The 72,089-nt window shown below is 47.6% G+C and overlaps 3 protein-coding genes across 3 annotated transcripts; 2 read left to right on the top strand and 1 right to left on the bottom strand.

The window, feature by feature from the left end:
• The first annotated feature begins 16,148 nt into the window (after positions 1–16,148).
• Positions 16,149–18,116, top strand: LOC109774224 (uncharacterized). The gene has a single exon (XM_020332930.2). It carries the CDS (start codon positions 16,722–16,724, stop codon positions 18,114–18,116), a length of 1,395 nt encoding a protein of 464 aa, XP_020188519.1. The 5' UTR covers positions 16,149–16,721.
• A 5,392-nt stretch (positions 18,117–23,508) lies between these two features.
• Positions 23,509–24,789, top strand: LOC109774222 (ferritin-like catalase Nec2). Its single transcript, XM_020332928.4, has one exon. It carries the CDS (start codon positions 23,583–23,585, stop codon positions 24,552–24,554), a length of 972 nt encoding a protein of 323 aa, XP_020188517.1. The 5' UTR covers positions 23,509–23,582; the 3' UTR covers positions 24,555–24,789.
• A 1,335-nt stretch (positions 24,790–26,124) lies between these two features.
• LOC109774217 (small ribosomal subunit protein eS4) lies at positions 26,125–28,356 on the bottom strand. Its single transcript, XM_020332924.4, has 5 exons — positions 28,219–28,356; positions 27,648–27,725; positions 27,382–27,562; positions 27,168–27,265; positions 26,125–26,783 (listed from the first exon to the last, which is right to left on the bottom strand). The coding sequence occupies exons 1-5, from the start codon at positions 28,219–28,221 to the stop codon at positions 26,346–26,348; spliced, it is 798 nt and encodes a 265-aa protein (XP_020188513.1). The 5' UTR covers positions 28,222–28,356; the 3' UTR covers positions 26,125–26,345.
• Between the last annotated feature and the right edge of the window lie 43,733 nt (positions 28,357–72,089).

Raw genomic sequence — 72,089 nt, forward strand, 5'->3', positions numbered from 1 at the left:
TAATTCCAACATATATGTCGAGGCAATGGAGTACCTCAACAGACCGTTTAGTGCGCTTATTCTGGCCCAAAAGGACATCGGAAACTGGGAGGAAGGATTTGCAAATGGATCAGATTCTTTAGAAACCTGGGATGACTCGGACAGCATAACGGCTGTAAATGCTATAAAAGATTTGAGACATCCTGCAAAATAGTGGCATAACCACTCAGAAGCATAATATCAAGATTCCGACCAACTATGAACACACGGAAGTAGTAGAAACTGAACTGGGGCTTAAATCCATCAATCCTATAAGTCTCTATCATAGTAACTCATCATCCTGATAGATAGATGAGAAGGCCTAGTTCTTAATCCCCGTAGAAAGGAAGAGGATGACTCTGATCAGAAGGGCACAAGGTAAAGGAGCAAAAAGAGCCTTACGTTCCATCCCACAATCAATTCCCCTACATATAACTAAAGCATTTCTAGACTCAACTTCGACCAGTTTGGCTTGGTAATCCTACAGGCAGTCAGGCTCTGATACCAAAGCTGTCAGGACCCCGATTCCAAGTCACATCGATCTAGTCGGTAACACCTCATATCACTTTGTGGCCTCACGCACGGTATTCCCACGGGTGTCGCCTTACCATGGCCCGGGACCGTTTGCGCCTTTTGGCTCATGTATATGATAGTGCCGCTAGCATCCATATGACAGAGAACCCGGGCCGACATGACTAGTCGTGAACCCAAAGTGGCACTAACTTACGGGGACAGGCATACATGAATCAACATCGAGCATGTCGGTCAACAGCGTGCGAATCCGGGCTGTAGCACTCGGCTAACAGGACTCCGGGAACCCGGGCTGTAGCAGGCTAGGCAGGACTCCGGATGTCACCGCGTGACATTTCCCAGAAGGGACAGACATAGGAACGAAGTGAATCACATGCCGGTCAGTCAAGTGTTCCGGAGCAGTAGTGCTGGGCTAGCAGGACTCCGGTGAACCGGGCTGTAGCGGACTACTATGGCTCATGGAAGCACAAGACTACATTTCCCCATAAGAGAGGCTACCAAGGATAAAACCTAGGTTGTCGGATCCCACACATACCAAGCATTTCAATCATACACACAATATGCTCGATATGTGTAAATACAACATGGCATCACAACATAACTCTACGACTCAATTACTTATTCATTAGGCTCCGAGGAGCGAGATATTACAAACATGGGTCTCATGACCCAACATTCAGGGCATACAAGTCAAAGCACATGCGGAAGCTTAACATGTCTGAGTACAGACATCTACAAATGAAAAAGGCTGAGAGGCCTGACTATCTACCAGATCCTGCCGAGGGCACAAGATCGTAGCTGAGGTATCAAGCTAAACGTCGAAGTCCACACGGAACTACTAGCGAGACTGACGTCTCTCTGCAAAACATAAAATAGGCAAACGTCAGTACAATTGTACCCATCAAGACTTACATCAGAACTATCTACATATGCATCAGTATCAAAAGGGGGTGGTGGAGTTTAACTTCAGCAAGCCAGCTTTGACTCGGTGGCTATCCTAAACTACAACTTCAAGTAACTCTTTTGAGGTGGCGCATATGAGTCCACATATTCACCATGTCAATACACCACTTGGATCCGCTCCCGTCTCCCTATGAGAACGCCATCCATAGCACTCACGCTTATCTTGCGAGTTTTAGAGTATCCACTTTCACTTGTCTATGAACTGTACAGGCAACCCAGAAGTCCTTTTCCGCGTACACGGCTATTCGAATAGATGATCTTAACCCTGCAGGGGTGTACTTCTTCACACACGCTCTCGCCACTTACCACCATGTACACATCGTGTATCTAGGCAACCTTCAAGCGGAAGCCTGGCGAGGGAGTCGGCCACGACCTGACTAACCACACAAGTCTCTCGTCCAGGTTTATCGCCTATTCGGGTTCCATCTGCAAGGAGATCCGGCCGGGGTGTCGCTCACGGCCCCAAATGATGTGTGCAGGGTTCCCAAGCCCACCATCCGGGTGCCACTTGGTACACCGGGCCACTGTGCCTAGTCTGTCCCAAGCCCACCTGTACCGGGTGCCACTTAGTAGACTACTAGCACTACCTACAAACACCAGAAACTAGTTGCAACTCCTGGACAGAGATCATGTTGATTAATAAGTCGAGAGGGGTCGAGTTACCGGAACCCAATGTGTGGTAGTAACTGTTCATGGATCAAAAAACACAGAACTCAGTTCCTGAGGACGGCTGCAATGAGACAACCCACCATGTACTTCTACATGGCCTCTCACCGCTACCTTTTACCAAATCGTGTTCACACACTTAGCTCTCACACAGTAGGACATGTTCACCACATTCCAATTCATCCCCAATGAATCAGACCTGACTCAACTCTAAGCAGTAGCAGGCATGAATGAGTAGGCACATCAGGGCTCAAACAACTCCTACTCATGCTAGTGGGTTTCATCTATTTACTGTGGCAATGACAGGTCATGCAAAGGAAAGGGGTTCAGCTACCGCAGCATGTAACAGTTGAAATGTTGTTGTCCTAATGCAGTAAAAGAGAGCAGGAGTGAGAGAGTGGGATTGTATCGGAATGAACAAGGGGGTTTTGCTTGCCTGGCACTTCTGAAATAGCATTGAGTCTTCATTAGTGTCAACGATCACAACGCCGGAACATCGTCTACCGAGAAGGGACAAATACCGGCAACAGAGAAGAAATTCAATCAATGCAATGCACAATATGATGCATGATCATGACATGGCAATATGAATGTGTTTTGGGCTAATGCAAGCTAGAACAGATTGAGATGAGTCCATTTGAACCAAAGATTCAAATGCAAACCCATTTTATAAAGTCATATAAGTGCATTATCTTGTTTCATCTAAACAGGAAGGTTAGGTTGCTCTAACATGCATGAAACCAGTACAAATGGAAAGATTGGATTTTTCTGATAATTTTTCATATATAATTTATTTCATTCTGAGTTATAGATTATTTTCTATGATTTTTAGAAGTTAGCACTATTTTCTGGAATTTTCTATACAAGAATAAATCCAGTAAATGCTTTATTGCGTCAGCAGTGCGTCAGGGTGACGTCAACAGGTCAAGGGGGCGGTCCAGGTCAAACCTGACATGTGGGCCCCGCGTGTCAGTGTCATAACTAACTTAACAGAGTTAGTTAGTGTTAGGTTAAGCACTAATCTAGGTTAATTAGGGCTAAACTAACCTAACTAATAATTAACAAGGGCGGCCCACACGTCAGTGGGTCAGGGGGGAGTCATACCCCAGTCAAGCAGGGTCAAACCCGGCGGACTTGGTCCACGGCTCGTCGCCGGTGAAGCCCGAGACGGCGGAGGGGCTCGGAATTTGCCCACGGTCGACCAAATCGACCGCGGTTTGGTCCTACGCGTAGCTGGGGCTCGCGCGCATCTGGTAGGCCAAGCGGGAGGAGCTGGGGTGGTCTAAGTCGACGGCGGCGAGCACGAATGCGGCGGCCGGAGTTCGGGTCTTGGCGGTTTCGGTGTTGCGAAGCACGGCAGGAGCAGCTGGAGGGGGTTTTGGGCTTCTGGCGTTGCGCTGAGCACGGCTATGTGCTCGGTTGCAGCTCTATGTGACAGTGGCCACGACGGCGACATGGCCGGCGGAGCCGAGCTCTCGGCCGCGACGGGCAATGGTGTTAGCGGGAGGGAAAAAGCCAGGAGAGAGGGGGGAATCGATGCAGAAGCTCACAGCGGATCGAACGGAGGGGTTGGCGAGCTCGGGAAGAGGCTGGAGCGAGCAGGGCGGCGAGGGAGATCTCCGGCGGCCGACGACGAAGATGAAGATGATGGAGTCGCTTCGGGCGTCCCGCGGGCGTGTGGTTCGTCTTGGAGCTCCGTGGCGTCAGGGCGGAGCCTTTGGGCATGGCGGAAGGGTGAGGGGGTGGCTCTGGGCACGGCGGCGGCGACGGTCGCTTTCGGGTGCGTGCGAGAGAGAGAACAGAGGAGGGGAAGGAACTCGGGAGTGAGCGAGAGGGACCAGGGAGCTGCGTGGCGCTGCGAGAGACATCCGGGGGGAGGAGGAGGCAGCCAGGCAGGGAGGAGGTGGCCGGCGTGTGCTTGCGCGCGCCGGGCACGCGCCCCTGCCTACTGGCGCAAGGAGGAAGGCGACAGAGGGGGTTGCGGTGGTGGGCTGGGCCGGCTTTGCCCAGCTAGGCTGCTACAGGGACGGGCCAGGTAGGGCAGGTTAGTCCTTTCCTCTCTCTCTTTTATTTGTTTTTGTTTTCTATTTCTTTTCCTCTGTTTTGAATTAGTAACAATACCAACCCATTTTGGAAAATCCTAAAATAATTTGTGGACTCTCTTTGGATTATTCCAGTGACCCACATTTAGTTTCAGAATCATTTGAGTACTTAAATATTTATAGTATTTAAATGCCCAAAGTCAAATAAAATATGATTTAATTCAAAAATCCAAAAATGATCTAAGAATATATTCATCATTTTTGGCAGAGGTTTCCACCTTAACCAGAAATCATGAACTTTTCTTAGGGACATTTTGGGTTTATTGAAAAGATTTTAATCCATCCTAGTTGAGTTGATTTAATGCTAGGGTTTGAACATCCCCATTTCAAGTTTCTTTCAAATATTAAACATGATGCACACATGAAGCTAGCCTAGTGCATTGCTAGAAGCTAGGGATGTGACATAAACTCAGACATCATCTTCGAAACAATTAAGTTGGGGATACGTCAGAAATAACATACCTCGCTGGTGGGGTGTTTACAATCGTGGCCACAGTCCGAATCCGTGGCTGGTGGCTTCTCGTTGCCCTTGAAAAGCAACTTCCAGGCATCTGCCTGGGTGGTTTCGAAGAGCCTCACCAGGGTTCGATGCTTCTTCAGATTAAAATCCCACAAAGGATGACTTCTGCGCTGGCATGGAAGAATCCGGCGAACTAGCATCACCTGGATTACATCGACGAGCTTGACATCCTTGGCTATCATGCTCTGGACACGCGTCTGCAGCGCTATCAGCTCATCAGGCGAGCACCGGTCCGGACTCTTCTCGACCTAGGAGGTGAGTCACATGGGAGCGCCGGAGCGGAATTCGGCAGCCGCGGCCCAGGTGGTGCCGCGGAGTTCTGTGATGTAGAACCATTGTCTCTGCCACTCCTTTACTGTCTCCACAAAAGTGCCTTTCGGCCCGGAGACGTTGGGTAGCTTGCTCACCATGGCTCCTCTGCACTCCGCGTGTTGGCCATCCACCACCTTCGGCTTCACATTGAAGACTTTGAGCCACAGCCCGAAGTGGGGATGGATATGGAGGAAGGCCTCGCACACGACGATGAACGCCGAGATGTTGAGGAAGGAATTCGGGGAATGATGTCTACTACACAACCTTCTTCTTGTAGACGTTGTTGGGCCTCCAAGTACAGAGGTTTGTAGGACAGTAGCAAATTTTCCTCAAGTGGATGACCTAAGGTTTACCAATCCGTAGGAGGCATAGGATGAAGATGGTCTCTCTCAAGCAACCCTGCAACCAAATAACAAAGAGTCTCTTGTGTCCCCAACACACCCAATACAATGGTAAATTGTATAGGTGCACTAGTTCGGCGAAGAGATGGTGATATAAGTACAATATGGATGGTAGATATAGGTTTTTGTAATCTGAAATTATAAAAACAGCAAGGTAACAAGTGGTAAAAGTGAGCGTAAACGGTATTGCAATGCTAGGAAACAAGGCCTAGGGTTCATACTTTCACTAGTGCAAGTTCTCTCAACAATAATAACATAACTGGGTCATATAACTATCCCTCAACATGCAACAAAGAGTCACTCCAAAGTCACTAATAACGGAGAACAAACGAAGAGATTATGGTAGGGTACGAAACCACCTCAAAGTTATTCTTTCGGATCGATCTATTCAAGAGTCCGTAGTAAAATAACACGTAGATATTCTTTCCGTTCAATCTATCATAGAGTTCGTACTAGAATAACACCTTAAGACACAAATCAACCAAAACCCTAATGTCACCTAGATACTCCAATGTCACCACAAGTATCCATGGGTATGATTATACGATATGCATCACACAATCTCAGATTCATCTATTCAAACAACACAAAGTACTTCAAAGAGTGCCCCAAAGTTTCTACCGGAGAGTCAAGATGAAAACATGTGCCAACCCCTATGCATAGGTTCATGGGCGGAACCCGCAAGTTGATCACCAAAACATACATCAAGTGAATCAATAGAATACCCCATTGTCACTACGGGTATCCCACGCAAGACATACATCAAGTGTTCTCAAATCCTTAAAGACTCAATCCGATAAGATAACTATAAAGGGAGAACTCAATCCATTACAATAGAGTAGAGGGGGAGAAACATCATAAGATCCAACTATAATAGCAAAGCTTGCGATACATCAAGATCGTACCACCTCAAGAACACGAGAGAGAGAGAGAGAGAGAGATCAAACACATAGCTACTGGTACATACCCTCAGCCCCAAGGGTGAACTACTCCCTCCTCGTCATGGAGAGCACCGAGATGATGAAGATGGCCACCGGTGAGGGATCCCCCCTCCGGCAGGGTGCCGGAACAAGGTCCCGATTGGTTTTTGGTGGCTATAGAGGCTTGCGGTGGCGGAACTCCCGATCTAGGTTATTTTCTGGAGGTTCCTATATTTATAGGAGTTTTTGGCGTAGGTTTCACGTCAGGGGGGGTCTCCGAGCCGTCCACAAGGCAGGGGCCCACGCCCGGGGGGGTGGGCGCGCCCTCCACCCTCGTGGACAGCTTGGGACTCTTCTGGCCCAACTCTTTTGCTCCGGAGGATTCTTTTGGTCCATAAAAAATCATCAAAAATTGGCACGTCAATTGGACTCCGTTTGGTATTCCTTTTCTGTAAAACTCAAAAACAAGGAAAAAACAAAAACTGGCACTGGGCTCTAGGTCAATAGTTTAGTCCCAAAAATCATATAAAATAGCATATAAATGCATATAAAACATCCTAGAAGGGTAATATAATAGCATGAATACTTCATAAATTATAGATACATTGGAGACGTATCAGGGACAGATCATGGAAATCTATCCCGTAATAATACATCAGCCCGCGGACGAAAGGGTGGAGTGGAAACCCTAGCCCGCGGAAGAAATGGGGGATGAACACTACCCTCTCGGTGGGCTTCGGCGTGGGGACGACTTGTCCCTCGGTTGGCAGGCGGTGAGTGATCTCTTTCGCCAAATATTCGGCCGCCCGAAGCTCAGTAATGTCCTCCTCCTTGACGGAGGAGACCATCCACTTGCCTTGACCTCCGGATCCGGACATGGTTGCTTGAGTGGAAAGGAGATGAGAACTTGGGCGCTAGAGCTCGAGATTGGAAGGGCGGAGACAGAGAGAGGGCGTGAGAGAGGAAGGGGGATCCTTATCCACTTATAAAGGCAGCAAATATTAAACGCCTCCTCACTCGCCTTAAGATTCGCCTATCCCCAAGGGTCGTATAAACGGCACGATTGGGTTACCCATGCCCGCATTGATGAGAATCCCGCAATAAGGGGACACAATCTCTGCCACGACAAACGTGGCAATGGCAACCGCGTCTCGGAACGTGGAGTGGCAGACGAAAAACTGTTCGAAAATATGACCGGACAGATGTGATGTCATGTTGTAAAAAGCTGTCAGCGGATAGAAATCGTGTGAAGATATATATATATTCTCTCTAATGTTATGTATGGTGTGTGTGTGACGGGTCCGGATACTATCATCGCATCCGAAGACTATCTTGGAGTTCCGAAAGGGGAACCCGCCTTGCAATGCCGAAGACAATCTGCGCTTCGGACTCCTCATCATTGAAGCCAGGTTCACGGGCTACTGAGGGAGTCCTAGACTAAGGGGTCCTCAGGCGTCTGGCCTGTTATCTATTGGGCCGGACTAATGGGCTATGAAGACATGAAGGCCGAAGACCGTACCCGTGTCCGGATTGGACTCTACTTAGCGTGGAAGGCAAGCTTGGCGACCAACTATGAAGATTCATTCTTATGTAACCGACTCTATGTAAACCCTAGATCCCCCCGGTGTCTATATAAACCGGAGGGGTTAGTCCGGAAAGGTATACACATTACCATAGTCATATAGGCTAGACTTCTAGGGTTTAGCCATTACGATCTCGTGGTAGATCAACTCTTGTAACACTCATATTCATCAAGATCAATCAAGCAGGAAGTAGGGTATTACCTCCATAGAGAGGGCCCGAACCTGGGTAAACATCATGTCCCCCGTCTCCTGTTACCATCGATCCTAGACGCACACTTCGGGACCCCCTACCCGAGATCCGCCGGTTTTGACACCGACACTCGTTGCTATGCATCACCATGATCTTGCGTGTGCGTAGGAATTTTTTTGAAATTACTACGTTCCCCAACAGTTCCTCCAGTATTCGGGAGTTGCATAATCTCATAGTCAGAGGAACATGTATAAGTCATGAAGAAAGCAATAGCAATAAAACTTAACAATCATAATGCTAAGCTAACGGATGGGTCATGTCCATCACATCATTCTCTAATGATGTGATCCCGTTCATCACATGACACCTCATGTCTATGGCTAGGAAACTTAACCATCTTTGATTAACGAGCTAGTCAAGTAGAGGCACACTAGGGACACTCTGTTTGTCTATGTATTCACACATGTACTAAGTTTCCGGTTAATACAATTCTAGCATGAATAATAAATATTATCATGAAATAAGGAAATAAATAATAACTTTATTATTGCCTCTAGGGCATATTTCCTTCAGTCTCACAGTTGCACTAGAGTCAATAATTAAGTTCACATCGCCATGTGATTTAACACCAATAGTTCACATCTTTATGTGATTAACACCCATAGTTCACATCGCCATGTGACCAACACACAAAAGGTTTACTAGAGTCAATAATCTAGTTCACATCGCTATGTGATTAACACCCAAGAGTAATAAGGTATGCTCATGTTTTGCTTGTGAGAGAAATTTTTAGTCTACGGGTCTGCAACATTCAGATCCGTATGTATTTTGCAAATTTCTATGTCTACAATACTCTGCACGGAGCTACTCTAGCTAATTGCTCCCACTTTCAATATGTATCTAGATTGAGACTTAGAGTCATCCAGATCGGTGTCAAAGCTTGCATCGACGTAACTCTTTACGACGAACTCTTTGTCACCTCCATAACCGAGAAACATTTCCTTATTCCACCAAGGATAATTTTGACTGTTGTCCAATGATCCACTCCTGGATCACTATTGTACCCTCTTGCCAAACTCATGGCGAGGTACACAATAGGTCTGGTACACAGCATAGCATACTTTATAGAACCTATGGCTGAGGCATAGAGAATGACTTTTCATTCTCTTTCTATTTTCTACCGTGGTCGGGTTTTGAGTCTTTACTCAACTTCACACCTTGCAACACAGGCAAGAACTCCTTCTTTGACTGTTCCATTTTGAACTACTTCAAAAACTTGTCAATGTATGTACTCATTGAAATTTTTTATCAAGCGTCTTGATCTATCTCTATAGATCTTGATGCTCAATATGTAAGCAGCTTCACCGAGGTCTTTCTTTGAAAAACTCCTTTCAAACACTCCTTTATGCTTTCTAGAAAATTATACATTATTTCCAATCAACAATATGTCATTCACATATACTTATCAGAAATACTCTAGTACTCCCACTCACTTTCTTGTAAATACAGGCTTCACCGCAAGTCTGTATAAAACTATATGATTTGATCAACTCATCAAAGTGTATATTCCAACTCCGAGATGCTTGCACCAGTCCATAGATGGATCGCTGGAGCTTGCACACTTTGTTAGCACCTTTAGGATCGACAAAACCTTCTGGTTGCATCATATACAACTCTTCTTTAATAAATCCATTAAGGAATGCAGTTTTGACATCCATTTGCCAGATTTCATAAAATGCGGCAATTGCTAACATGATTCGGACAGACTTTTAAGCATCGATGCAAGTGAGAATATCTCATCGTAGTCAACACCTTGAAGTTGTCGAAAACATTTTTGCGACAATTCGAGCTTTGTAGATAGTAACACTACTATCAGCGTCCGTCTTCCTCTTGAAGATCCATTTATTCTCTATGGCTTGCCGATCATCGGACAAGTCAACCAAAGTCCACACTTTGTTCTCATACATGGATCCCATCTCAGATTTCATGGCCTCAAGCCATTTTGCGGAATCTAGGCTCATCATCGCTTCCTCATAGTTCGTAGGTTCGTCATGGTCAAGTAACATGACCTCCAGAACAGGATTACCGTACCACTCTGGTGCGGATCTTACTCTGGTTGACCTACGAGGTTCGGTAGTAACTTGATCTGAAGATTCATGATCAATATCATTAGCTTCCTCACTAATTGGTGTAGGCGTCACAGAAACCGGTTTCTGTGATGAACTATTTTCCAATTCGGGAGAAGGTACAATTACCTCATCAAGTTCTACATTCCTCCCACTCACTTCTTTCGAGAGAAACTTCTTCTCTAGAAAGGATCCATTCTTAGCAACGAATATCTTGCCTTCGGATCTGTGATAGAAGGTGTACCCAACAGTTTATATTGGGTATCCTATGAAGACGCATTTCTCCGATTTGGGTTCGAGCTTATCAGGTTGAAACTTTTTCACATGAGCATCACAGCCCCAAACTTTAAGAAACGACAACTTAGGTTTCTTGCCAAACCACAGTTCATATGGTGTCGTCTCAACGGATTTAGATGGTGCCCTATTTAACGTGAATGCAGATGTCTCTAATGCATAACCCCAAAACGATGGTGGTAAATCGGTAAGAGACATCATAGATCGCACCATATCTAATATAGTACGGTTATGATGTTCGGACACACCATTACGCTGTGGTGTTCTAGGTGGCGTGAGTTGTGAAACTATTCCACATTGTTTTAAATGAAGGCCAAACTCGTAACTCAAAATATTTGCCTCTGCGATCAGATCATAGAAACTTTATTTTCTTGTTATGATGATTCTCCACTTCACTTTGAAATTCTTTGAACTTTTCAATTGTTTCAGACTTGTGTTTCATTAAGTAGATATACCCATATCTGCTCAAATCATTTGTGAAGGTCGGAAAATAACGATACCCGCCGCGAGCCTTAACACTCATCGGACCGTATACATCGGTATGTATTATTTCCAATAAGTCAGTAGCTCGCTCCATTGTTCCGGAGAACGGAGTTTTAGTCATCTTGCCCATGATGCATGGTTCGCAAGCATCAAATGATTCATAATCAAGTGATTCCAAAAGCCCATCAGCATGGAGTTTCTTCATGCGCTTTACACCAATATGACCTAAACGGCAGTGCCACAAATAAGTTGCACTATCATTATTAACTTTGCATCTTTTGGCTTCAATATGTGTATCACTACGATCGAGATTCAATAAACCATTTATATTGAGTGTATGACCATAGAAGGTTTTATTCATGTAAATAGAACAACAATTATTCTTTGACTTAAATGAATAACCGTATTGCAATAAACATGATTCAATCATATTCATGCTCAACGCAAACACCAAATAACATTTATTTTAGGTTCAACACTAATCCCGAAGGTAAAGGGAGTGTGTGATGGTGATCTTATCAACCTTGGAATCACTTCCAACACACATCATCACCTCGCCCTTAACTAGTTTCTGTTTATTTTGCAACTCCTATTTCGAGTTACTACTCTTAGCAACTGAACTAGTATCAAATACTGAGGGGTTGCTATAAACACTAGTAAAGTACACATCAATAACATGTATATCAAATATACCTTTGTTCACTTTGCCATCCTTCTTATCTGCCAAATACTTAGGGCAGTTCCGCTTCCAGTGACCAGTCCCTTTGCAGTAGAAGCACTTAGTCTCAGGCTTAGGTCCAGACTTGGGCTTCTTCCCTTGAGCAGCAACTTGCTTGCCGTTCTGCTTGAAGTTCCCCTTCTTCCCTTTGCCCTTTTTCTTGAAACTAGTGGTCTTGTCAACCATAAACACTTGATGCTTTTCTTGATTTCTACCTTCGCCGATTTTAGCATCGCGAAGAGCTTGGGAATTGTTTTCGTCATCCCTTGCATATTATGTTCATCACGAAATTCTAGTAACTTGGTGATAGTGACTAGGGAACTTTGTCAATTACTATCTTATCTGGAAGATTAACTCCCACTTGATTCAAGCAATTGTAGTACCCAGACAATCTGAGCACATGCTCACTGGTTGAGCTATTCTCCTCCATCTTGTAGGCAAAGTACTGTCAGAGGTCTCATACCTCTTGACATGGGCATGAGTATGAAATACCAATTTCAACTCTTGGAACATCTTATATGCTCCATGGCGTTAAAAACATTTTTGAAGTCCCGGCTCTAAGCCGTAAAGTATGGTGCACTAAACTATCAAGCAGTCATCATACTGAGCTTGTCAAATGTTTATAACGTCTGCATCTGCTCCTGCAATAGGTCCATCACCTAGCGGTGCATCAAGGACATAATTCTTCTGTGCAGCAATGAGGATAATCCTCATATCACGGACCAAGTCCGCATCATTGCTATTATCATCTTTCAACTTTTTTTTCTCTAGGAAGATATCAAAAATATACGGGGAGCTACATCGCGAGCTATTGATCTACAACATAGTTATGCAAAATACTATCAGGTACTAAGTTCATGATAAATTAAAGTTCAGTTAATCATATTACTTAAGAACTCCCACTTAGATAGACATTTCTCTAATCATCTAAGTGATCACGTGATCCAAATCAACTAAACCATGTCCGGTCATCACGTGAGATGGAGTAGTTTTCAATGGTGAACATCACTATGTTGATCATATCTACTATATGATTCACGCTCGACCTTTCGGTCTCAGTGTTCCGAGGCCATATCTGCATATGCTAGGCTCGTCAAGTTTAACCCGAGTATTCTGTGTGTGCAAAACTGGCTTGCACCCGTTGTATGTGAACGTAGAGCTTATCAGACCCGATCATCACGTGGTGTCTCGGCACGACGAACTTTCACAACGGTGCATACTCAGGGAGAACACTTATACCTTGAAATTTAGTGAGAGGTCATCTTATAATGCTACCGCCGAACTAAGCAAAATAAGATGCATAAAGGATAAACATCACATGCAATCAATATAAGTGATATGATATGGCCATCATCATCTTGTGCCTTTGATCTCCATCTCCAAAGCACCGTCATGATCACCATCGTCACCGGCGCGACACCTTGATCTCCATCGTAGCATCGTTGTCGTCTCGCCAACTATTGCTTCTACGACTATCGCTACCGCTTAGTGATAAAGTAAAGCAATTACAGGGCGATTGCATTGCATACAATAAAGCGACAACCATATGGCTCCTGCCAGTTGCCGATAACTCTGTTACAAAACATGATCATCTCATACAATAAAATTTAGCATCATGTCTTGACCATATCACATCACAACATGCCCTGCAAAAATAAGTTAGACATCCTCTACTTTGTTGTTGCAAGTTTTACGTGGCTGCTACGGGCTGAGCAAGAACCGTTCTTACCTACGCATCAAAACCACAATGATTTTTCATCAAGTGTGTTGTTTTAACCTTCAACAAGGACCGGGCGTAGTCATACTCTATTCAACTAAAGCTGGAGAAACAGACACGCACTAGCAACCTGTCTGTGAAGCACGTCGGTAGAACCAGTCTCGCATAAGCGTACGCGTAATGTCGGTCTGAGCCGCTTCATCCAACAATACCGCCGAATCAAAGTATGACATGCTGGTAAGCAGTATGACTATTATCGCCCACAATTCTTTGTGTTCTACTCGTGCATATAACATCTACGCATAGACCTGGCTCGGATGCCACTGTTGGGGAACGCGGTAATTTCAAAAAAAATCCTACGCACACGCAAGATCTATCTATGAGATGCATATCAACGAGAGGGGAGAGTGTGTCCACGTACACTCGACCGAAAGCGGAAGCGTTATGATAATGCGGTTGATGTAGTTGTACGTCTTCACGATCCGACCGATCCTAGCACCGAAGGTACGGCACCTCCGCGATCTGCACACGTTCAGCTCGGTGACGTCCCACGAACTCTAGATCCAGCTGAGGTTGAGGGAGAGTTTCGTCAGCATGACGGCGTGATGACGGTGATGATGAAGCTACCGGCGCAGGGCTTCGCCGAAGCACTGCAACGATATGACCGAGGTGGAAATCTGTGGAGGGGGCACCGCACACGGCTAAACAATCAACTTGTGTGTCTATGGGGTGCCCCCCTCCCCCGTATATAAAGGAGGGGAGGAGGGGAGGGCCGACCCTCTCATGGCGTGCCCAAGGGGGGAGTCCTACTCCCAGTAGGAGTAGGTTCCCCCCCCCTTCCCTAGTTGGAGTAGGAGAAGAAGGAAGAAGGAGAAGGAGAGAAGGAAAGGGGGGCTGGCCCCCCACCCAATTCGGATTGGGCTTGGGGGGCGTGCCCTCCACCTGGCCGCCTCCTCCTCTCTCCCACTAAGGCCCATTAAGGCCCAATGACTCCCTGGGGGGTTCCGGTAACCTCGCGGTACTCCGGAAAATGCCCGAACTCATCTGGAACCATTCCGGTGTCCAAACATAGCCTTCCAATATATCGATCTTTATGTCTCAACCATTTCGAGACTCCTCGTCATGTCCGTGATCACATCCGGGACTCCGAACAACCTTCGGTACATCAAAACACATAAACTCATAATACCGATCGTCATTGAACGTTAAGCGTGCGGACCCTACGAGTTCGAGAACTATGTAGACATGACCAGACTCATCTCCGGTCAATAACCAATAGCGGAACCTAGATGCTCATATTGGTTCCTACATATTCTACGAAGATCTTTATCGGTCAAACCGCATAACAACATACGTTGTTCCCTTCGTCATCGGTATGTTACTTGCCCGAGATTTGATCGTCGGTATCTCAATACCTAGTTCAATCTCGTTACCGGCATGTCTCTTTACTCGTTTCGTAATACATCATCCCGCAACTAGCTCATTAGTCACATTGCTTGGAAGGCTTATAGTGATGTGCATTACCGAGAGGGCCCAGAGATACCTCTCCGATACTCGGAGTGACAAATCCTAATCTCGATCTATGCCAACCCAACAAACACCATCGGAGACATCTGTAGAGCATCTTTATAATCACCCAGTTACGTTGTGACGTTTGATAGCACACAAGGTGTTCCTCCGGTATTCGGGAGTTGCATAATCTCATAGTCAGTGGAACATGTATAAGTCATGAAGAAAGCAATAGCAATAAAACTTAACGATCATAATGCTAAGCTAACGGACGGGTCTTGTCCATCACATCATTCTCTAATGATGTGATCCCGTTCATCAAATGACAACTCATGTCTATGGCTAGGAAACTTAACCATCTTTGATTAACGAGCTAGTCAAGTAGAGGCATACTAGGGACACTCTGTTTGTCTATGTATTCACACATGTACTAAGTTTCCGGTTAATACAATTCTAGCATGAATAATAAACATTTATCATGATATAAGGAAATATAAATAACAACTTTATTATTGCCTCTAGGGCATATGTCCTTCAGTAGTATATGAAAATTATGGAATAGAGGGAGTATTTGTTATATTCTAGATATTTATTACTCCCTCAGTGCCAAAATATTTGTCATGGTTAAAACCACAACAAGTATTTTGGAACGCAGAGAGTATACGAAAATATATTTATTATATGAAAATATAATGGAACGGATGGACAATATATTTTTAACACAATTTGAACCAAGTACTATATGGTATTGTTTCATGATGCATCTAATGGTATTGTTTTGGTGTTATAGATGTTGATAAATTTTAATCCTAATTTGGTGGAAGTTTACAAAATTGAACTTCAAAGGAATGAAATACACACTACATTTTCGGGGCGAAAGGAGTATTTGTGTCACACACACAAAAAAAAAAACACATACACATAGTTGCAACAAAGGAGGAATATCATCATGCATTAGAGATGGCTTTGCTAGGACAACCAGAAAAATGCTTTGTGTGAACACCAAATCTCTAAGAATAATTTTGATTATACTTAGACTAAAAGGGCAAATAAGGAGAAAAGTAATGAAAGATGACTAGCTAGAATAATTGAGAATGAGGGAAATAGGCTATAAGAATAATTTCAAATGAAATACTATGACTAACAAACTAGAGTGAGAAAACATAAAAGATGAAAACCTGAATAAAAATAATGAATAACAGATCCAGGACTGGTAGAACGAAAATGTGAATAAATGAACAACGAACAAATAGAGTGACGACTCAACAAGGCGAATGAAGAAAGAGACAGACTCAAGAAAGAGAATGGGTGTTTTTTTTGGGGGGTTGGGGATGAGTGTTGTTCCCAGTTTTGACAGAGAAGTGAAGAGAAGTACCATTTCCAGCCCAAAGAGAAGATAGATGAAACAAAGTGCACACTGCCCTTCCAAAATGTTGTACTCATGAAGTAGAGAAAAAAAACGATGTATACTGCGTATAACAAGAAAAGTACTCCACTCCGAGTGGCATTCTAGTCGAGAGTACCCTGAGAAAACAAATCCACGTAAAATCCTGATTACGATTAATTAACGGCTTGTGGCAGTGCAATTGTGCGATCCATATAAGCAGAGGAGGAGCACGGTTTTGCTTAACGCGAGATTATTAGCTGCTAATTCGATTCCATCCGAGCATGGACCTCCGCTGGTCCGTCGAGGTCAAGGGCGGCGAGACCCTGAGATCAGCGCCCGTGCTGAACGGCCGCCGCGGCGTCGTCACCTACGTGTCCCTCGTCCACACGCCGCCGAGCGCAGTTGGCGGCCAGCGCGTCGTCGTGGAAGCCTACGTCAAGACTATCGACGGCACCCTCGAGCTGGCGTCGCTGTCGTCCGAGAGGCCGCACGCGGAGCTGCCGCGCCCGGTGCTGGTGATGGGCCTCGATCTCTTTTGCTCTCGCGTGAGGCGGCAGGGCGGCGACCCCGCGGATGGTGATGTGGCGGTCGCCGTTCGGTTTGAGGGTCGTTGCTTCAACGACGGTTACGTTCTTCCTCCGCCGTCGCCGCTGCCGTTGGAGGACGAAGAGGATCATATGCTGTGGTCGTCGGAGGATGACGACGATGACAACAGCGGGGCAGAGGACGACGAGTCGGTGGGTTCGGATTCGGAAGACTACGACGACGATGACAGCAGCGGCGAGGAGGAGGAGGAGAGCGACGACGAGGTTGACGGACAAGCGGGCATGGAGAGCAGCGCCGACAACGACGTGCTGCTACAGATGGTACACCCCAGCAAGTTCGTCCTCGAGGGAGGTTCTGCGCCGCGGTTCGCCGCCGCCGGGAAGACGGCCGGCTTCATGCAGGTCACCGCCACGGAGAGGCAATACGAAGCAGACCCCATGCAGATACTCGTGCTCTTCCGCTACACCCGCTTCTCGCCATCATCGTGCGGCGTGGAAGCGCGCAGGAGCACGAAGGAGCACCAGCTCCGGTTCATAGCCACCGGCGACCACACGGCGAGGTCGCTGGCTTGGACCGGATCGTCGCTGGGCCTGCTGATATACCCCCATGGCTTCAGGAAGAAGCTCCAGGAGCTATGGTCCAGCTTGGCGTCGAAGGTGAGCGTCCCGCCGGGAGCAAGACGCGTCGAGGTGTTCGTCGACGTTGGCCTCCTCCGGCGGGCGGAGTACACGCTAGCGAGCATGCGGCACATGTGCGCCGCGCTGGAGGGCATGGTGGCGAAGCCGTGGCCCGGGCGCTTCACCGGGATGGAGCTGTACTTGCCGGAGCCGGTACGGTGCGGCAGGGACGCCGACGAGCGGCCGACAAAGCAGAGGAAGGTCGATGCAGCCGGGCAGGAGTGCTGCATGGACGTCGGTGAACAGCCAGCGAAGCGAAGGAGGGCTGTCGCCGCCGGGGAGGATTGCCCCGTCTGCTGGCAGCTGCTGGAGGGCGACGACCTCGCCGCGTGGCCGGGCTGCGGCAAGCCCCACGTCTTCCATGGCGCGTGCCTCGAGCAAGTCCTCAAGATGAGCGAGACGTGCCCGCTCTGCAGGCGCAACCTGTACTTTGAGCGGTTGAGCCCAAGATGATAGCCGCCAGCTACAACTAGCTAGTGTATGGGAGTCGCAGAGAAAAGCACTTCTACCATGCACGGGACTCGACCCGTGCATGGATCAACCGTCCACTGGGTTGGAGATTAGGATGCATGCAAACTTGCGTATTTGTTATTCTAGAATAATATAATCATGGACATGGCTAGCAGGCGCCCGAGCGCCCGTTGATGGGAACTAGCGCTCATCCAAATATGGAAAGAGCAGTTGTCGCGCACGACCGCAGTTTACTAAAAAAGGAACCATGTCCTCGCGTGCATTTATTTAGGGATTCAAAAAGTTTAAAAAACTATAACTTCTGATTTAAGTGTCGAAATTCAATTTCGTTTTCACAGTTGGCTTTCTCGCGACGAGTTCTTCGAAACTAGATCTCATATAGATAGGTTTCATCTAACTTTTTTTTTCAGGCAACTTTGGATACGATGGAGGCAACTTCAGTGCTATAGAAAAGCAACTTTATTTTCTTCCAGTAGGACCGCCTATTAGGTTTGGTTTGTGTAAAAAATGAGAAAACCACACAAAACATGATGCACCTTTAGTGCTACATATGAAAAAGTCTAAGTTCACCATTGGTGGGGCTATTGGAGGCAAAACAAGGACAATAACTTTCAGAACGTTATGCACTTGAGTATCACACAAAAAAATAGCAAAATTTGGGGTGTTTTTGTGCAATTCCAGTGCATTCAACATGCAACTCATGTGTGTTTCCTATTGGTTGGTTTGTGTAAAATGAGAAAATCAAGAAAATGTGTGCAAGTCCAACTCATCTTGTGTGTGTATATAACTATACATATCTGCATACAGCAATTGTTCTAGCAAACTCTAAGCAACTGCCCCCCTAGCAGAAATCCACACAACTGTTCTAGCAAGATCCAAAGCCACTATTCCTAGCAAAAAAATCCAAACAATTATCCTAGAAAATCCAAGCAATTGTAATACCAAAACACAATGCAAAATTATTTATAGCAAAACCAAGCAAATGTATTACCAAACAACAATGCAAAATTATTCTAGCTTAACTGAGCAACTATCCTACAAAACCAAGCAACTGTACTATCCAATCCAAGCAATTGTACTATCCAATCCAAGCAACTGCATTACTAAATAACAACTATGAAAAAATTGTCCTAACAAAACCAAGCAACTGTCCCTAGCATTCCTACTTAGATTGTCTACTTTAGGCAGAAAAAACGTATTACCAACTTGAATAGCCTTTGTGGACAACTATCTTACCCCCCCCCCCCCCCCCCCGCAACTTATCTATTCTAACAAAAATCCAAAACAAATCAATTACAAAGAAAACACAAAATGAAAATTGTTCTAGCAAAATAATCCAAGCAACAGTCTAGCAAAACCAAGCAACTATATTACAGAAAAACACAAATGCAAAAACCTGTTCAAAACGAATCCAAGCAACTGCCCCCACAAATCACGAGAACATGACAATGATAATTAGTTGCCTAACAATGATGATTGGTTTCATGTCATCGCTAATTAGTTGGCTACGATCCTAGGACAAGTTGTCTGTCGGTGTAGCTCATGTTGCATGTACTCTGAAACATAGTGGTGGCATACTCGATAGTGTGGTAGACAACTTATATGTGAATTTAGTGAACATCATGGCCATGGGAGGCAACTTATAAAGACTTCTCCTTGATAGGCAATTATAGTAGGCAAACTAAAAAGAAGTTGCTTTCCTATCGCACTATAGTTGCCTCTACAGCACACAAAAGTTGCTCAAAACAAGTTCGTCCAGATATACCCATATGGGATCTAGTTTTGAAGAACTCGTCGTGAAAAACCAATGGTGAAAACGAATCTAAATTCCAATACTCGACTCAAAAGTTATGCCTTTTTAAATTTTGTAAAACCCAAAAAAATGCACGTATTCTTTTTTACTTGACTTGTGTTCGGATGGGACGAGGACCAGATAGTTTCTTTTTTTGTATTGTAATGATGACACACACCCTTTATGGCAGGTCTGCTCAGATGCAACCCGTGTCATGTATGTTTTTTGTCGCATAGCGCGTGCGCTCGGGAAGCCCAATTAGCGCAGCTGCACCGATAAGTATTTGGGTATAATCATATATTCTGACAATCAATCAATCAACTTTATGGATTCTCTCTCCTCATTTTCCTCTCACAACCACATGCACACAGAGTGAGTTCTTTCTCCTACTCATTAGTACACATGCATTTGTTTTCAATCTTAAACTTGGAACAACTATATATGTTCAAATAAACTTCAGAAAAATATTCCATTTGTACATGTGTTTTTCTTTCGATTTTATCTTCAAAATAAGCCCAATATTGAATATGCTTTGACAAAGTTCAAATTTCAAAGTTGAACTAAAACCATGACAAAAATTATAAAATGGAGGGAGTATAATTTTGTTATAAATAATATGAAACATTTAATTTTTAAATAAAACTCAACTAGATGGAACTAACTAGGAAATATCACGTTACGACATATTATGTGAGAGAAATCAATGTGTGTGATGTCAGGATGCTATATTTTACTTGTTTAATATTGTGATGGCACATATCCCAACGAAACAAGGGAGTGGTGGATGCATACCGCGCATGGTAGAAATACCAGTCTCGGGAGTCGCATGGTTGTACTGAAAAGTTTGTGCAGTGTATCAATCTCTTGTAACTATAGTTTGCTCGAATGCTCTTCAGATTTGTTTTTGTTTCTCTGAAGGATAGCATTCATTCACCTCATTGACGATGTATTCATGAGTTCATATATCCATGGATTGCGTCGGTGTATTTGGTATGAGAAAAAATATTGGTATGAGCATATCCAGACCAACTAATAAAAGATGATGCGTTTCCTTAAAATTCACCTGTTCCTTTTTTTCTTTTTTGCCATGAGCTGCTCGTATGTCATTTGACCACCAAAATTTGGACGCTCCTAGCGCATCCGAGCATCTTAAACGCCTAAAACTATTAGATTTCTTGAAAAAACATGCTATTTTTTCCATATTTATTGTTCACCAAGAGCATGGGCTCTGGTGCGGATTACTTAATTAGAGTTCAGTTTTTTCCTCATGACAATGTATTAATTCTATATCATTCTGATGACCAACCTAATTAAACTACTCTCATAGTTTTAGGTCTCATTTGGTTAGTGGGATATAGAGATATTATAGAAAAGGGAACCATACAAAATGAGATGACATATATCTCAATTTTTACAGGAAAAGAGATGTCATTTGGCACATAGGATAGAAAAAAATTGATTGAGTCTAGGCTAATGGCTTTTTTCTTTTGAAATATGAAGAATTAGTTTCTATCCTACATAGAAATAGGAATCCATTCCTACAAACCAAAAAAATCAAAAGAACTTTTTCCCTAACAAAATTCCTATCTTTTAGAACCCTATATACCTAAGAGAGAATTGTCCCCACTAACTTATTTATCTCAACATGTAAGCATGCCATCTCATCATATAATTACAAATGGGATAAAGCCCATCTCAACATACAATCATGTATAGAGAAAGACCCACCACACCATTCAACCATGCATGAAAAGGTATTTTCTATTCAATTATTCTACTTATATTCAATAAATATTGTTACAAATATACATAATTAAATATAATAAATCATATGTACTTTAAATTATGATTCCCAAGTTATCAACCCAACTTTTCATCAACTAATTTCCGCAGCAAAGCGCGGGGCATCCTCTAGTTCTTATAAATTTCGGGAGCAACTAGTTAACGGGTACCCTTTCGAGAAAAAAAGGTTTTTTCGAGAAGCTATCCTTTGACAACATGTTCTTCTAATTGTGCTTTCCCAGAAAAGAAAAAGCACAGTATGTGCTTTCCGGGAAAAGAAAAGCACAACTGTGCTTCCCCGAAAAACAATAAAGCACAATATATGCTTCCACAAGAAGCACATCTGTGCTTATTGAAAGGAAAAAAGACATAGTTGTGCTTCCCGAAAAGGAAAAAACACAGTTGGGCTTCACGGAAAAAAGGAAAAGCACGGTCTCTGCTTCCACGAGAAGCACAATGTGCTATTCGGAAAAGGAAAAACAAAGTCTGTGCTTCCGCCAGAAGCATAATTGGGCTTCCCAAAAAGGGAAAAGCACAGTTGTCCCCCCCCCCCCCACCCCCCCCCCCCACCCAAAAAAAGTGACAAAAGCATAACCGTGCTTTCAGGTTTTGGGATTTTCCGGTTCCGGTTTTTGGTCTTTTTTATTATTGTTTCTTTTTTGCGTTATCATTTTTCCATAAAAAATTTATCAAAATTTAGGAACATAGGGTCTAGTTCGAAGATCTAGCCGTGAGAAATTCGAAGTGAAAAAGGTTTATGAATCGAGTGCACGATTCAATAGATAAACGTTTTTAAAAAGCAAATCAACAAAAAAAACTCTCAAGTTGCGACAAGTGGCACACATGTAGTGCGCCACTTATCAGCACGAGTAAAAAGTGGAAATGACCTTTGGAAGGGGTACCCCATAGGGTGCAGCGCTGGGTGGTGCGTTAAGTTTACTCATACCCAGCGGCTACTAGGGTTTCTTCTGCCTCCTGCAGGCACCAGCGCCGGTCTGCCTCGTCTCTTGTGGCCATAGGGCCATATAGGCGTGGTGGATCTCGGCCCTTGCCGGTGGGAGGGCTTAGTTTCTAGATGCTTTTCTGAGTTTTCTTAGGGATTGTGTACTGCTCAGAGAGATAAGGCGGTAGCGGCTCTCTGAAGATGGAATAAGGTTCTTCCCGCCTAGCCCCCATCCTGGTGATGCTTCTAGCGTCATCGAAGGGCGTGTGAAGATTTGTCTCCAGCGGATCTCGCGGGATTCTATCGACGTTTGTCTTCGGTGGATCAGTGGTTGCTATTCTGGTGCGCTGGTCCTATAGGACCTTGGCATGACGATTTCCCGACCGTCTCCTACAACAAATTTTGCTCGGTTCCCGAGAGGGAGGGGCGATGACACGCCTTGGGCTCACTCCAGTGTTTGTAGTCGTCGCTATGTCGTACTACGGTGTGGATGTAATTTTTATTATTTCGGGTATTCGTTGTACTACCATAATTAATGATGAATACTAGATTGGAAGTTTTCTTGAAAAAAAAAATGCAGATACTTTTTTTAAGAAAAACTTACATATTGCTAGTAGTTCATACGTGGATTGGTCTTCGATCGAACGGGATTTCGGCCCGGTTCAAAATACAGAACGCTCTAGAGAACATGCGATCAGTCCATGTGTAGTCCTCTTTGGTTTAGAGAAATTTTACCAAATCACTAGCCCGCCGTGGTGATGGACACGCGAGCATTTCGTGTCCTGCCAACCTCATGCCCTCCTAAACCCACGCTAACCATTACCAGACCCCCAGCCCGCAGCACAAATACACGGACGAGCACGAGCAGCGCAGAGCCAAGCACGCGAGCTCTCACTAGCACGGCACGACAGGCGCTCCGTCCTCCCTGGCCATGGCTCGCGCGCACGGCGCCTTCCTGCTACAGCTGCTGGCCGCGGGCCTGCAGGTCGTCGCGCTCGCGGCGACCGTCACAGTCACACAGACGGACGACCCGCGGTGCCGGCCGAGCCTGCCGCGGCGGGGCGCCATCGCGGTGTACCCGAGCGACATGGAGCAGCTGCAGTTCCTGCTCAACCCCAAGTTCGTGGAGGCGGAGTGGTTCCTCCACGCCGCGCTGGGGCGGGGCATCGACTACCTCGACCGCAACCTCTCGGCGGGCGGCCCGGCGCCCGTCGGCGCGCGCAAGGCCAACCTCGACTTTCGCACCACCGAGATCGCCGCCGAGCTCGGGTACCAGGAGGTGGGCCACATCAGGGCCATCACGCAGGCCAACGGCGGGTTCCCGCGCCCGCCCATCGACCTCAGCGCCGACCGCTTCGCCGCCATCATGGACGACGCCATGGGCGCGCGCCTCGACCCGCCCTTCGACGCCTACAACGGCACCGTCAACTTCCTCCTCGCCTCCTACATCCTGCCTCACGTCACCGCCGCCGCCGCCGTCGGCATCAGCCCCAACCTCATGGGCTACGCCTCCAAGCGCCTCCACGCCAGCGTCCTGGCGGTGGAGGCCGGGCAGGACGCGGTGATCAGGATGCTGCTGTACCAGCGCGCCGACGAGACGGTGGCGCCCTACAAGGGCCGCACGGTGGCCGAGTTCACGCGCCGGATCTCCGACTGGCGCAACGACCTGTCCGGCTGCGGCGCCAAGGACGAGGGAGTCAAGGTGCTGGACCGGCACCAGGGCGCCGAGCGGCGCACCATCAGCAACATCCTCGGCGCCGGCGTGGACTCGCTTGGGTACCAGCGCACCCCGGCGGAGGCGCTGCGCATCCTCTACGGCTCTCGCAACGAGCAGGTCCCCGGCGGGTTCCTGCCCCAGGGCGCCAACGGCACCATCGCCAGAGGATTTGTCCAGCTCGCATAGATGTCGCTGCAGCTCGAGGAATCACCCGGTGGCCGGTGCTTCCATTCCACCTCTTTCATGCTACCCATGAACTGATATTCTAGACCAACTTCAGTTTACAGCTCGAGAAACAAAACTATAATCTATTGCGAATAGTGTACTTTGTTAGCACTACTCATACTCTGATTTGGCATTGTCTGTTCCTTATATGCTGTGGATCGAGCTTCAAATGAAATGCTGGGCCATCTTAAAGACATCTGGTAACAGTACTGTCAAACAAATTCTGGTTTTTCTGCAAGTTTCATGTTTTAGTATTATGCGTAGATAGCAGGAAGCGCGATAAGATAGCTGCGGCCTGCGAGAGCATCGTAGATGCCATGGTCAGAAGACTATAACTCAAGCCAGATTGGTGTTTTTCATTTCATGTAAGATCTCATGAAGAACCACCACGCCCAACTAAGCAGGTTTGGCTTCACTAAGAGCAACTCTAGCAGATCCGTCATGTTGGCCTGTCTTTAAGAGACCGGGACAAAAAATCGTCCCGACCAGGTCCAGCAAACAGCCCGTCCCGTAAAAAAAAATTGTGAGGAGCTCTAAAAATCGGCCCGCTTCCTCCATATCTCCTGTTTCTCCCTTCATTTTGCATATTCCCATATACGAAAAAACCATTGGCGGGAGGGAAATTTCACATCAACCGCCACTGTCACCGCCGCCTCCGCCAACTCCCCAGTCATCCCCGTTGCCGCCGACCAGCCGGCCGATGTCCTCTGCCCTTCCTCGCCTCATTCCTGACGACCAACACACCCCTCAAGCTCTCAGATGGCCGTGGCAGCTCCACCATGGATGCGGGCTGGTGGCCTGATAGCCATCACGCCCCTCAAGCTCTTGGGTGGCGGCGGTAGCTCCGCCATGGAGGCGGGCTCAAGGTCGCCGCCGGGCCTGGCAGCCATAGTTCTACAAAAGCGGTTGCGGCTGGGGGCGGCTGCTTGTGCAAGTGATTTGGGGAAGAAGATGATCATAGAAAAAAAAGAAAGGAAAAAAGATTAAGAAGACATTATACGGTACAAATTTGTGGCATCTGTTCTATCCGATGCCACACGGTACTGCAGATCCATTTTATGAGGAACCATTTTTCTTTTTTTTGAGATTCGCTAGAGTTGCTCTAACAACATCATGATAATAGTTTTGTGCTATTTTTCGGTTAAATAAGAAAAGGGTGCACGATCTCGACAAATTACTTCTGATTAAATTCAAAAATCATATGGAACGCGACTCATTGGTAAATCAACTTCGATTCTCTACAAACCAAGGACAGTTCAAAGCTGAACTGCTTGAAGTCTAGGCAAAAAGACGCACTCTTTCTACAAAGAAGAGAGGCTTGGTAAGGCCTCTCATCCCGGCGCGGCAAGGCTTCCCATCTCGACTCGAGGTGTGACGATTAGATGTCGAGCCAAAGAACCTAAAGGAGGCCACGATTTTCTACTACTCAGATGAATTCAACCACTATCAAAAAGGCCAGCATGTCAAAAACCAAAAGAAGCAAAATAAGAGGTTGCAAACTTTCCATCTTCAAACTTTGAAGATAAAGCAATTTTTCAGATAATGCCTAACCTTGATCTGAAACATATTAGATAACCAGATGAGGTCTCGAAATAGCACTTAATAAGGTAAACATCCACATTACATCTAGCAGCAACCACGAGTTCGCAAATCAACAAACATCAGGCAAAACTTAAAAACGACGGTTCCAGGAACATAGGTCTATATCCTTGAAGATAACTGGCTATAGCAAAACGACTCAACGCCTCAGAATCAGGCCTTGGCAGCAGCCTGGGCAGCGGCATCCCGCTTCCTCTGCTCCTCAATGATGGTGAGCTTGATACCCTTGCCCTTGGGGAGGCTCACCCACGGCTTGGTGCCCTTGCCGATGGTGAACACGTTGCCCAGACGGGTGGCAAACTGGTGGCCCTGCGCATCCTCGACGTGGATGGTCTCGAAGGTTCCCTTATGCTTCTCCCTGTTCTTGATCACACCAACACGCCCAGTGTTGCGCCCACCAGTAACCATGACCACATTGCCGACGTCAAACTTGATGAAGTCAACAATCTTGTTGGTCTCCAGGTCGAGCTTGATGGTGTCATTGGCCTTGATGAGTGGGTCTGGGTAGCGGATGGTGCGGCCATCATAGGTGTTCAGGTAGGGGATGCCCTTCTGGCCGAACTGGACAGACCTGACCTTGCAGAGCTTGAACTGCACATGAAGGAAAGAAAGTCAGCAGATGGATAGATAATGGTATATACTACATTTATATTTATGGATAAAACAGATGACAAACTAGAACCTATCCAGGCAGGATCTGAAAACAAAATGGCATCCTAAGAAAATGAAGACTGGATTGCAACAGTTAAGCATAGTGAACAAATAGAACAGCAAATAGACAACAGGGTGGTACAATGCTAGGCAAGTAAGATAGCAACAGCAAGGTCTTCACTGGAAGAGGATATCAATGCATACCATATACAAGTAGGTTTTATAAGTAGATTAAAGTTTCTATAAGTAAATTATAATCAGTTCCAGGAATCAAAAGGCATCAGGAAGAACAGCATGATAATACAGAAAAGGGATAGACCTAACCTTAGCATCCTCATCCCTGACAGAGTGAAGGCGGAAGCGACCCTTGGTGTCATAAAGAAGCCTGTAGTTCTCACCAGTCTTGGGAATGGAAATGATGTCTGGTAGACACCAAGTAAGGTATCAGCAATCAAATAATGTCAACAATCTATGCAGAATGTCAATTCACATAAGAACAAAACACATGTTACTAGAAGATTAGAAGATTAGAGCATACCCATGAACCCAGCAGGGTAGGTCTTGTCAGTGCGGACCTTTCCATCAACCATGATATGACGCTGCATAAGGATAGATTGCACTTCACGGTAGGTGAGAGCATATTTCAGTCTGTTCCTCAGGATGAGGATCAGAGGCAGGCACTCCCTGGCCTTGTGAGGACCAGATGATGGCTTGGGGGCCTGAAATCAGTAGACAAATCAAGTATCAGATAACTGAACACAACCATCTAAAAATGCCACATGCTAGAAGAACTGATGCACTTACAAAAGCTCCACCAAGCTTGTCAAGCATCCAGTGAGACGGGGCATTGAGCCTCTTCAGATGCTTCTTCAAACCCCTAGCCTGTTGACAGATGAACAAGGGTAACAATTATTACCATATCAAAACATGAAACGAAATTGATCTCGTAAAATACTTTGGAACACATATAGACAAGAAACGAAATTGATCTACAATCTACAACAAGATATACAAATCTCGTCAAATCAGGCAGCTAAATCTTCCAAAGCCACACCGGTAACAGCATCTACATCATGAATCAACGCAACGCTACATGCCTCGAGAGTTGATCTATCTGAGGACAGGCGTCGAACCCACTAGCAGTACACGCTACAACGCATCAACCACAGGAATCCCAAGGAAAAAAACGAGCAAATCTACCGAGCCAAGTAACAGCACAAGCCACCGAGTGACCTCAACCCTAACCCACGGATCTCTGCAACAGGTAGCCGGCGGCGCTGCCGCATTCGAACGGAGGCGGCTACGGATCGGATCTACAAACGAGAGGCAAGGAAGCACGCGTAGGGATGGGGGAGGGGAAAGGGGCGGCGCTCACCATGGTTGCGAGCTCGGGCTAGGTCGCCGTGCTTCTCCTCTTCGGGCACCGCCGCCGCCTGCTCCTTCTCCTGTTCTACGCGCCGCCGCCGGGATGACAAAGAATGAGGGGGAAGCGAGGGGGCGAGAGAGCTTATATATATACTGCGAGAGGTAGGGTTTTAGCCGCCCCGTTCGGCTGTGTGGGCTTTCGGCCTGGACTTGGGCTTGACACGGTTGTGCAAATCCTCCCTGTAAGAGACGGCCTAGTGGCTCTGGGCCATATCTCATGAAGAAAGGGTCGGCTCTGGACCATAAGTTTTTTTTTCTCTCCTCTTTTTGGGGGTGTAGCTCTGGACCATAGCTAACAGCGACTTTATCTAAAAAAACAGAGATCCTACAAACTTCTACCTTATTCACTTCTTGTAATTTTTCGTTTGAACTTCGAGAGTCGAATTATGAGGCTCATAGGCTTGCTAGGTTTGGTGTTTCGCTCCCTGTTGGGACGCATTTGTGGTTGGGCATTCCGCATGACCCAATTCTAATTCCTATGAACATTTTAGCTAATCAAGTAAAGGCCTGGCGAGCTTTTCTCAAAAAAAAATCTAAAAAAAACAACTGCGACTATTCTAAAAAAAAGAGTTAACAGCAACTAATATTTCTTTAAAAAAATAGCAACTAATATATGAAATTAAATTCCCAAAAAAGGATCTTTTTTTATAGCTAGCCAAAAAAAGGATCTTTTTTTTCCTCCAAAAAAGGATCTATTGAAAAACACTTTCTCGACACATAAAAAATACCGATAATGACTTGCTCGAGTGGACTCACTGATGGCCCATAATATATATCATTTTCAACTCTAAATTGTAGTTATGATGCTCAGTGTAAGATGAAGCATGGACTTCCAAAAACTTAGACTGAGCCCTAAAATGTATAATATGAATCAATCATGAGTGATTTCAACACAGAGTTTTTTGGCACTACCAGGGATGGTATAAATCTGAATCTCAAATTCCTACTTTTTTCATGCTCTCCGAACACCCTTATTTAACCTAATATATGTCATTTTGTCCATTCATTATTGACCTTCCAATCAACCATATGCACCGCCATCGGTTCCACTATCGATGAGTTTTAGGCATATATCTTGTCGAGCACTTCACTTCATCTCAACTTGTCGTATCGAGTTGTAAGATGAGCAACAACGACAGACACAAGGAGAACCACAATGAGTGGTATGAAGAAGAAGTTATGGAAATGAGGTCCAATTTGGTCTAGGATCCGGATGTGTTGCCACACACCTTTTTCTAGAAGTTATAGGATGATATCAAGCCGGTGATCATGTCCATGTTTCAAGAATTCTATGTTGGAACCCTTGATATTTCTCACCTTAACTTCAGTGTGATGACCTTTATCCCTAAGATTATGGGGGGGGGGCACAATCATCAAGCAACTTTAGGCCAATCACGGTGATTAACGTTATCCGGTGAATCATTGTGAAGGTGTGTGCGGTTAGATTTGTCATGCTTGCTCACAAATTGACACACATGAGCCAATACGCTTTCGTTAAGGGGAGCTACATCAATGACAGGATATTAGTACTTCATGAAGTTTTCCATGAGTTTATGGTTAAACACCAAAGAGGCGTCTTCCTTGGGTTGGAATTCCAAATGGCGTATGATTGCCTAGATTGGTCATTTCTTCGGCAGGTGGTGGAAAGGAGGGGCTTCGAGGACCACTTGATTTGTGGTATAATGCAAAATGTTGTCCAGTGGGAGCACCTTTGTTAATGGTAATGATGAATGGGTCCCTACATGAGATCTTCTCGCGGTGTGAGATAGGGTTGACCCCATCAACCTAGGAGTTGACGACTTGGTGATTATCAAAGCTAAGGACGACAACCATATTAATGGTCTGGTTGGGCACATTATTTGATGTTAGGGTATTTCCCGCTTGAAACATGCTGATGATACCATGATTGTGATGAATGGTTCAAATCTTGATATCATCTACTCAAGCTACTCCTTTTATGCTTTGAGTCCATGTCTAGCCTGAAAATCAAACTCTGCTAAAAGCGAAGCCATGGTCATAGGCTGCTCGCCAAGGAGACAAGAACATATTATGATAGGCTCAATTGTAAGTTGACATGCTTGTCGATCACCTATTGGGAGTCTCAGTGAGTGACACCTGGATTCAAATTAAGGACATGGACATGCTAGTAGAGCGGTTCAAGTCTATCGTTGAGCCTTGGAGACGGAGCTTTTGCCTCCAAAGGGAGTAAAATGATCCTTATTGACTCATGCTTGTCTAGCATCCCCATGTATATTATGGGGATGTACATCCTCCATGATGGTGTTCATAGGTCCTTTGACACGATTCGTCGCATTTCTTTTTGTTGGGGAACGTAGTAATAATTCAAAATTTTCCTACGTGTCACCAGATCAATCTAGGAGATACTAGCAACGAGAGAGAGGGAGTGCATCTTCATACCCTTGAAGATCGCTAAGCGGAAGCATTACAAGAACGCGGTTGATGGAGTCGTACTCGCGGCGATTCAAATCACGGAAGATCCGATCTAGCGCCGAACGGACGGTGCCTTCGCGTTCAACACACGTACAACCCGGGGACGTCTCCTCCTTCTTGATCCAGTAAGGGGAGAGGAGAAGTTGAGGGAGAGCTCCGGCAGCACGACGGCGTGGTGGTGGAGCTTGCGGTTCTCCTGTAGGGCTTCGCCAAGCACTACAGAGGAGGAGGAGGTGTTGGAGGAGGGAGGGGCTGCGCCAGGGAAGGGGGTGCGGCTGCCCCATCTCTCCCTCACTATATATAGGGGGAAGGGGGAGGAGGAGGCGCCCTAGGGTTTCCCTAGGGGAGGGGCGGTGGCCACAGGGGAACCCTAGATGGGTTTGGGCGCCCCCATTGAGGGAGTCCTGGATTAAGGGGTCCTTGGACGTCTGGGCTATGTGACGTGGGCCGGACTAGTGGGCCATGAAGATACAAGACAAAAGACTTCCTCCCGTGTCCGGATAGGACTCTCCTTTGCGTGGAAGGCAAGCTTGGCGTTCGGATATGAAGATTCCTTTCTCTGTAAACCGACTCTGTACAACCCTAGGTCCCTCCGTGTTGGAAATATGCCCTAGAGGCAATAATAAATTGCTTATTATTATTATATTTCCTTGTTCACGATAATCGTTTATTATCCATGCTAGAATTGTATTGATAGGAAACTCAGATACATGTGTGGATACATAGACAACACCATGTCCCTAGTAAGCCTCTAGTTGACTAGCTCGTTGATCAATAGATGGTTACGGTTTCCTGACCATGGACATTGGATGTCGTTGATAACGGGATCACATCATTAGGAGAATGATGTGATGGACAAGACCCAATCATAAGCCTAGCACAAGATCGTGTAGTTCGTTTGCTAAGAGCTTTTCTAATGTCAAGTATCATTTCCTTAGACCATGAGATTGTGCAACTCCCGGATACCGTAGGAATACTTTGGGTGTACCAAACGTCACAACGTAACTGGGTGGCTATAAAGGTGCACTACAGGTATCTCCGAAAGTGTCTGTTGGGTTGGCACGAATCGAGACTGGGATTTGTCACTCCGTGTAAACGGAGAGGTATCTCTGGGCCCACTCGGTAGGACATCATCATAATGTGCACAATGTGACCAAGGAGTTGATCACGGGATGATGTGTTACGAAATGAGTAAAGAGACTTGCCGGTAACGAGATTGAACAAGGTATCGGGATACCGACGAACGAATCTCGGGCAAGTAACATACCGATTGACAAAGGGAATTGTATACGGGATTGATTGAATCCTCGACATTGTGGTTCATCCGATGAGATCATCGAGGAGCATGTGGGAGCCAACATGGGTATCCAGATCCCGCTGTTGGTTATTGACCGGAGAGTCGTCTCGGTCATGTCTGCGTGTCTCCCGAACCCGTAGGGTCTACACACTTAAGGTTCGGTGACGCTAGGGTTATAGAGATATTAGTATGCGGTAACCCGAAAGTTGTTCGGAGTCCCGGATGAGATCCCGGACGTCACTAGGAGTTCCGGAATGGTCCGGAGGTAAAGATTTATATATGGGAAGTCTTATTTTGGTCGCCGGAAAAGTTTCGCACTTTATCGGTATTGTACCGGGAGTGCCGAAAGGGGTCCGGGGATCCACCAAGGGGGTCCACCAGCCCCGGAGGGCCACATGGGCTGTAGGGGTGTGCGCCTTGGCCTATATGGGCCAAGGGCACCAGCCCCAAGAGGCCCATGCGCCAAGAGATAAGGGAAAGGAAGAGTCCTAAAGGGGGAAGGCACCTCCGAGGTGCCTTGGGGAGGATGGACTCCTCCCTGGCCGCACCCTTCCTTGGAGGAAGGGCCAAGGCTGCGCCCCCCCTCCCTTGGCCCTATATATAGTGGGGGGAGGGAGGGCAGCAATATCTAAGCCCTGGCGCCTCCCTCTCCCTCCCGTGACACATCTCCCTCCTCCCCGCTTGCGCTTGGCAAAGCCCTGCCGGGATCCCGCTACTTCCACCACCACGCCGTCGTGCTGCTGGATCTCCATCAACCTCTCCTCCCCCCTTGCTGGATCAAGAAGGAGGAGACGTCGCTGCTCCGTACGTGTGTTGAACGCGGAGGTGCCGTCCGTTCGGCGCTAGGATCATCGGTGATTTGGATCACGACGAGTACGACTCCATCAACCCCGTTCTCTTGAACGCTTCCGCTCGCGATCTACAAGGGTATGTAGATGCACTCCTTCCCTCTCGTTGCTAGTAAACTCCATAGATTGATCTTGGTGATGCGTAGAAAATTTTGAATTTCTGCTACGTTCCCCAACAGTGGCATCATGAGCTAGGTCTATGCGTAGTTTCTATGCACGAGTAGAACACAAAGTAGTTGTGGGCGTCGATTTTGTCAATTTACTTGCCGTTACTAGTCTTATCTTGATTCGGCGGCATTGTGGGATGAAGCGGCCCGGACCGACCTTACACGTACACTTACGTGAGACAGGTTCCACCGACTGACATGCACTAGTTGCATAAGGTGGCTAGCGGGTGTCTGTCTCTCCCACTTTAGTCGGATCGGATTCGATGAAAAGGGTCCTTATGAAGGGTAAATAGAAATTGGCATATCACGTTGTGGCTTTTACGTAGGTAAGAAACGTTCTTGCTAGAATCCCATAGCAGCCACGTAAAACATGCAACAACAATTAGAGGACGTCTAACTTGTTTTTGCAGGGTATGCTATGTGATGTGATATGGCCAAAAGGATGTGATGAATGATATATGTGATGTATGAGATTGATCATGTTCTTGTAATAGGAATCACGACTTGCATCTCGATGAGTATGACAATCGGCAGGAGCCATAGGAGTTGTCTTAATTTATTGTATGACCTGCGTGTCAATGAATAACGCCATGTAATTACTTTACTTTATTGCTAACCATTAGCCATAGTAGTAGAAGTAATAGTTGGCGAGACAACTTCATGAAGACACGATGATGGAGATCATGATGATGGAGATCATGGTGTCATGCCGATGACGAAGGTGATCATGCCGCGCCTCGAAGATGGAGATCAGAGGCGCAAGATGATATTGGCCATATCACGTCACTTTATGATTTGCATGTGATGTTTGTCATGTTTACATCTTATTTGCTTAGAACGACGGTAGCATAAATAAGATGATCCCTCACTAAAATTTCAAGAGACGTGTTCCCCCTAACTGTGCACCGTTGCGAAGGTTCGTTGTTTCGAAGCACCACGTGATGATCGGGTGTGATAGATTCTAACGTTCGAATACAACGGGTGTTGACGAGCCTAGCATGTACAGACATGGCCTCGGAACACATGCGAAACACTTAGGTTGACTTGACGAGCCTAGCATGTACAGACATGGCCTCGGAACACAAGAGACCAAAAGGTCGAACATGAGTCATATAGCAGATACGATCAACATGGAGATGTTCACCGATGATGACTAGTCCGTCTCACGTGATGATTGGACACGGCCTAGTTTGACTCGGATCATGTATCACTTAGATGACTAGAGGGATGTCTATCTGAGTGGGAGTTCATTAAATAATCAGATGAACTTCATTATCATGAACATAGTCAAAAGGTCTTTGCAAATTATGTCATAGCTTACGCTTTAGTTCTACTGTTTAAGATATGTTCCTAGAGAAAATTTAGTTGAAAGTTGATAGTAGCAATTATGCGGACTGGGTCCGTAAACTGAGGATTGTCCTCATTGCTGCACAGAAGGCTTATGTCCTTAATGCACCGCTCGGTGTGCTGAACCTCAGCGTCGTCTGTAGATGTTGCGAAACATCGGACATACACGTTTTGATGACTACGTGATAGTTCAGTGCGTAATGCTAACGGTTTAGAATTGTGGCACCAAAGACGGTTTTGAAACATCGAAGAACATATGAGATGTTCCGAAGACTGAAATTGGGATTTCAGACTAGTGCCCATGTCAAGAGGTATGAGACCTCTGACAAGTTTCTTAAGCCTGCAAACTAAGGGAGAAAAGCTCAATCGTTGAGCATGTGCTCAGATTGTCTGAGTACTACAATCACTTGAATCGAGTGGGAGTTAATCTTCCAGATGAGATAGTGATGGTTCTCCATAGTCACTGCCACCAAGCTATTAGAGCTTCGTGATGAACTATAACATATCAAGGATAGACATGATGATCCTTGAGCAACTCGCGATGTTTGACACCGCGAAAGTAGAAATCAAGAAGGAGCATCAATTGTTGATGGTTAGTAAAACCACTAGTTTCTAGAAGGGCAAGGGCAAAAGGGATACTTCATGAAACAACAAGTCATTTGCTGCTCTAGCTAGTGAAGAATCCCAAGGTTGAACCCAAACCTGAGACTAAGTGCTTCTGTAATGAGGGGAACGGTCACTGAAACAAAACTACCCTAGATACTTGGTAGATGAGAAGGCAGGCAAGGTCGACAGAAGTATATTGGATATACAGTATATGAATGTGTACTTTGCTAGTACTCCTAGCAGCACCAGGGTATTAGATACCGGTTCGGTTGCTAAGTGTTAGTAACTCGAAATAAAAGCTGTGGAATAAATGGAGACTAGCTAAAGGTGAGATGACGATGTGTGTTGGAAGTGTTTCCAAGGTTGATGTGATCAAGCATCGCATGCTCCCTCTTCCATCGAGATTGGTGTTTGCGTTGAGCATAAACATGATTGGACTATGTTTATCGCAATACGGTTATTCATTTAAGGAGAATAATGGTTACTCTGTTTATTTGAATAATACCTTCAATGGTCTTGCACCTAAAATGAATCTCGATCGCAGTGATACACATGTTCGTGCCAAAAGTTATAAAATAGTAATGATAGTACCACATACTTGTGGCACTGCCATTTGAGTCATATTGGTATAGAACGCATGAAGAAGCTCCATGTAGATGGATCTTTGGACTCATTCATTTTGAAAAGATTGAGACATGCGAACCATGTCTATTGGTATATATGCATGAAGAAACTCCATGCAGATGGATCATTTGGACTCACTTGATTTTGAATCACTTGAGACATGCAAATCATACCACATGGGCAAGATGACTGAAAGGCCTCGTTTTCAGTAAGATGGAACAAGAGAGCAACTTGTTGGAAATAATACATTTTGATGTATGCAGTCCAATGAGTGCTGAGGCATGCAGTGGATATCGTTATGTTCTTATTTCGCAGATGATTTGAGTAGATGCTGAGTGTATTTACTTGATGAAACACAAGTCTGAATTATTGAAAGGTTCAAGTAATTTTAGAGTGAAGTTGAAGATCGTCGTGACAAGAGGATAAAATGTCTGTGATATGATCATAGAGATAAGTATCTGAGTTACGAGTTTGGCACACAATTAAGACATTGTGGAAAGTGTTTCACAATTAATACCGCCTAGAACACCACGGTGTGATGATGTGTCCGAACATCATAACTGCACCCTATTGGATATTGTGCATACCATGATGTCTCTTATCGAATTACCACTATCGTTTATGGGTTAGGCATTAGAGACAACCGCATTCACTTTAAAAGGGCACCACGCAATTCCGTTGAGACGACACCGTTTAGAGAAACTTAAGTTGTCGTTTCTTAAAAGTTTGGGGCTGCGATGCTTATGTGAAAAAGTTTCAGGCTGATAAGCTCGAACCCAAAGTGGATATATGCATCTTCATAGAATACCCAAAAACAGTTGGGTGTACCTCCTATTTCAGATCTGGAAGCAAAAGTAATTGCTTCTAGAAACGAGTCCTTTCTCGAGGAAAAGTTTCTCTCGAAAAAATTGAGTGGGAGGATGGTGGAGACTTGATAAGGTTATTGAACCGTCACTTCAACTAGTGTGTAGCAGGGCACAGGAAGTTGTTCCTGTGGCACCTACACCAATTGAAGTGGAAGCTTATGATAGTGATCATGAAACTTCGGATCAAGTCACTACCAAACCTCATAGGACGACGAGGATGCGTACTACTTCAGAGTAATGCGTGATCCTATCTTGGAAGTCATGTTGCTAGACAACACTGAACCTGCGAGCTATGGAGAAGCGATGGTGGGCCCATATTCCGACAAATGGTTAGAAGCCATGAAATCCGAGATAGGATCCATGTATCAGAACAAAGCATGGACTTTGGTGAACTTGCCCGATGATCTGCAAGCCATTGAGATAAATGGATCTTTAAGAAGAAGACGGACATGGACGGTAATGTTACCGTCTATGAAGCTCGACTTGTGGCAAAGAGTATTTTCACAAGTTCAAGGAGTTGACTACGATGAGATTTTCTCATCCGTAGCGATGCTTAAGTCCGTCGGAATCATGTTAGCATTAGCTGCATTTATGAAATCTGGCAGATGGATGTCAAAACAAGTTTCCTTACCAGTTTTCGTAAGGAAAGGTTGTATGTGATACAATCAGAAAGGTTTTGTCGATCCTGAGGATGCTAAAAGGTATGCTAGCTCTAGCGATCCTTCCATGGACTAGAGCAAGCATCTCGGAGTCAGAATATATGCTTTGATGGAGTGATCAAAGTTTTTGGGTTTATACAAAGTTTGTTAGAAACTTGTATTTACAATAAAGTGAGTGGGAGCGCTACAACATTTCTGATAAGTATATGACATATTGTTGATCCGAAATGATGTAAAATTTCTGGAAAGCGTAAAGGGTTGTTTGAAAGGAGTTTTTCAAAGGAAGACCTGGATAAAGCTGCTTACATATTGGGCATCAAGATCTATAGAGATAGATCAAGACGCCTGATGATACTTTCAAAGAATGCACACCTTGACATGATTTTGAAAGAGTTCAAAATAGATCAGCAAAGAAGGAGTTCTTGGCTGTGTTACAAGGTGTGAGTATTGAGTAAGACTCAAGACCTGACCACAACAGAAGAGAGAGAAAGGACGAAGGTCGTCCCCTATGATTTAGACGTAGGCTCTACAGTATGCTATGCTGTGTACCGCACATGAAGTGTGCCTTGCCATGAGTTGGTCAAGGGGTACAATGGTGATCCGGGAATGGATCACATGACAGCGGTCGAACTTATCCTTAGTATCTAGTGGACTAAGGAATTTTCTCGATTATGGAGGTGGAAAGGAGTTCGTCGTAAAGGGTTACGTCGATGCGAACTTTGACACTAATCCGGATGACTCTGAGTAGTAAACCGGATTCGTATAGTAGAGCAGTTATTTGAAATGGCTCCAAGTAGCGCGTGGTAGCATCCACAAGATGACATAGATATTCGTAAAGCACACACGGATCTGAAAGGTTCAGACCCGTTGACTAATAACCTCTCTCACAAGCATAACATGATCAAACCAGAACTCATTGAGTGTTAATCACATAGTGATGTGAACTAGATTGTTGACTCTAGTAACTCTTTGGATGTTGGTCACATGGTGATGTGACCTGTGAGTGTTAATCACATGGTGATGTGAACTAGATTATTGACTCTAGTGCAAGTGGGAGACTGTTGGAAATATGCCCTAGAGGCAATAATAAATTGCTTATTATTATTATTATATTTCCTTGTTCACGATAATCGTTTATTATCCATGCTAGAATTGTATTGATAGGAAACTCAGATACATGTGTGGATACATAGACAACACCATGTCCCTAGTAAGCCTCTAGTTGACTAGCTCGTTGATCAATAGATGGTTACGGTTTCCTGACCATGGACATTGGATGTCGTTGATAACGGGATCACATCATTAGGAGAATGATGTGATGGACAAGACCCAATCCTAAGCCTAGCACAAGATCGTGTAGTTCGTTTGCTAAGAGCTTTTCTAATGTCAAGTATCATTTCCTTAGACCATGAGATTGTGCAACTCCCGGATACCGTAGGAATACTTTGGGTGTACCAAACGTCACAACGTAACTGGGTGGCTATAAAGGTGCACTACAGGTATCTCCGAAAGTGTCTGTTGGGTTGGCACGAATCGAGACTGGGATTTGTCACTCCGTGTAAACGGAGAGGCATCTCTGGGCCCACTCGGTAGGACATCATCATAATGTGCACAATGTGACCAAGGAGTTGATCACGGGGTGATGTGTTACGGAACGAGTAAAGAGACTTGCCGGTAACGAGATTGAACAAGGTATCGGGATACCGACGATCGAATCTCGGGCAAGTAACATACCGATTGACAAAGGGAATTGTATACGGGATTGATTGAATCCTCGACATTGTGGTTCATCCGATGAGATCATCGAGGAGCATGTGGGAGCCAACATGGGTAACCTGATCCCGCTGTTGGTTATTGACCGGAGAGTCGTCTCGGTCATGTCTGCGTGTCTCCCGAACCCGTAGGGTCTACACACTTAAGGTTCGGTGACGCTAGGGTTATAGAGATATTAGTATGCGGTAACCCGAAAGTTGTTCGGAGTCCCGGATGAGATCCCGGACGTCACGAGGAGTTCCGGAATGGTCCGGAGGTAAAGATTTATATATGGGAAGTCTTATTTTGGTCGCCGGAAAAGTTTCGCACTTTATCGGTATTGTACCGGGAGTGCCGAAAGGGGTCCGGGGATCCACCAAGGGGGTCCACCAGCCCCGGAGGGCCACATGGGCTGTAGGGGTGTGCGCCTTGGCCTATATGGGCCAAGGGCACCAGCCCCAAGAGGCCCATGCGCCAAGAGATAAGGGAAAGGAAGAGTCCTAAAGGGGGAAGGCACCTCCGAGGTGCCTTGGGGAGGATGGACTCCTCCCTGGCCGCACCCTTCCTTGGAGGAAGGGCCAAGGCTGCGCCCCCTCTCCCTTGGCCCTATATATAGTGGGGGAGGGAGGGCAGCAATATCTAAGCCCTGGCGCCTCCCTCTCCCTCCCGTGACACATCTCCCTCCTCCCCGCTTGCGCTTGGCGAAGCCCTGCCGGGATCCCGCTACTTCCACCACCACGCCGTCGTGCTGCTGGATCTCCATCAACCTCTCCCCCCCTTGCTGGATCAAGAAGGAGGAGACGTCGCTGCTCCGTACGTGTGTTGAACGCGGAGGTGCCGTCCGTTCGGCGCTAGGATCATCGGTGATTTGGATCACGACGAGTACGACTCCATCAACCCCATTCTCTTGAACGCTTCCGCTCGCGATCTACAAGGGTATGTAGATGCACTCCTTCCCTCTCGTTGCTAGTAAACTCCATAGATTGATCTTGGTGATGCGTAGAAAATCTTGAATTTCTGCTACGTTCCCCAACACTCCGGTGTCTATATAAACCGGAGGGTTTAGTCCGTAGAGGCAATCATAATCATATAGGCTAGACAGCTAGGGTTTAGCCATTACGATCTCGAGGTAGATCAACTCTTGTAAACCCCATATTCATCCAAGATAATCAAGCAGGAAGTAGGGTATTACCTCCATCAAGAGGGCCCGAACCTGGGTAAACATCGTGTCCCCATCTCCTATTACCTCCGATCCTCAGACGCACAGTTCGGGACCCCCTACCCGAGATCTGCCGGTTTTGACATCGACATTGGTGCTTTCATTGAGAGTTCCGTTGTGTCATCGTCAGAAGGTTCGATGGCTCCATCAGCCATCTACAATAATGCTGCCCTGACGGAGGTCTTTCTCCCCGGCCAGATCTTTGTGTTCGGCGGTTTCCCACTGCGGGCCAACTCGCTTGGCCATCTAGAGCAGATCGACAGCTACGCCCCAGGTCACTAGATTAGCTTTGGAAATCTGGATTATGTCGCCGATATCCGAGGAGATTTGATCTCCCAAGGGTTCGCGACCCCAACCTCCGCTCTGGCCTTAGATCCGGAGCGCATCACCAGGTCCGAAGACGGGATTTTCAAGCCAGCCGGACTCTCTGAGGCTATTGAGCCTAGTACAGGAGAGCCGGAGGAAGTAGCGTCACCAACAATCATCATGAAGTCGTACCTGTCGGTGTCAAAACCGGCGGATCTCGGGTAGGGGGTCCCGAACTATGCGTCTAAGGCGGATGGTAACAGGAGGCGGGGGACACAATGTTTACCCAGGTTCGGGCCCTCTCGATGGATGTAATACCCTACTTCCTGCTTGATTGATCTTGATGATATGAGTATTACAAGAGTTGATCTACCACGAGATCGTAGAGGCTAAACCCTAGAAACTAGCCTATGACTCTCATTGTCCTACGGACTAAACCCTCCGGTTTATATAGACACCGGAGGGGGCTAGGGTTACACAAAGTCGGTTACAAGGGAAGAGATCTACATATCCGTATTGCCAAGCTTGCCTTCCACGCAAAGGAGAGTCCCACCCGGTCACGGGACGAAGTCTTCAATCTTGTATCTTCATAGTCCAACAGTCCGGACAAAGTATATAGTCCGGCAGTCCGAGGACCCCCTAATCCAGGACTCCCTCAGTAGCCCCTGAACCAGGCTTCAATGACGACGAGTCCGGCGCGCAGATTGTCTTCGGCATTGCAAGGCGGGTTCCTCCTCCGAATACTCCATAGAAGATTTTGAATACTAGGATCGTGTCCGGCTCTGCAAAACAATTTCCACATGCCACCGTAGAGAGTATAATATTCCACAAATCTTAATCTGCTGACAACTTTCATAGCGTGACACCACGCCACGGCCTGGTCATTATTCGAACCGTTTTTCTCAACCAGCTACTGCACATATTGCGAGGCGGTTTTCTTGGTACGTCTTGTCGAAGCAGAGATCGTGTCCCCTTATCACGGGATTCTCATCAATACGGGTATGGGTAACCCAACTGCACCATCAATCATGGCGCTTGGGGAATAAGCGAGTTTACCAGGCAAGTGGGGAGGTGCTGCTGCCTTTATAAGGGGATAAGGACTCCCTTTCGCACCCACGCTTTCTTCTTCCTGATCCATTCCCCATCGCTCGAGCTCCAGCGCCCGAGCATTCGTCTTCTCCGCCCACAAAGGCCTTCCGAAAATGTCCGGATCCGGAGCAGGAGGCAAGTGGATGGCCTCTACCGTCCGGGAGAAGGATATCAAAAAGCTTCGGGAGGCCGGGTACCTGGCCAAGAAAATCAGCCACCATCTCCCGACGGCGGGACAGATCGTCCCTACTCCGGAACCCGATGAGAGTGTTGTATTCCTCCCTCATTTTGTCCGCGGGCTAGGGTTTTCCCTCCACCCGTTCGTTCGCGGCATCATGTATTATTACGGGATCGATTTTCATGATCTATCCCCCAATTCCTTCCTCAACATCTCGACATTTATCGTCGCGTGCGAGGCTTTTCTCTGCATCTCGCCACACTTCGGCTTATGGCTGAAGATCTTTAATGTGAAGCCCAAGGTAGTGAGCGGCGAGCACGCCGAGTGCGGGGGCGCTATGGTGAGCAGGATGCCCAACGTCACATGGCCGACAGGTACTTTTAATGATTCCGTCAAAGAGTGGCGACAGCAGTGGTTTTACATCACTGAGCCGCGCGGCACAGAATGGGCCGCCGCTCCCGAGTTCCGATCCGGAGCCCCTCTGCGGCTTACGTCCTGGCCTAAGAAGGGCCTGAACTGGTCTTCGTCCGACGAACTGTCGGTGCTCCAGACGCACATTAAGGATATGGAAGACAAGAACATCGAACTTGTCAACGTAGTCCAGGTGATGTTAGTTCGCCGGATCCTGCCTTGTCAACACCGGACTTGCAATCTATGGGAATTCGATCCGGCCAAGCACCAGACCCTGCGAGAGCTCTTTGGCTCCTCGCACAAAGACATTTGGAAGGTGCTTTTCAAGTCCGGCAAATCGTGGCCGGACTCGGCCGAGGACCGCGGGTACCAACTGTCCCGCCCTGCAAGCTCGGTAAGTTATTATATGTTTTATCCGCATAACCCAAGGGAAATGCTTAATGTGTTTTCCTCAACTCCCTTAGGGTTGGACGAAGAAGACGGGACGGATCCACTGTCCGGCCCCGCTGCCCGAAGAACCGGCCGGCCCACTTCTGACGAAGATGTTGGTCCCGGCGCCGTACAAGGCGCCGAAGAAGAAGGCCGAGAAGGAGGCCAAAAAGACCTGGGGCGGCATTCATCGCCGCGGCACTTCGGACACAATATCTGAATGCTCCAACGCCCGTTCTGCCTCCGAAGAGGATGAGGAGGAGGAAGAGGAAGACAAATCCCCAGCGGGGGGAAGAAAGAAGAGGGCGGCCTCCATACACTTGGAGGCCGAGTCGCCTAAAAGGGGAAAGGCTCTTCTTCCAGAAGAGCCCACCGCCGCCGCCGACAGCAGCCCGGCGTGGGATCCCAGGGCCCAGGCCCTAGTGAACTCGTGAGTATAAAATCCGAACACATTTATGCGTCCAGTCTCATCATGGCGTCATATTTTGACCTGAGCCATATTTTTGGTAGTCCGGCGAGGTCCCGCACCGAACAATCCTCATTAGAGGACTTGCTGAACTCGGATGCTATGGAGAGCGGGACGCCCCCGAAGGCCCCTTCCCCGAAACATGCGGATAACACCGAGGCTTCGTCCCAGGAGGACCCCGGCCAAGGAGGGGAGGAAGAGATCGTGAAAGCGGCGCTTGGAGGTCAAACTTCAGGGGCCGGAGACATGGGGGAGAAGATTCCCATGGGAGTCGGCGGCGGGGGCCATCTTGAATTTGGCTCCCCGCCGGACGCAATTTCGGAGACCAATACGGCTCTAGAATCAAGCAGGCGGCCTCCCTCGGCTGGAGGGGGCGTGCCTGTTTCACTGGCAATCTCTGGCCAACCAGAGGTGTCGGATGCTTTGTTGGTGGCGCTGAAGAGCGCCTCCATCGTCGATGAACACCGTGCCCTTATGGGTGCGGTGATTGAGAAGATTCAGTCTGCTGAGAGTGGACTGAATGAAGCCTGCATCAGCCTTATAAGAGGCTTTGAGGTATGTTTTACGAGGTTTCGAAGAATGTCATAGTATGGATAGTAGCCCCTGATACACTGTTCGGTGAAAGAAAGAACCGGACAGAGGATCAAATTGTATGTTCGCAGGAAGACTCGTTTGGTGACATCTATCTCTCTTTTATAAGCAGGCGTCTACCGCGGCTGCTGCCTCTCATACTGCGGAGGTCTCCGGACTTAATCAAAGCCTGGAGCGGACCAAAGAAGAACTTGGCCAGTTGAAAAGGCAGTTGGGAGATAAGCAAGGTATGCGCAAGCCTTGTTCGCGTTTGGTGCGAACGAATTTCCAGTATGATAAAATATGTTCCGTGATTTTCTCCAGGGACGATGACCGAAGTCGAGGCTTAAGAAGGCTGTGGCCGAGGCCGAGGAAAAGGCAGCCGCCGAGCAGGCTCTTCGTGAGAAGCACGAGGCCAGGGTTATTGAAGCTGAGCAGAAGCTTCACGAGGCCGTTAAGAGACGCGAGACCTTGGAGCAGAGTTTAACGGAGAAAGAATCCGAACTCGCCAGGGCTCATCAGGCCGCGCGTGATGCCCAGGGGGAAACCCAAGGCGCCCTGCAGGAGATCCAAGAGGCGAGGAAGATCGCAACGGGTAATGCTCTTCTCCATGTAGATCAAATATCTGAGGAGAAAATCATGTCTCTAATTTTGAGTTCGGATTTCTCCAGGGGTGTTTACAGAACTGCCCGCAGCATATCGGATGCCGCCCAATTCTACCGAGCCGAAGAAAGGAACACTACGGATAAGCTCTTCTGGTCATAGTATCTGGCACCGAATTATCCGGTGCCTTTCGTCGACCAACTGAAACAGCTGATCGAACTGCATAGGGCGGCCGAACTAGCCATGAAGGATTTGATTATCCGGCTATGGCCCACCGAGCCGATTCCAAGCAGCTACTTCGGGCTCATGAAGCGGCTTGTGAGTGCCTGCCCTCGACTTGACGTCATGAAGCGGCCGGTCTGTATAGAGGGTGCGCGAATGGCCTTCTCCCGCGCAAAGGTGCACTGGGGGAAGACAGATGTTGAAAAGCTGATGATCGAGGGACCGCCAGAGGGGAAGGAGCACCGCAAGCCCGAATTATATTATGAAAGTGTCCAGAAAGGATCTTGACTTGCGGCGGAGCAATGCACCAAGGACATTATATTTTCATGAATACAATCATGTTGTCCTTTGTAATGTTGAACAAGGTCATTTCAATTATTTATTGCCTGCTATATAAAAGTTTATCCTCCTGCACGGCCGTTTTATATATTAATCCTGAGAGTTGGCCAGTTGTCGGCTTCTGCCCCCACGTAGGAAGTACGGGGGTGTTCGGGATAAACCTGATCACTCTTATCCTAGTTTTGGGTCCTTCGAAGGAGGTGTTCAGCGCAACGAACCAGGCAATCGGACTATAGGGCTTTATCACTCTCACTTAGCCATAGGAGCTTTAGGAAGGTAGGCGCAGCCCCTGGTGTTCGGAGGACCGCACGAGGGGCTCTTATAAGCACCTGATCGCAAGAAAAACCGATCCATCGCACGCTGCATTGGTTATGGCATTATGCGGGAGAAATCCTTAAAGATTTTACAACCTCTCGAACAGCTGACCAGCTCTCGCCGTATGATGACAGTCAGTTTTCAGCTTTCTCTACTGAGGTGCTCGTCCGGAAGAACCGGGACACAATCGCAGTAGTTCTCCCTGTGCCGCCTTAGCCGATATAGCGGAACGTAAGGCAGCAAAACATGGGAGCCGGGCAAACCCAACATTTGACCCAAGACATGATTCGGAGCTGATGCATATAATGCTATAAGTTCGGGGTGCCGAACTTCCATGAAGGTGTTCGGACTTTGTTGCCGTATTATGGGAAAACGAAGCCCCTCGCATATTTAAGGCATATCACGGTGTACGGATGCCATTTGACAAAAGAATTTCAATAAGAAATATTAGCAGATAAGCGTTTTATAAATCCACATATTGTGTTTGAATATTACGTCGAAGCGTATGAGTACGGGTAATGTGATAAAAAAGAAATATGACTGTGGAACCTGCTGAGACCAGGGGGAAGAAGCTGTGTGCGGATCCGGATTATAGTCGGATGGTCATCGCGGGGAATATCTAAGGATTCCCTTGCGCTTTCGAGCTGCTTCCATATCGCCAGTCCCGGTCTATGCAAAGTTGAACCTGCAAGGAAAATGTAAAAAATGTTTGTGTGCCGGAGAGCGGTTGAGCCGCGGTATGCGGCCTGTCCTGGCCTTCGCCGGAATGTTTAATTGAGTTCTGGACGAGCCGGGCTATCCTGCCGCGAAGTAGTTCGAAGTCCTTTGGCGGTGTCCGGGAGCCTGGCCGTCGACTCGAGGTTCGATTGAAAGGTGCCACTCGTTGCTTCTGCTGTTAGAGCAGCGGTATACTCTTTGGTACCAAGGGAAAGTTCGGCCTTGCCATTAACCATGACGACACCGCGCGGACCGGGCATCTTGAGCTTATGGTAGGCATAATGTGGCACCGCGTTGAATCGAGCGAACACGGTTCGTCCGAGCAGTGCCTGATAATCACTTCGAAAGGGGACGATGTCGAAGATTAACTCTTCAGTACGTTAATTGTCTGGTGATCCGAAGACTACCTCAAGGGCGATGGAGCCTGTACAGCTGGCCTCCACACCTGGTATAATACCTCTGAAGGTGGCTTTAGTGGGCTTGATCACCGAATGATCGATGCCCATCTTGCGCATTGTGTCCTGGTAAAGTAGGTTTAGACTGCTGCCTCCGTCCATAAGGACTCGTGTGAGGTGGAACCCGTCAATTATTGGGTCGAGGACTAGTGCGGCTGGACTACCCTGATTGGTGTTAACTGGACAGTCCGTGCGGTTGAAGGTGATCGGCCCTAGTTTATATTGTGGGACCACTGGTTCCGTTAAGTTGACATCCCTAAGGATGCGCATCCGGTCCGGGTTGGGAGTGTGGGTGCCGTTTACCACGTTCACCGTTTGGATTTGCGGGGGAGATTTCTTTTGCCCTCCTGTACTCGGTGGTCTAGGCTCCTCGTCGCCGTCATCGCTTTGAGACCCCTTATCTTTGTTTTTGGCTCCTGACCTGCCGGCTTGTTTGAAGACCCAACATTCTCTGTTGGTATGATTGGCTGGTGTTCCCAGGGTGGCATGAATTTGGCACTAGCGGTCGAGTATGCGGTCCAAACTGGACGGAACCGAATTGTCATTTTTGAGTGGCCCCTTCCGCTGACTAGACTTAGAGCCACTAAATCCGGCATTAACTGCCGTATCCTCGGCGTTTTCACCATGTTTGCGGCGCTTGTGTTTGTTGCGCCGGGGTTTGCTGTTGCTATCTCTGGCCTCTGACATGCCAGGGTTGCTTGTTGTGTTGTTGCTACGGGCCAACCAGCTGTCTTCGCCCGCGCAAAAGCGGGTCATGAGTGTCGTGAGGGCTGCCATGGATTTTGGCTTCTCTTGGCCGAGATGTTGGGCGAGCCACTCGTCGCGGATGTTATGTTTAAAGGACGCTAGGGCTTCGGCGTCCGGACAGTCGACAATTTGGTTCTTTTTAGTTAGGAACCGAGTCCAGAATTTCCTGGCTGACTCTCCGGGCTGTTGTGTTATGTGACTTAAATCGTCAGCATCCGGTGGCCGCACATAAGTGCCCTAGAAGTTGTCCAGGAATGCGTCTGCCAGGTTCTCCCAACTTCCGATGGAGTTTGCCGGCAAGCTATTCAGCCAATGCCGAGCCGGCCCTTTGAGTTTTAGCGGGAGATACTTGATGGCGTGTAGATCATCCCCGCGGGCCATGTGAATGTGGAGGAAGAAATCCTCTATCCATACCGCAGGGTCTGTAGTGCCGTCATATGATTCAATGTTCACGAGTTTAAACCCTTCTGGGAATTCATGATCAATTACTTCATCAGTGAAGCATAGGGGGTGTGCGGCGCCTCTGTGCCGGGCTATATCACGACGCAGTTCATACGGGTCTTGTCTGCTGTGTTCGGCCCGGCCGGATTTGCTTTTAGTATATCCGGCATGACGGTTGTCATCACGCGTTGAGGTGCGCCCCCGTGATCCATAGATCGATCTTGCGTGTCCTGCTTTGTTTTCCAATACGTCTCGCAGGTCCTGTGTATTACCCCGGGCCTTAGTATTTTTGTTTAACTGGCGACGGGGTGCGGGCTGGACTTCGGCCTGATATGCCGCTTTGTCTCGGCCACGAGGTGGCCGGTCGGCCGCATCATACGCTGGAAGCGTAGGTTTTAATGCTTCCTCCTCGAGTTGGGGTAGCAACCTACGCTTTGGGTAACTTTTCTTTGGGCGCTCGAGTTCGTATTCCTCGGCCGCCAGGACCTCAGTCCATCTATCCGCTAGCAGATCTTGGTCAGCTTGAAGCTGCTGTTGCTTTTTCTTCAAGCTCTTTGCTGTGGCTATAAGCCGACGCTTGAAGCGCTCCTGTTCGACGGGGTCCTCAGGCATGATAAATTCTTCATCGCCGAGGCTCACCTCGTCTTCGGAGAGAGGCATGTAATTGTCGTCCTCTGATTCTCCGTCTGCTGCCTGTTCCTTAGGGCTAGCTTGCCCATCCTCCCGCTCGAGGCCTGGTTGGAGGGGATTGTCTTCATCTTCGGCACTATCCGCAGCGTATTGTCTCTTGTGCCGGTACCGCTGCTTTTGCTATGGCGGGGCCTAGAGCGGCGCCGATGACGCCGGTGCTTAGATTGCTTCTCGGGGGGATTATCCTCCGTTGCCTTATTGCCATCGCTTTCTTTGGGGGTGTCCACCATGTATATATCATATGATGAGGTGGCAGTCCAGCGCCCTGTGGGCGGTGGTTCCTGTTCTTCTCCTGCATTGTCGTCCATACCGTCGATGTCTTCGGAGCCGAAATCGAGCATGTCGGTTAAGTCGTCGACAGTGGCTATTAAGTGGGTGATGGGTGGGGAACGAATTCCTTCGTCGTCCGCTTCCCACTCAAGCCGAACACAGTTCGGCCAAGGGCCTCCTGACAAGGAGAGAGATCTTAATGAATTTAGCACATCGCCCAGGGGCGAGTGCTGAAAGATATCCGCGGAGGAAAACTCCATGATTGGCGCCCAATCAGATTCGATAGGCACGGACGCAGGTGGTTCGGAGCCCGTGGCCGGGGACGAATCCAAGGATCCGGCAACACAGGTCTCGTAGGAGGTGAAGTCAGTATTCGGCTCTATCGCCGCTGAGTGTGCGGCCTCCGTGGCAGGGTCCATCCACCCGTCCTCGGACGGCGCAATCTGCTCCGGATTGAGGCCTGGAGTAGCCACAGGTGTGATCTCCCGAACACCGTCCGACGACAGAGCTAAGTCATGCTCGTCGTGACTGTGCGGCGCACCTGACATAGGCTCGAATCCGTCAAAGATCAAGTCTCCGCGGATGTCGGCAATATAGATTAAGTTTCCAAACCTGACCTGACGGCCAGGGTCGTAGCTCTCGATCTGCTCTAGATGGCCAAGCGAGTTGGCCCGCAGTACAAAGCCGCCGAATACGAAGATCTGTCCGGGGAGAAAAACCTCACCCTGGATCGCATCGTTGTCGATGATCGAAGGAGCCATCAAGCCTTATGGTGACGGCACAGTGGAACTCTCAATGAAAGCACCAATGTCGGTGTCAAAACCGGCGGATCTCGGGTAGGGGGTCCCGAACTGTGCGTCTAAGGCGGATGGTAATAGGAGGCGGGGGACACAATGTTTACCCAAGTTCGGGCCCTCTCGATGGAGGTATTACCCTACTTCCTATTTGATTGATCTTGATGATATGAGTATTACAAGAGTTGATCTACCACGAGATCGTAGAGGCTAAACCCTAGAAGCTAGCCTATGATTCTCATTGTCCTACGGACTAAACCCTCCGGTTTATATAGACACCGGAGGGGGCTAGGGTTACACAGAGTCGGTTACAAGGGAAGAGATCTACATATCCGTATTGCCAAGCTTGCCTTCCACGTAAAGGAGAGTCCCACCCGGACACGGGACGAAGTCTTCAATCTTGTATCTTCATAGTCCAACAGTCCGGCCAAAGTATATAGTCTGGCAGTTCGAGGACCCCCTAATCCAGGACTCCCTCAGGACCCTTCTCCGGACACTGGCTCCGAACCCTCGGAGTCAGCATCGTGTGAGTTCGGCCAAGGAGTTTCCTTCCCATCATACTCCACGGACTTTCTTCTCCCTGGCCAAACCTCGCCTTTAAGCGAGGCTCTGGACTTAATGCGATCCCTCGTCATTACAGAGGGGCAACGTCCGAACTACACCCAGCCCAGACTAGGGGCTGAGAGCGGGGAATTTTACGCCCCACCCACCACCCACTTCAGAGCCACTGTTGAGGACTTAACCGACAGGCTCGATTACGGTTCCGAAGACATTGACGGTATGGACGACGATATCGGAGACGAACAAAGCCAAAACCCGCCGCATACCGGACGCTGGGCGGCCACCTCCACATACGACGTATACATCGTGGATACTCCAAAAGAGGATGGCGATGAAGGCTGTAAGAATCCAATCAAGGACAATAACACTGATAAACCACCAAAACGGCGGCATCAGCGGCGCCGTTCAAAATCACGCTGCGACAAAGAAAGCAATACCGGCAATGGAGACGATAACAATCCGGAGAATGCCGAAGACCCAGACGCCCCCGTCTAACCAACATCCAGACAGTAACCCTGACGAGCCAGTCGGGAGCGAGGACTCGGAGGACAGCAATTATATGCCACCCTCCGAAGACGAAATAAGCCTCGGCGATGAAGACTTCATCGTGCCAAAAGAACCCCTCGAGCAAGAAGGCTTTAAGCAACAGCTCATCGCAACCACGAGGAGCCTGAAAAGGAAGCAGCAACGGCTTCAAGCCGAACAGGATACACTCAATGACAGATGGACTACTGTCCTGGCAGCCGAGGAATACGGCCTGGCGCGACCAGCCAAAAGCTACCCGAAGCGCAAGTTGTTACCCCAATTCGACGTTGAGGCGCGGGAGCCCCTAACATCAACGCGTAACGCAACCGATAAACCAGACCGGCCACCGCATGGCCGAGATAGAATGGCTACCCAAGCCGAACACCAACCCACATTACCCCGCCGTAAAGGCAAGGAGACAGCGGCCCGGGATTACACCTACAACCTACGATAGGACCTAGACACTAGGGCAGGCTTAGCCAGGTCAATCTACGGGTCAAGGGGACGTGCCCCAACACGAGAGGATGGCTATCAGGCCCGGCGTGATCAACACAACCTCACTCGGGGCGAAAACCGCATGGGGACGTCCGCCAAACTCCGTCGCGACGTCGCCCGCTATAGAGGCGCCGAACACCCCCTATGCTTCACCGAGGAAGTAATGGAGCACGACTTCTCAGAAGGTTTTAAACCTATGAATATCGAATCATATGATGGAACAACCGACCCCGCAGTATGGATTGAGGATTTTCTTCTCCATATCCACATGGCCCGCGGTGATGATCTCCATGCCATCAAATACCTCCCGCTAAAATTAAAGGGACCAGCCCGGCACTGGCTAAACAGCCTCCCAGAGAACTCCATTGGCAACTGGGAAGACTTGGAAGATGCCTTTCGCGACAACTTCCAAGGTACATATGTCCGGCCTCCGGACGCCGATGACCTAAGTCACATTATCCAGCAGCCCGGAGAGTCAGCCAGGAAACTCTGGACTGGGTTCCTAATTAAAAAGAACCAAATTATCGACTATCCGGACGCCGGAGCCCTCGCGGCCTTAAAACATAGCGACCGAGATGAGTGGCTGGCCCGTCACCTCGGCCAAGAAAAACCTAAGTCCATGGCAGCTCTTACTGCACTGATGACCCGCTTTTGCGCGGGAGAAGATAGCTGGCTTGCTCGTACAAGCAATAGCACCAGCGATCCTGGCACCTCCGAAGCCAGGGCGGCAATGGTAAGCCACGACGCAATAAAAACAAGCGTCGAAACAATAATGCAGGAACCCAAGACACGGCGGTCAATGCCGGATTCAGCGGCCCCAAATCCGGTCAACGGAAGAAGCCATTCAAGGCAAACAGAGATGGTCCACCCAGTTTAGACAAGATACTAGATTGGCCCTGTCAGATTCATGGCAGCCCTGACAAACCCGCCAACCATACCAACAGAAATTGCTGGGTTTTCAAACAAGCCGGAAGCTCAATGCCGAACACAAAGGGAAGGGGCCGCTGATAATCCCCAAGTGCAGGGAATCATCGTAGCAATTTCCAAAGGTGGAAGTGATAAGTATGGAGTATCGAACCCACAAGGAGCTAAAGGTAAGATCAATATTCTCTCAAGCCCTATCTGCCACTGATACGACTCTACGTGCACCGAGCGTTTGCTTCCAACTAGAAACGAGAAATAAAACTACGTTGTGGGTATGAAGAGGATAACTTTGCATGGTATTGAAGAGCTAAAATATAAAAGTAGGTGTTGTTATCATAAAGTTAGAATATATTACTAAATATTATAAATAGCGAGTGTGGAATAATGGTGGATCGGTGTGCGGAATTGTCCTAGGCAATTATTAACAAGACCGGTAGTCGTCATTGCAATTTCATATGAGGGAGAGGCATAAGCTAACATACTTTCTCTACTTGGATCATATGCACTTATGATTGGAACTCTAGCAAGCATCCGCAACTACTAAAGATCATTAAGGTAAAACCCAACCATAGCATTAAAGCATCAAGTCCTCTTTATTCCCATACTCAACAATCCCCTTACTCGGGTTTGTGCTTCAGTCACTCACCAACCCAGTATAAGCGAATCATGAACGTATTGCAACACCCTATAGCGGGAATCCCTCACGCTTGCGCGACACGGAGGGCACCATGGGACAACACCAAAATAAAACATACAACTCGTACAATCTAGATCATCAGTCAACCCAAAGACAAAGGATATCTACTCAAAACATCATAGGATGGAAACACATCATTGGATCATAATATTTGGCATAAAGCACCATGTTCAAGTAGGGATTACAGCGGGGTGCGGGAAAGTGGACCGCGTAAAATAGATGAGGATGGTGATGATGATGGTGATGTTGATGAAGACGATCACCGCGGCGATGATTCCCCTCCCGATGGCACTCCGGCGCCACCGAGAGAGAGGAGGAGAGGTTCTCCCCCTTGTGCTTCCTCCTCCATGGCATCCCTCCTAGATGGGGAGAGGTTCTCCCTCTGGTCCTTGGCCTTCATGGCGATGATGGCCCCTCCGGGATCCTCCTCCATGGCCTCCGGTGATGATGGCCCCCTCCGGCAGGGTGCGAGAGAGGGCCTAGATTGATTTCTCGTGGCTACCGAGGCTTGCAGCGGCGGAACTTCTGATCTAGATTTCTTTTTGGAAGTTTGGGTATATATGAGAGGTGTTGGCGTCGAGAAGAAGTCACGGGGGTCTCCGGGCTGTCCACGAGGCAGGGAGGCGCGCCCAGGGGGGTGGGCGCGCCCCCCATCCTCGTGGGCAGCCTGGGACTCTTCTGGCCCAACTCTTTGACTCCTTAGCCTTCTTCTGGTCCAAAAATAAGCTCCGTCAAGTTTCAGGTCAATTGGACTCCGTTTGGTTTTCCTTTTCTGCGATACTCTAAAACAAGGGGAAAACAGAAACTGGCACTGGGCTCTAGGTTAATAGGTTAGTCCCAAAAATCATATAAAATAGCATATAAATGAATACAAAACATCCAAGGTTGATAATATAATAGCATGAAGACTTCATAAATTATAGATACGTTGGAGACGTATCAGCATCCCCAAGCTTAATTCCTGCTCGTCCTCGAGTAGGTAAATGATAAAAGAAATAATTTATGAAGTGTGAATGCTAGCAAGTGCACAAGTTTGATCAATGATAATTTCAATCACTTTTTCTAGCATCAATACATGTCATAACAGTAGCTCATCTCATAGAACTTTTCATGATCAAGTAACAAGCTATTCACATGTTAAAGTATAGATCATAAACTTTCTTGAAACTAACAAACTGTGCTCTTAGTCATCAAACAATTGCAATTCATCTTATTTTCAGGAAGGGTCTATGTCAGAGCTTTGATTCAGCAAACTCCACATACTCAACTATCATTTAGTCTTTCACAATTGCTAACACTCACGTCATATTTATGGGTTCAAAGTTTTAATCGGACACAGAGAAAGATAGGGGCTTATAGTTTCGCCTCCCAACCTTTTACCTCAAGGGTAATCTCAACAATAATAACTCATGATAACTTACATCCAATTGGATATATATATTAGGATCTTTCCAACACAATGTGCTTTCCAAAGGATAAAATGTAAAAAAGAAAGGTGAAGATCACCATGACTATTGCATAAGGTAGAAGATAAAAGTAAAAGATAGGCCCTTCGCAGAGGGAAGCAGAGGTTGCCATGCGCTTTTATGGTTGGATGCACAAAATCTTAATGCAAAAGAACGTCACTTTATATTGCCCCTTGTGATAAAGACCTTTATTATGCAGTCCATCACTTTTATTACTTCCCTATCACAAGTTTGTATAAAGCTTATTTTCTTCGCACTAATAGATCATACAAATTTAGAGAGCAATTTTTATTGCATGCACCGATGACAACTTACTTGAAGGATCTTACTCAATCCATAGGTAGGTATGGTGGACTCTCATGGCAAAACTCATTTTAAGGGATGTTTGGAAGCATAAGTAGTATCTCTACTTGGTGCAAAGAATTTGGCTAGCATGAGAGGGAAAGGCAAGCTCAACATGTTGGATGATCCATGACAATATACTTTATTTCGGATATAAGAAAACATAATCCATTAAGTTGTCTTCCCTATCCAACATCAACCTTTTATCATGTCATATTTTAAGGAGTGCTCACAATTACAAAAGATGTCCAAGATAGTATATTTATATGTGAAATCTCTCTTCCTTCAATATTCTTTCATGAATTGTTCAAGTGACCAATTCTGCGTTTGCTAACTTTCAATAAGTTTACTACCTATACTTATTCTGTGTGAAGTCATTACTCCCCATGGTATAAGCATATGAAACATATATAAATTCAGATTTACGATATTCAATTCATTCAACCATTTACTCACAGGATATATGTGAAGCACGTGAGTAAATGACAAACTACTCCAAAAAGATATAAGTGAAGAACACTGAGTAGTCAAATAATTAACTAGCCATGGGAGGATTCTTTTTCATTCAAGATTTCAGATCTAATGATTTTATTCAAACAGCAAGTAAAATTGAAAATACGCTCCAAGCAAAACACATATCATGTGACGAATAAAAATATAGCTCCGAGTAAGGTGTACCGATAGTTTTGAAGACGAAAGAGGGGATGCCTTCCGGGGCATCCCCAAGCTTAGGCGCTTGAGTCTTCCTTGAATATTACCTTGGGGTGCCTTGGGCATCCCCAAGCTTAGGGTATTTCCACTCCTTATTCTCCTCATATCGATATCTCACCCAAAGCTTGAAAACTTCAATCACACAAAACTTAACAAAACTTCGTGAGATAGGTTAGTATGATAAAGAGTAAACCATCCACTTTGGTACTGTCTAAGACAAGGTTCATAATTGTTCCCACACAATGTCTACTGTACCATATCATTTCTACAATTTATATTGAGAAATATAAGCCATAGAAACTAGAAAACAAGCAAACTATGCAATGAAAACAGAATCTGTCAGAAACATAACAGTCTGAAATGATCTGATCATAAACCATACTTCTGCTACTCCAAAAATTATGAAATAAATGGGTGGACGTGAGGAATTTGTCTATTAATCTTCTGCAAAAAGAATCAACTTAAAATCACTCTTGTGTAAAAAATTACAGCTAATCTCGTGAGCGCAAAGTTTCTGTTTTTTACGACAAGATCACATTAACTTTCACCCAAGTCTTCCCAAAGGTCTTACTTGGCACTTTATTGAAACAAAAGCTATAAAACATGATTACTATAGTATCTTAATCATGTAAACACACAAAAACAGTAAGGGTAAATATTGGGTTGTCTCCCAACAAGCGCTTTTCTTTAATGCCTTTTAGCTAGGCATGATGATTTCAATGATGCTCACATAAAAGATAAGAATTGAAACATAAAGAGAGCATCATGAAGAATATGACTAGCACATTTGAATTGAGCCCACTTCCTATGCCTAGGGATTTTTTGAACACATAGTTTATAGGAACAAGAATCAACTAGCATATGAAGGCAAAACAAGTATAACTTCAAACTTTAGGCACATAGAGAGGAAACTTGATATTATTGCAACTCCTACAAGCATATATTCCTCCCTCATAATAACTTTCAGTAGCATCATGAATGAATTCAACAATATAACCATCACATAAATCATTCTTTTTATGATCTACAAGCATAGAAATTTTTCTACTCTCCACATAAGCAAAATTCTTCTCATTCGGAATAGTGGGATCACTAATTCCTAAAGTTGACACTTTTCCAAACCCGCTTTAGATGATAGTATTATTCATACTCCAAAAGATATAAGTGAAGTTCATGGATCATTCTACAATTAATATATACTAACCAATATCCAAGCTCAATATATATAAGTGAAGCACACGAAGCATTCTATAAAACCATACTCAAAAGATTTAAGTGAAGCACAAAGAGCAATTCTATAAGATCGTACTTAAAAGATATAAGTGAAGCACATGAAGTATTCTATAAATCAATGAAAGGCTATCTCATACTAGCAAGGTTCTTAAAGAAAAATAAAAACACAAAGGACACAAATCATGTGAACAAAACAAAACCGAGGTATACCGATAATTGTTGAAGAAGAAAGATGGGATGCCAACCGGGGCATCCCCAAGCTTAGATGCTTGAGTATCCTTGGAATATTTACTTGGGGTGCCTTGGGCATCCCCAAGCTTGAACTCTTGCCTCTCTTTATTCTTCTCACATCGGTAACTCCTCGTTCTTCGAACACTTCATCCACACAAAACTTTAACAGAAACTTTGTGAGATCCGTTAGTATAATAAAGCAAACTACCACTTTAAGGTACTGTAATGAACTCATTCTCTATTTATATTGGTGTTAGACCTACTGTATTCCAACTTCTCTATGGTTCATACCCCTCGATACTAGTCATAGATTCATCAAAATAAGCAAACAACGCGCGAAAAACAGAATCTGTCAAAAACAGGACAATCTGTAGTAATCTGGAAGTTTAGTAAACTTCTGTAACTCCTAAAATTATGAAATAAATTTGAAAATTTGAAAAATTTGTACAGAAGTAATGTGCAAAAAGTTTCAGACCCATTTGACTTTCCAGTAAAAAATGTAAAATCACGTGCTACAGCCAAAGTTTCTGTTTTTGTTCTGCACATAGTAAACAAGCAATCTAATCATCCTAAAACCAAAGCTTGGCACATTATTTTTATAATACTATGGATATACACAAGGGGATAATTATTTACAGAGAAACTTACATGAAAAATTCTACATTTTTTCCGTGAGCATGAACACAAGTGCTCAAGGTCGACCCTCACTTCTTCAATGCATAACTTTCCAATCACTTCTCTTTTTGAAAAACTTTTTAGGCATGAGAGGCAAGTAATTTTTTTGTATTTTCATTCTTTTAATTTTTTTGTATGTTTCACCCACAACTAAACAGAAACAAAAAGCAAAAACAAAATCTACTTAGTGAAGAAAGCAAACAAGCACACACGAGAATATCAACTCCACGCTATTGCTCCCCGGCAACGGCGCCAGAAAAGAGCTTGATAATCCCCACGTGCAGGGAATCATCGTAGCAATTTCCAAAGGTGGAAGTGATAAGTATGGAGTGTCGAACCCACAAGGAGCTAAAGGTAAGATCAATATTCTCTCAAGCCATATCTGCCACTGATACGACTCTACGTGCACCGAACGTTTGCTTCCAACTAGAAACGAGAAATAAAACTACGTTGTGGGTATGAAGAGGATAACTTTGCATGGTATCGAAGAGCTAAAATATAAAAGTAGGTGCTGTTATCATAAAAGTTAGAATATATTACTAAATATTATAAATAGCGAGTGTGGAATAATGGTGGATCGGTGTGCGGAATTGTCCTAGGCAATTATTAACAAGACCGGTAGTCATCATTGCAATTTCATATGAGGGAGAGACATAAGCTAACATACTTTCTCTACTTGGATCATATGCACTTATGATTGGAACTCTAGCAAGCATCCGCAACTACTAAAGATCATTAAGGTAAAACCCAACCATAGCATTAAAGCATCAAGTCCTCTTTATTCCCATACGCAACAACCCCCTTACTCGGGTTTGTGTTTCAGTCACTCACCAACCCACTATAAGCGAATCATGAACGTATTGCAACACCCTACAACGGGAATCCCTCATGCTTGCGCGACACGGAGGGCACCATAGGACATCACCAAAATAAAACATACAACTCGTACCAATCTAGATCATCAATCAACCCAAAGACAAAGGATATCTACTCAAAACATCATAGGATGGCAACACATCATTGGATCATAATATGTGGCATAAAGCACCATGTTCAAGTAGGGATTACAGCGGGGTGCGGGAGAGTGGACCGCGTAAAATAGATGAGGATGGTGATGATGATGGTGATGTTGATGAAGACGATCACCGCGGTGATGATTCCCCTCCCGATGGCACTCCGGCGCCACTGAGAGAGAGGAGGAGAGGTTCTCCCCCTTGTGCTTCCTCCTCCATGGCATCCCCCCTAGATGGGGAGAGCTTCTCCCTCTAGTCCTTGGCCTTCATGGCGATGATGGCCCCTCCGGGATCCTCCTCCATGGCCTCCGGTGATGATGGCCCCCTTCGGCAGGGTGCCAGAGAGGGCCTAGATTGATTTCTCGTGGCTACAGAGGCTTGCGGCGGCGGAACTTCTGATCTAGGTTTCTTTCTGGAAGTTTGGGTATATATGAGAGGTGTTGGCGTCGAGAACAAGTCAGGGGGGGTCTCCGGGCTGTCCACGAGGCAGGGAGGCGCGCCCAGGGGGGTGGGCGCGCCCCCCCACCATCGTGGGCAGCCCGGGACTCTTCTGGCCCGACTCTTTGACTCCTTAGCCTTCTTCTGGTCCAAAAATAAGCTCCGTCAAGTTTCAGGTCAATTGGACTCCGTTTTGTTTTCCTTTTCTGCGATACTCTAAAACAAGGGGAAAACAGAAACTGGCACTGGGCTCTAGGTTAATAGGTTAGTCCCAAAAATCATATAAAATGGCATATAAATGCATATAAAACATCCAAGGTTGATAATATAATAGCATGAAGACTTCATAAATTATAGATACGTTGGAGACGTATCAGCCGCCCAGTGATAGCGAAGACGAAGAGACTTGCCAACAGAACACAGGGGGACAGAAGCAAATTCCCCCCGAAGTAAAAATAGTAAACATGATATATGTGACGCATATCCCTACAAGGGAGCGTAAGCCCGCACTACGAGATGTCTACGCCATAAAGCCGGTCGCCCCAAAATTTAACCCATGGGCAGCCTGCTCGATCACTTTTGATTGCAAGGACCACCCAACCAGTATCCGTCATGGAGGTTCAGCAGCTCTGGTCCTCGATCCAATTATCAATGGATTCCATCTCATGCGAGTCCTTATGGACGGCGACAGTAGTCTTAATTTACTCTACCAAGACACTGTCCGCAAGATGGGCATTGATCCCTCAAGGATCAAGCCCACCACAACTACCTTCAAGGGAGTAATACCCGGCGTCGACGCTCACTACACGGGCTCAATCACATTGGAAGTCGTCTTCGGTTCGCCAGACAACTTTCGAAGCGAAGACTTGATCTTCAATATTGTCCCGTTTCGAAGTGGCTACCATGAACTGCTCGGACGGACCGCTTTTGCTCGTTTCAATGGGGTCCCACACTACGCCTATCTAAAGCTTAAGATGCTCGGTCCACGCGGCGTCATCACGATCAACGGAAACACGTAACGCTCCCTCCGTACCGAGGACCATACCGCGGCCATCGCAGTCGAAGTACAAAGCGGCCCCGTCAAGCCGCATATCTCATCGACCATTAAGCCGCAAGCCTCTATTATGCAGGACTGGTCAATCTTAGAGCTGGATTAGCAGTTTCGCCTCCGTTGTTCGCCACATATACCCACGAAGTTTGTATCGTGCATGCATAATTATGCACTTAAAATACCTTGGTCATCGGCGGAGGCACAATACGGACAGGCCTATAATACGGCTCGCCCTCCTACAACCATCTTCTCTTTTTTCTAACTATTTCTTATCTTTTGCCACAGGTGAATCAAAACCTGTTCATCTTATGGACCTACAAGGACTCTTTTGGAGCCCGATTTCGTCCAAAAAAACCAAAGATGGATCCTTTTAAGGAATCCTTTTTGCTGAGGCAAAGGCAACGCAGACGTGCGATAGGAGGTCCAAAAGATTTTTTGTAGACCAAACACTCTATTTAAAACCTGTATAGAGCCTTTTTCCTCAGCCTTCAACCCCTGGCATGTAAAATGGCCTGGGTGGTGGTTTTATAATCTGTAAGATTGCATTCGACGTATCAATCAGATTCCAGTGAACATAATCCGTCTTTAGTACTTGCTTTTCCTCAAAGAACTGTGTTTTGCTTCTTCGGTTGTTTCACGCACACACCTCGGCACTAATCGCCAGGGGCTCAATATGGCAACATATTGGTTGCCGAAAAGTCTGAACAACTCTACAACATACTTCAGCGTCACGAGTTTGGCATTATATGCATCAGCTCCGAATCATGTCTTTGGTCAATAGTTGGGTTGCCCGGCTCCTGTGCTTACTACCTTACGTTCCGTCTTAATGGCTAGGGTAGTAAAGGGAGAACTACTGCGATTGTGTTTCCGGTTCACCTGGTTAAACACCTCAGTAGAGAAAGCCGAAAACTGACTGTCATGATGCGGCGAGAGCTGGTCAACCACTCGGCGACTTATTAGAATCTTTTGCGATTTCTTCCGTATAACGCGAAGGAGCGTTTTCCGGTCACATATGTAACACAACCGTATTCGGCTAACCGCGTACATACCAGGGGCTACATCGTAGTCCCACCATCAAACTCCTATGGCTAAGTGAAAGTGTTAAAGCCCTATAGTCCGATTGCCTAGTTCGCCGCACTGACGCCTCCTTTACAGACCAAGACGTTGGGTCAAGTGTGATCAGGTGCTATTCCGAACACCCCCGTATTATATACGAGGGGGTCGAAGCCGATGACTGGCAAACTTTTAGATTATAAAAACGGCCGCACAAGAGGAAATAACTTTCAGACAAAGGCATTAATATAACACAACCTTAATGTATCATAATATTGTTTTCACAATTCCGGTACACTTATTCGAACATAATATCCTTCGAGCACTAGCCCTCTATCAAACGGGCGCCCTCTAGGACGTCCTCCAAATAATGCTCCGGCGTGCGATGGTCCTTGCCTCCGGACGGGCCCTTAGCTGCAACATCGGTGGCCTTCATCTTTGCCCAATACATCTTGACGCGGGCGAAGGCCATCCGGGCACCTTCTATGCACACCGACCGCTTGACGGCGTCGATACGCGACACTGCATAGACAAGTCGCTGCAGCAAACCGAAATAGCTATTTGGAATGGGTTCGACCGGCCATAGCCAGAACACGACGTCCTTCATGGCAGCTCTGGACATCTTGTGGAGCTCAGCCCACTGGGCCATCTGTTCATTCAGCAACGCCGGACGCCGTGGCACGTTGAATTGTGACCAGAAAAGCTTCTCCGTAGCACGTCCTTCCTGCGCTTGGAAGAACTGCGCCGTGTCAGAGACACTCTTCGGCAGGTCCAAGAACGCGTCTGGAGAACTCCACAATTGATTAAGCATAGCATACTTCGGGTCGCCAAACTTAGTCTATAAAAGAAAGGGCTTACTGAGGGAGTCCTGGACTAAGGGGTCCTCGGGCGTCCGGCCTATTAGCCATGGGCCGGACTGATGGGCTGCGAGAATACAAAGACCGAAGACTGCACCCGTGTCCGGATGGGACTCTCCTTGGCGTGGAAGGCAAGCTTGGCGGCCAAATATGTAGATTCCTTTCCTTGTAACCGACCTTGTGTAACCCTAGATCCTCCCGGTGTCTATATAAACCGAAGGACTTAGTCCGGAAGGAGGATTCATTACCATAGTCATACAGGCTAGACTTCTAGGTTTTTTTAGCCATTACGATCTCGTGGTAGATCAACTCTTGTAATACTCATATCCATCAAGATCAATCAAGCAGGAAGTAGGGTATTACCTCCATAGAGAGGGCCCGAACCTAGGTAAACATCGTGTCCCCTGTCTCCTGTTACCATCGACCCTAGACGCATAGTTCGGGACCCCCTACCCGAGATCCGCCGGTTTTGACACCGACATTGGTGCTTTCATTGAGAGTTCCACTGTGCTGCCCCCAAAAGGTTTGATGGCCCCTTCAATCATCAACAACAATGCTGTCCAAGGGGAAACCTTCCTTCCCGGACAAATCTTCGTGTTCGGCGGCTTGGTACTGCGGGCCAACTCGCTTGGCCACCTGGAGCAGATCGACAGCTACGCCCCTGGCCGTCAGGTCAGATTTGGGAGCTTGAATTACGTCGCGGACATCCGTGGAGATTTGATCTTCGCCGGATTTGAGACCGCGGCGACCGCTCCTAGTCACCCCGAGGAACATGACCTAAATCTGTCATTGGGCCGCATCCAGGAGATTGCTCCTGTGGCTGCTCTGGCCGTAGATCCGGAGCGTATTCCGCCAACCGAGGAAGGGAGGCTCAACCCCATCGCGGAGGCCGCAAATTCCATGGCGTTGGAGCCGAACATAGACCTAAAGTCACACGGCGTCTTTGTCACCGGAACTCCGGACTCATCTCTGGTTATAAATTCCGAGCCATGTGCATCTGCAGACGCCGAACTGGATCGGTTACCGATCTTCGAGTTTAGCACCGCAGACATCTTCCAGCATTCGCCCTTGGGCGATGTGCTAAACTCGTTAAGAAACTTGTTGTTGGCGGGGGACTCACAGCCGAACTATGTCCGGTTTGAGCTGGAGGCTGATGATGAAGGATAATTTCGCTCCCCACCCACCACCCACTTCATAGCCACTGTCGAAGACTTAACCGGCGCGCTTGACTATGACTCCGAAGACATCGACGGTATGGACGACGATGCCGGAGACGAGGAGGCCCAAAATCCACCGTTCACTAGACGATGGACGGCCACTTCCTCATATGACGTCTACATGGTAGATACGCCGAAAAATAATAGCGGCGATGACAAGGAAAACCCAGCAAAGGAGGACCCTCCTAAAACACAGCCAAAGCGCCGGCGTCAGCGGCGCCGCTCTAAATCCCGCCGCAGCAGGGACAGCAACACCGACACAGGAGACGACAACACTCCGGATGGTGCCGAAGACACAGAAGAACCCGATGAACAAACTGCCGAACGAGGCAATCGGGAATCAGGGCATGCCAGCCCTGACGAACAGGCCATAGAAGAAGACTCGGAGGACGGTAGTTACCGTCCACCCTCCGAGGAGGAGGTGAGCCTCGGCAACGAAGACTTCATCGTGCCCGAGGAGCCCCTGGAGTAGGAGCGCTTTAAGCTTTAGCTAATAGCCACTGCAAGGAGCCTGAAAAAGAAGCAGCAACAGCTTCAAGCTGACCAAGACCTGCTCAATGACAGATGGACCGATGTCCTAGCAGCCGAGGAATACGACCTTAAGCGCCCAGCCAAAAGTTACCCGAAGCGCAGATTACTACCTCAGTTCGACGATGAGGTGCCAGATCCCGCACCAGCATCATGCAACGCGGCTGATCGGCCACCGCGCGGTCGGGATAAAAATGCAACCCAAGCCGAAAACCAAACTGTCCCACCTCACCGTAAAGGCAGGGATAAGACAGCTCGGGGCTATACATATGACCTTCGTCAAGACCTGGACAGTAGAGCAGGACATACAAGATCGATCTACGGATCGCGAGGACGTGCCTTGACACACGACGACGGCTACCCATTTGGACGTGATAAACCTAACCACGCCCGGGCCGAATGCCGCGGACGGACTCCATCAGAGCTACGTCGCGATGTGGCCCGATACAGAGGCGCCGCGCACCCTCTTTGCTTCACTGAGGAAGTACTGGACCATGAATTCCCAGAAGGGTTCAAACTCGTAAACATAGAATCATACGATGGAACAACCGATCCCGCGGTATGGATCAAGGATTTTATACTCCACATCCACATGGCCCGCGGGGATGATCTTCACGCCATCAAATACCTCCCACTAAAACTCAAAGGGCCAGCTCAGCACTGGCTAAACAGTCTGCCTAAAAATTCTATTAGCAGCTGGGAGGACCTAGAAGAAGCTTTCCTCGACAACTTCCAAGGTACATATGTTCGGCCGCCAGACGCCGATGACTTAAGTCACATAGTTCAACAGCCTGGGGAGTTAGCCAGGAAGTTCTGGACCAGGTTCCTAACTAAAAAGAACCAGATCGTCGACTGTCCGGATGCCGAAGCCTTAGCGGCCTTTAAACATAGCATCTGCGACGAATGGCTCGCCCGCCACCTCGGCCAAGAAAAGCCAAAATCTATGGCAGCACTCATGACCCGCTTTTGCGCGAGTGAGGACAGTTGGTTGGCTCGCAGCAAAAACACAGCCAGCGAGGCAGGCCCCTCCGAGGTTAAGAACAACAACGGCAAGCTTCGACGTAATATGCACAAACGCCGAAGCAATGGTGATAATGCCGACGACACTACAGTCAACGCCGGATTCAGTGGCTCCAAGTCCAACCAGCGGAAGAAACCATACAAGAGAAACAATCAGGGACCATCCAGCCTGGACCGCATACTCGATCGACCGTGCCAGATACATGGCACCCCAGAAAAACCAGCCAATCATACCAATAGAGACTGTTGGGTTTTTAAACAAGCCGGCAAATTAAACGCCGAAAACAGGGAAAAAGGATCACAAAGCGAGGACGACGATGAGGAGCCCCTGCAACTGAACACAGGGGGACAGAAGAAGTTCCCCCCTCAAGTGAAAAGAGTAAACATGATATATGTTACACACATCCCCAAAAGGGAGCGCAAACGTGCACTAAGGGACATCTGCGCGATAGAGCCAGTCGCCCCAAAATTCAATCCATGGTCATCATTTCCGATCACCTTTGATCGTCGGGACCACCCGACTAGTATCCGTCATGGCGGCTCAGCCACACTAGTCCTTGACCCAATCATCGATGGATTTCACCTGACGCGCGTCCTTATGGACGGAGGTAGCAGCCACAACCTGCTTTATCAGGATACAGTGCGAAAAATGAGCATCAATCCATCACGGATGAAGCCCACAAAGACTACCTTTAAAGGAGTCATACCAGGTGTCAAGGCCCGCTGCACGGGCACAATCACGCTAGAATTTGTCTTCGGGTCTCCGGACAATTTCCGAAGCGAAGAATTAATCTTCGACATCGTCCCCTTTCGCAGCGCCTATCACGCACTGCTCGGACGAACTATGTTCGCTCGATTCAGTGAAGTGCCACACTATGCCTATCTCAAGCTCAAGATGCCCGGCCCACGCGGCGTCATCACGGCCAACGGAAATACGGAACGCTCCCTTCATATAGAGGAGAACACCACCGCCCTAGCAGCGGAAGTACAGAACGGCCTTCTCAAGTAGAACCGTACTCAGGCTGTCGAGCCCCGGGACATCGTTAAGAAGGTCCGGACTACGCTGCAACAGAATAGCTCGGCTCGTCAAGAGCTTGACTAGCAATTTGGCCTCCGTCCCAGTCCCGATCAGGCAGTGGCATTCGTACCACGCGTACATAATTACGCACTCAAAATTCCATGGGCATCAACAGAGGCACAGAAAGCTTGTGATCCACAGTTCGGCTCGACCGATGCCGGACACACATCTACTCTTACTATTTCCTTTTTTCCTTTTCCAGGTTTCCTTTACATAGGCCTTCTTGGACGGACTAATTATCAGTCCTGTAAAAGGATAAAAATACCAGGATGGCAAGAAGCACAGACGTATAGGGGAAGCCCTAGAGGTCACTCTACCTATTGTCAGGACCTACACGCAGCTCGCCCTTGGTCATGGCATGTTAAATAGCCGGATTGCTTATCGCACTATTTGTATTAATGCGCTTTGACGCATTAACCCAATTATAATGGAAAAAGTTCGTGGCTCAAATTTAAAGGCCCAAGATATCACCTCTACTTTATTTCTGTTTTCCTTTAATAACTTATCTTCTAGCACCCGTACACTTTGGTATGTTTCATATTTGCCAGGGGCTCTCAGGCGCCCTACAATACGGCAACAAAGTCCGAACACTCTTTATAGTATAGTTCGGCACCCCGAATTTAGCATTATATGCATTGGCTTCGAATCATGTCTTTGGTCAATAGTTGGGTTGCCCGGCTCCTGTGCTTGCTACCTTACGTTCTGCTATACCGGCTAAGGTAGTAAAGGGAGAACTACTGGATTGTGCCCTGGTTTATCCAAAGGAGCACCTCGGTAAAGAAAGCCGAAAACTGACTGTCATGATGCAGCGAGAGCCGGTCAGCTATTCGGAGGTTGCAAATCGTTGGAGATTTCCTCCGCGTTATGCGAGGGATCGACACTTCCCGATCAGACGCTTATAACACTCTAGTTCAAAAACTAGGGGCTGCGTCAATGTTTTTATTGTCGAACTCCTATGGCTAAGTGAGGGCGTTAAAGCCGAATAGTCTGGATGCCTGGTTCGTTGCGCTAAACAACTCCTTCAAGGACCATATAATTGGATCAAGATTGTTTAGATTCCATCCCGAACACCTCCGTACTACCTACGTGGGGGCAGAAGCCGATGACTGGCCAACCCTCAGATTTCATATAAACACGGCCGCACAGGAGGTAAAATTAAAAACATAACAGTCATTATATTGCAAACCGACTTTGTTTCATCATACAAGGCAAAGACAACACGAATGTATTCATTCAAAAATGATGTCCTGCCCACACTGCGCTGCTACAATGCGATACCCCTCCAGGACATCTGCGAAAATAGCGCTCAGGTGTGCGGTGCTCCTTGCCCTCTGGTGGCCCCCGGGCCAGGTCGACTGTGTTCATCTTCGCCCACTACATCTTGCAACGGGCGAACGCCATACGAGCACCCTCAATACAGGCCGATCGCTTGACGATATCCGGCCGAGGACAGGCGTCCACCATCCGCCTCACGAGTCCGAAGTAGCTGCTGGGCATAGCTTCAGATGGCCATAGCCGGATTATCAAATCCTTCATGGCTAGTTTGGCCACCCTATGCAACTCCACCAGCTGTTTCAGCTGATCAATGAAGGGCACGGGATGCTCTGGTGCAAGATATTGCGACCAGAATAGCTTCTCCGTAGAGCTCCCTTCTTCGGCTCGGAAGAACTCCGCGGCGTCGGACACACTTCGCGGCAAATCAGCAAAAGCACCTGGAGAACTCCGAACCCGGGTTAGTAAAAGATACTTCCTCCTCGCATATATGCTTTGCATACTGAATGCCTTACCCGCCGCGATCTTCCTCGCCTCTTGGATCTCTCGGAGGGCGCCCTGGGCCTCATTCTGAGCCTTCTCCGTGCTCTGACGAGCCTGGGAAAGTTCGGCCTCTTTAGCCGACGCGTCATGCTCCAAGGTCTCGCACTTCTTCACCGCGTCATGGAGCTCTTGTTGGACCTCGTTGACCCGGGCCTTGAGCTTCTTACGGGCAGCCTGCTCCCTGACGGCCTTCCCCTCGGCCTCGCCCAAGGCCTTTTTCAGGGCCTCGACCTCGGTCGTCGCTCCTATTTATATCAAGACACTTTGGTCAATATATAACATCCTGCTCTTTCCGAATGCTTCTTGGGTTATTACATACCTTGATTCTCCTGGAGCTGCTTCTTTACCTGGCCGAGCTCCTCCTCGGCCTTCTCCAGTCTCTGCTTAAGTTCGGAGACTTTGGCAGCATGTGAGGTCGCAGACAGCAGCGATGCCTGCATGATTATTCCCGACAAATTTACTTAGTTTCCTACAAGCAAGGAATTGACCCCCTGTCTGGCTTTTCTTTCTGAACACCGGACAGTGTCTCAGGGGCTACTGACTATATCGGGATTTTTTGCATCGCCTAACTCAAAACCTGTCAGCAAGCTGCTACAGGCTTCGGTCAGCCCGTTCTTGGCGGACTGAACCCTCTCGATCACCGTACCCATAAGGATACGGTGCTCATCCACAATGGAGGCGCCTCGAAGCGCCTCCATCAGATTATCCGGTGCCCTAGGTTGGACTGGGGCCACCGATGGAATGGGCGCACCCCCTCTTTCAAAGGAGGTCGCTCGCCGGATTCTGGAGCCGTACGGGTCTCCGTAATCATATTTGGCTGAGGGCCGAACTGAATACGGCCCTCCTCGCCAGTCTTCGTGGGGATTTGCTCCCCCATGTGTCCGGCGGTGGAGGTTTCGCCCTCTGGCGCCCCCTTGACAGCGTCCAGAGCCTCTCCTTGGCTTGGAGTGGTCCTTCGGGACAACACCTCGGCGTCGTCCATGGCCCTGGGAGAGTGAGCGGTCGGCGGCGACATGCTGGCCATCTCCTTGGAGTCCAGCGAACCTCTTGACGAGGATCGCTGGAAGCTATCATGGGCCGGGCTGAAATAACACAACTAACCATGTTAATACAATGAGGAGAAGAGGTTGGATATATGGATATCCATGAATCATAGTACTTACGATGCGGGCTGAGGCTTAGCTCGGGAGCGGCGCTCCGGACTACTGTCGACATCCCATACGGAGTTATCCGCAAAGGAGCCCTTCCTCCTCTTGGGCGCCCCACCTCCAGATTCATGGAAGCCGCCCTCTTCTCCCTCCCCTCGTCACGGGGAGGGATCTCCTCCTCCTCCTCCTCCTCCTCCTCATCGTCGTCCTCAGGGACGGAGGAACGGGTCTCTTCGTCTTCGGACGTTACGTCCGAAGTACCCTTGCGACGGGGGCCACCTTTGGCCCCCTTGGCCTTCTTCTTGGCCTTCTTCTCCGGCGCCGGCACCAGCATCTTCGCCAATCACGGGATGATTGGTTCTTCAGGCAGCGGTGCCAGACACTGGATCCGCTTCGCCCTCTCCATCCAGTCCTGGAGAAGGAATGATGATAAAAGCTCAAACATCACCCTTGAAGCAAGCAAGTAGGGGATGAATTAAAAATAACATACCTCGCTGGCGAGGTGGTTAATATCGTGCCCGTGGTCCGAATCCGTGGCCGGCGGTTTCTCATTGCCCTTAAAGAGCAACTTCCAGGCTCCTTCGTGAGTGGTTTCGAAGAGCCTCTTCAGGGTATGGTGCTTCTTCGGGTTGAACTCCCATAGAGGGCGGCTTTGGCTTTGGCACGGGAGAATTCGGCGAACTAGCATCCCCTGGATTACGTCGACAAGTTTGACATTCTTGTCCACCATGCTCTGAACGCGCGTCTGCATCGCTATCAGCTCGTCTAGCGAACACCAGTTCGGGCTCTTCTCGACCCAGGATGTGAGCCACATTGGGGCACCGGGGTTGAATTCAGCAGCCGTGGCCCAGTTGGTGCCGCGGGGTTCCGTAATGTAGAACCATTGCTTCTGCCATTCCTTGATAGTCTCCACGAAAGTGCCTTTCGGCCAGGTGACATTGGACAACTTACTCACCATGGCTCCTCCGCACTCCGCGTGTTGGCCATCCACCACCTTCGGCTTCACGTTGAAGACCTTGAGCCACAGCCCGAAGTGGGGTTGGATGTGGAGGAAGGCCTCACACACGACGATGAACGCTGAGATGTTGAGGAAGGAGTTCGGGGATAGATCATGGAAGTCTATCCCGTAATAATACATCAGCCCACGGACGAAAGGGTGGAGTGGAAACCCTAGCCCGCGGACGAAATGAGGGATGAACACCACCCTCTCGTTGGGCTTCGGCATGGGGACGACTTGTCCCTGGGCCGGCAGACGGTGGGCGATTTCCTTCGCCAAGTACCCTGCCGCCCGAAGCTCAGTAATGTCCTTCTCCTTGACGGAGGAGACCATCCACTTGCCTTGACCTCCGGATCCGGACATGGTTGAGTGCTAGCTAGAGTGGGAAGAAGATGGGAGCTGGGGCGCTAGAGCTCAAGATTAGAAGGGCATAGGAAGAAAGAAGGCGTGGGAGAAGAAGGGGGAATCCTTATCCCCTTATAAAGGCAATGAATATTGAACGCCTCCCCACTCGCCTCAAAACTCGCCTATTCCCAAGGACTGTGTAAATGGTACGGTTGGGCTACCCACTCCCATATTGATGCGAATCCCGCAATAAGGGGACACGATCTCTGCTTTGACAAGACGTGCCAATGACAACTGCGTCTCGAAACGTGGAGCGGCGGACGAAAAACGGTTCGAAATTATAACTGGACATATGTGATGTCATGTCAGCGAATTGGACCCGTGTAAAATTATTTTCTCTCTGCGGTTGTGTGCGGTGTGTGTGTTGCAGGTCCGGATACAATCATCACGTCCGGAGACCATCTTGGAGTTCGGAAAGGGGAACCCGCCTTGCAATGCCGAAGACAAATCTGCGCGCCGGACTCCTCGTCATTGAAGCCAGGTTCAGGGGCTACTGAGGGAGTTCTGGACTAAGGGGTCCTCGGGCGTCCGACCTGTTAGCCATGGGTCGGACTGATGGGCTGCGAGAATACAAAGACCGAAGACTGCACCCGTGTCCGGATGGGACTCTCCTTGGCGTGGAAGGCAAGCTTGGCGGCCAAATATGTAGATTCCTTTCCTTGTAACCAACCTTGTGTAACCCTAGATCCTCCTGGTGTCTATATAAACCAAAGGACTTAGTCCGGAAGGAGGATTCATTACCATAGTCATACAGGCTAGACTTCTAGGGTTTTTTAGCCATTACGATCTCGTGGTAGATCAACTCTTGTAATACTCATATCCATCAAGATCAATCAAGCAGGAAGTAGGGTATTACCTCCATAGAGAGGGCCCGAACCTGGGTAAACATCGTGTCCTCTGTCTCCCGTTACCATCGACCCTAGACACATAGTTCGGGACCCCCTACTCGAGATCCGCCGGTTTTGACACCGACACTTACCAGCCGCTATCTCCCCAGCTTGTCGGATCTCCTCCTGAGCCGCTCTAGACTCGGACCGTGCTTCTCTCACCTCTTGTAAGGCCTTGTCGAGTTCGGCTGACTTGGCTTTGTTATCCTTGTGATTTGCATTTTCCAGTGGCATCCTTTAGCTTTCGCTCCATGGTAGATATTCTCTCCTCGCACTGGCGCCGAGTGGCCTGTTCGGCCTTTAAATCAGCAGCCGCCTTCTTGGCAGCCGCATTGCTCACTCTGGCCTGCTCCTTGGCCCGGGCAAGTTCGTCCTGAAGGGTCTCAACCGCGGTAGCACCATCTACAGTTATGCATGTCATAGTGTATAATTTTCAGCTTCGTGCTCATACTATTATACATGCATAAGCGGACTGTCCCAAAACATACCTTGTGCCTCGTCGAGCCGCCTGTTAATAAGCGTAATGCCCTCATCAGCTAACTCAAGTTTATGCTTTAGATCTGCAACTTTCGCAGCTTGGGCGGTCGCCATTGACATAACAGCCTGTTTTCAAATTAATTATGTTACTTCCTGAGCATATCTTTGTGATCCTCTGATCGCCTCCCTGTGGAAACCGACCAGAGTCTCAGGGGCTACTATCTATATAACAGGCGCATTTTGCATGTAAAGAGCGGTTAAAGATATTACATTGCATACCTCGAAGCCTCTCAGCAGGCCCGTGAAGGCTTCATTCAATCCGCTTCTCACGGACAGAATCCTCTCAACTACCGTACCCATTAAGGTACGATGTTCCTCTGAGATGGACACACTTTGCAATGTGCCCATCAGTGTATCCGGCACCTCCGGATTTCCGAAGGCTGCTGTGGGAGTACGGACTCCCTTCAAAAGGGTACGCTTACTCGACCCTAGAGTCGTCTTTGGCTGTAAACCGGATAGTTCGGGGCCCTCATCGTTGGTCCCCGTGGGGCTGCCTCCCCGGGACCCTTGACGATCGAAGTATCACCTTCGGGCGCTGTCTTCATTGTTCCCCCCGCCACTGGATGGTCAGTGGAGATCCTCTGAGACGACACCTCGAAGTCGTCCGCCCTTAGGGGCGAGGAAGCTTGTGGAGGCGTCTCGCTTTCAATCATCTCCGGAGGCAAGTCCCCCGATGAGGAGGACTGTTGAGGTAGATAGCGGGCCGGACTGCAAACATATAGTTTAAATGTTACCCTTGCAAACCGAAAAACGGGACATGTCTGGAGCATCCTTGTTCACTTACGATTCGGCAAAGGGCTTGTCCCTAGAGAGGAGCTCTGTGTCAACACCGGCTTCCGAACCCGAACCATCTGACAGGGATATCTTCCCTCTCTTAGGTGCCTCCACCTCCAAGTCCTCGGAGGCAGTCCTCTTCTTCCCGTGGGGGGAAGGGATATCCCCTTCTTCTTCCCCTTCATCTTCGTCTTCAGAAGAGGACGCTTCAGTCTCCCCGGATGTAGCGTCCAGTATACCTTTAGAGTGGAGGCCACCTTCAGCC

Source organism: Aegilops tauschii, chromosome 1, assembly GCF_002575655.3.
Source record: "Aegilops tauschii subsp. strangulata cultivar AL8/78 chromosome 1, Aet v6.0, whole genome shotgun sequence".
Taxonomy (NCBI): Eukaryota; Viridiplantae; Streptophyta; class Magnoliopsida; order Poales; family Poaceae; genus Aegilops; species Aegilops tauschii.

Excerpts from the sequence above, each read along its gene's own strand:
- LOC109774224 (XM_020332930.2), top strand. The coding sequence starts at position 16,722 with ATGGACCTCCGCTGGTCCGTCGAGGTCAAGGGCGGCGAGACCCTGAGA.
- LOC109774222 (XM_020332928.4), top strand. The coding sequence starts at position 23,583 with ATGGCTCGCGCGCACGGCGCCTTCCTGCTACAGCTGCTGGCCGCGGGC.
- LOC109774217 (XM_020332924.4), bottom strand. Across the intron at positions 27,563-27,647 it reads ACAAGCTTGGTGGAGCTTTT|GCCCCCAAGCCATCATCTGG; the intron begins GTAAGTGCATCA and ends TACTGATTTCAG. Across the intron at positions 26,784-27,167 it reads TCAGGGATGAGGATGCTAAG|TTCAAGCTCTGCAAGGTCAG; the intron begins GTTAGGTCTATC and ends CTTCATGTGCAG.